This window comes from Sander lucioperca, chromosome 9 (assembly GCF_008315115.2).
Source record: "Sander lucioperca isolate FBNREF2018 chromosome 9, SLUC_FBN_1.2, whole genome shotgun sequence".
Taxonomy (NCBI): domain Eukaryota; kingdom Metazoa; phylum Chordata; class Actinopteri; order Perciformes; family Percidae; genus Sander; species Sander lucioperca.
In genome coordinates this window covers 2,527,995-2,588,025 of record NC_050181.1, presented here as the reverse complement: position 1 = coordinate 2,588,025, position 60,031 = coordinate 2,527,995, and the positions used below count along the sequence as shown (strand labels likewise).

Sequence of the window (60,031 nt, the reverse complement as noted above, 5' to 3'; positions counted from 1 at the left end):
CTTAAAATACAATTATGAACTTGAAAATGAGCATAATATGGCTGCTTTAAAATATGCAATACCTGATAAGAATACTTCTTCTTGATTGCGCTGGGTAAATTATTTACCAGTGCAGTAGCGACACTTTGTGGCCACAGGGATTAATCACAGTGTGACTTGAAATGCAGCGAGCATGTAGGGCCGGCCCATCGCCAGCCGGCGTCGCTGTTGAGCTGCGCACTGCGTTGACTGCACACACTGCACAGACAGCAGAAGTCAACCAAAGAATTTCTGCTACAGCTGATTCGGTCGCCATTTTTGTCGCGAACATAAACAACACCAGTGAGTCGCGTTGGCATTTGGATGTACCGCTGTTTGGAAGAAAGCGACCATAGTCTCCCCGCTGCAGCAGCGCTGACATTTTCAACCGAAGATGACAGCTGATTTGGTCACCTGACCCAGTCGGGTAAGAAAGCCTCGCCGTCGAGCAGCAGGGTCGTGAGCTGATGTAACATTTGCTGTTTAATGGGTTGTTGTGTGCGCACGATGCCATGACAACGACGCAGCTGTCATTAGCGCACTATGGATCTGATTTTACTTTGATATCTGTGTACATTTATGCGAGCAAGAAACGGCAAATGCACACTTGGTTTTTAAACCATGTAACGACAACATGTAACGTTAGTACCACCTGACATGCGTTGACATGTACAAACATCGTGCTAAACAGGCAAATAACACAGCCAAAAGAGCTGCTTGTATCTTTGTATTTCTGTATTAAGACAACCTGTTTTTCCACAGAGATGGGGCTCAAGCGTGGATTTCCTCATCGGGAGGGAGCGGAGGTTTAAAGGGGGGCGGGGAGGGCAGCAGAGGGGCCTTGCTGCTCGTCAGCCCTGAGGAGATGGACCAAGAGTACGAGAGACGGCTGCTGAGGCAAATCAACCACCAGAACCTGCCGACAGAGGCCCGCCTGTCAAAGGTGAGATACAGAAACTGTGAGTAAATCGTGTGTGTGTGTGTGTGTGTGTGTGTGTGTGTGTGCAAATTTCCTGAATAATATTGTGCCCGGTAGTAAAAACCCTGCTGCAAATTCACTGTCCCTCTTTTTCCATCCCAGTGTGTAAGTGTTACCTGCAGTCCTGTAAGTGTAAAGTCAGGGGACCGCTTCATTCCCACCCGTGCTGGAAGCAACTGGAGCATCAACTTCCACTACGCCAATGTGAGCAGTTCTTCATCTCCTTTCAGTTACCTAATTACTTGACTTTTTACACTGCCCTACAAAAACACAGTTTGATAGTCAAAGGTATAAAAAAACTTGCAAAACCTTCCTTTTCTCTCTGCAGGAGAACTGCCGCTCCCCAAATCAGAACCATAAAGCAAAGGATGCCAGTTCAGACTCGAGCAAAGGTCAGACATTTGTACACCTATGAATTCCCCCAGTTGTCTTTTTTTCCTTTTCTTTTCCTGAGCTATATAGCTCTCGACCATCTGTGTTTCCATCACCTTTTTCACTGCCACCCCTACAGATGCTGTGGCGTATGCTGCCCTGTTGAGGAATGAGTTACTGGGGGCAGGGATAGAGACTGTGCCAGACCCTCACACAGATGACCGGCGGCATGCAGTCCTCTCCCAAGACTCTCACAGCCTTTTTAGGGTATGAGTCGTGAAAAAAATGGCTATCCAATTCCAGACTAATTTGTTTCCAAAAAGCTCCTTATAGACACTAACACTGACGTTGTAATGATGAAGTTGTAAAGCTAGTAGTAATGATAATAACTCATTTGCTAGAGTGACTTAACTGCAAAAATAACCCTTGACTATAATTCTGCTTTCTCCGCAGTACACTGTCCACACTAAGAGAGTGCCTTTCGATAGCGATAATGAAGTCTCACCCTACTCCCTTTCTCCACTTAGCAACAAGAGGTATAACATAGCTCACATGCTGCACACTGAACAGAACACTGCTTAAACTATGCTCAGAATCAGAAAAGGATTTATTCCCAAGTAACACATACAAGGAATTTGCCTTGGTGGATGGTGCATACCTAAACATTCGATTCAAAAGCGCTTTTGCACACCTCTTTTCTGGGGCAGGTGCGTCGGAAAAGGCAAAGATTACCAGCAATACTTGTTGAAGAAGTCCCGCACACACACATATATATATATATATATATATATATATATATATATATATATCTGTACAATATAACTGTTTAACAATAAGAAAACATGTTGTATGGTTTAGTGCAGCATGTGCAAAAATGTTGAGGGATGTGCAAAAGTTCAGGATGTGTAGTATGGAATGGACAGTCTAGGATGTTTGTTAATGTAACGTGTAGTGTATAGGATGGGTTTAAGAGACTGTGTCAGTGGGGGTCCCGGGCCCTGTTAATATGCTGTTAGATAACTTAACTTTCCCTATTTTCTCTCGATGTTTCTGTAGTCACAAGCTGCTCCGCTCTCCTCGTAAACCAGCCCGTAAGATCTCCAAGATCCCCTTCAAAGTGCTGGATGCGCCGGAGCTGCAGGATGACTTCTACCTCAACCTGGTGGACTGGTCAGCAGGCAACTTGCTCAGTGTTGGTCTGGGTGCCTGCGTCTACCTGTGGAGTGCCTGCACCAGCCAGGTCAGAGGAGGACTACAGGCACTTCATTTACACTTTGAGTTTTATTGCAGAATTTCTTCTCAGTTGATGCCTTGAAGGGAAGGAAGAAAGTCTGTGACTGATCTGCCTAAGAGAAAAGTGGAAATGGTTAATTTATGTACTTTGTGTTCTAACAGGTGACAAGATTATGTGACCTTTCAGTGGATGGAGACTCTGTTACATCAGTTTGTTGGAATGAGAGGGTGAGCTGCCAGAACTGAACTGAACTGCTTATTTACGACAGTAGTATAAGAGAGTATGAACTGTTTGTAGGACAGAAATAATGGGAAAATAACAGCGTGATTTGACTTTGACTCTGGTCCTATCAGGGGAGTCTTGTTGCCGTCGGAACCCATAAGGGTTACGTTCAGATCTGGGACGCAGCAGGAGGGAGGAAGCTGACCAGCCTGGAGGGTCACTCGGCACGTGTAGGTCAGTCGTAGCAGGAGTAAGGTGGAATTACAGACTGCTGGTTAAAATCAGTTTGAGTCTGCTTTTAGCAAACTAAAAGGAAATAAAGGAAAATCTCCCAACATAGGTTTTGAAAAGAATTTTAACATTTTTTTTTGTTACTTAAAAAAAAAACTAAAACTAAAAATTCCAACATATACTGTATATTGTACAATTAAACATGTTATTATCATATAAGAAACGGCAGATGGATTCTTGATAGCCACAGTGAAATATGAGACCCCCCCCCTCCTTTGTGCTCAAGGCGCCCTGGCATGGAACGGAGAGCAGCTGTCGTCAGGGAGTCGGGACCGAGTGATCCTACAGCGGGACATCAGAACCCCCCCTTCAGCTGAAAGGAGGCTGCAAGGTCACAGACAAGAAGTGTGTGGTCTCAAATGGTCTCCTGACCACCAGCACCTCGCGTCCGGAGGCAACGACAATAAGGTGAGAGAGTTTAAAACTCAAATGTTGTTTGTTCTTTTGTCAGTGATTTTTGCATGAAATAATCCGAAGACTAGCCTAAATAATCTGTGGCTGTAAAAGTGAACATGTTCTAGTTTGAAGAACCCATTCCTTGTTGTCTCCTTCCCAGTTATTGGTGTGGAACAGCTCCAGCCTTCTCCCTGTGCAGCAGTACAGTGACCACCTGGCGGCAGTGAAGGCCATCGCCTGGTCCCCCCACCAACACGGGCTGCTGGCGTCGGGGGGCGGCACCGCCGACCGCTGCCTGCGCTTCTGGAACACACTGACGGGTCAGGCGCTGCAGAGCACAGACACCGGCTCCCAGGTCTGCAACCTGGCATGGTCCAAACACGCCAACGAACTGGTGAGGACACACACACACACACACACACACACACACACACACACACACACACACACACACACACACACACACACACACTCAAAGGTATATGCCACCCCGGAGCAGAAATTGTCCAGTGTAAGGATAATGACAATATAATTATCAATTAAATGTAATTTAATATTTGGTAAAAACAAATAAATAGCATCCTTCTTAAATCCATTAATGTAATAAATTAACAAAAAATGTAATCACATTGGATAAAAATGTAGAACAGCCAGCCCCCATGTAGAATGTTGGTATTACTACAGTGTAAGGCTAGATAGTGTGAAACGTGTTACATTATCAGACAACAAATGATATTCTTCCAGTGTAGAGATGTTAGAATGGTATGTAGCCATTAATTAACATTCCTATTGCATTTTTCTCTAAAGTAGAGGGATATTTTGTTACATTTTGACCAGTTAATTTACACTTAGTTTCCAATATTTCGTAACATGTGTTTAATAACATATGATTCCATATTCCATATTTTTGCATTAGCAATCTACTGTATGTGAAGCTTACTGTTCACTTGTTGGTACAGTATCAGTAAGTGTTTCAAGTGATTCAGCTGTATAGTGAGACTGTACTGTACTTAGTGTCAGTTTTGTATTGGATTTAATTATACTGACAGTTGTTTCTATATAATACAGTACAGCGCTGCACTACAGAACTCCAAACTAAGTAGACATGTTTTGCATTTTTAGTTAATTGTTCTCTCTTTGTTTACAGGTGAGCACGCACGGCTACTCTCAGAACCAGATCCTGGTGTGGAAGTATCCGTCACTAACACAGGTGGCTAAGTTGACAGGACACTCCTACAGAGTGCTGTACCTGGTAAGACTGCAGGTTTAAAGCAATGGCCATGCAGGTTCAGTGTCAATGTAACTGGACTGCCAACTCATTCCTGCCTTTAGTTTCTGAAATGCACAGGAAGCATACACATGTCCGATGTTTTCATACATTTATCCAGTGGTGGAAGAAGTATTCAGATGTAATAACACCATGTACAAATACTCTGTTACACGTTAAAGTCTGGCATTTAAAATCAGTACACAACTAGTATCAGAAAAATGTACTTCAAAGTATCAAAAGTAATTATGCCGAGTGGACCCCCTTTGTTATATTTAATTTACATTATAGATTTATTTATTTTTAAAAAAATAAAAAAATTACAAGTATGAACCTGAAAATTAGCATAATGTGGGAACTCTCCCGATATACACATACCAAAATGTTCACCCTCTCACCAGTTCTTCTCTGTTTGTCCTCCCATTCAAGGCTGTGTCACCAGATGGAGAGGCCATCGTTACAGGAGCTGGGGATGAGACGCTACGTTTCTGGAACGTCTTCAGTAAGACACGCTGCACCAAGGTACCTGCCACATATCCATTATATACACAGGTCTGATGTCTTTGTTACTGAATGAATTCTTGAAAGCACTTACTCTCAGCTCTCTGTAAACGCTGAGGGCTCTTTGTGTAGATGATTCAACAGTTTGAAAGTTGATTTGACAAAAATCATAAAAACATGTCAATGCCTGGATAAGGTCTTAGTTTAAGTTGAATTTCACCAACCAAGAACTTGGATATCTTGGAAATCTTTGGAACGAAGGATATGGCGTGTTTTAATTTTTGTCGACACGTTTAATTTCCTTTTGTTCCCAGGAGTCAAAGTCCGTGCTGAATCTCTTCACAAGAATACGATAGTGAGCAGCCCGGGTCAGGACTGGTTTCAGGAGGAGCCTACTGAGCTGTGGTTGAAATGCACAGAGTCACCAACGACACTCACAGACTAGCCCTTAGAGTCCTCTCATCTCAGTGCACCAATCACCACTACAGCCCTCCTCAAATCCACGTTTTCTACAGAGGATGCGGCCCCAACTTCCAACAACTGCCATCTCTCACAGTGACGTCACTGATAAAAACAAAAAAACAAGCAGTCTATTGCCAGGACACGTTGTCTGCTTAAAAAAGTCGGTCTTGTTCTCTTTTTCTGTTGTGGAAGTGAGGGAATTGTTTTTATTATATATTAGCAGAAGTATACATGTACAAGAGTTATAAGCTATATAATGTAACGACGTCGCATTTTTTTAAAAGGCTCTCCTTTGTAACAAGAAGAAGAAGCCTGATTGTGTGTGTGTGTGTGTGTGTGTGTGTGTGTGTGTGTGTGTGTGTGTGTGTGTGTGTGTGTGTGTGTGTGTTTTTTGGGGGGGATTTCTATATTTTGATAATGTGTGAATATGATCTACAGTACAAGCAGTACACAAGAGAAGAGAAACAATAAATAGGTGAACACACAGTTTCGCATACAGCTGCAAAGAATGAACTGTTTATTGGCGTTTTGTCAGTTTGTCAGAAGGAGTGGAAGTTTGGATCCATGGCTGGAGATCAGTAAAAGGCATTGTGACACTTTTTTCTTTTTATCCTGCTTGGGAAGTTACAAAGCTATTTTATCAAGAACGTTGCACAGAGGTCCAGTCATCCTAATAACAGTCCACTTAATCTGTGTTTTTGCTTTGGTTCAGTCAAAGTATTACAGTATGGTTTTTGTTGTCCGATGCCACTTGAACAGTCCTATTTGGCACCATTTATCATTGAAACAAATTCAGATTCTGGGTTTTCTTTTGTAACTTTCTCTTTCTCTTGAACTTTCTTTTAAACTCAGAGTGCTAGCAGCTCAATAATCTGAGTATCCAGACCCCTGCAGGCCCCGACAGAGCAGAGAAAACTCCTTCACAATTTCTTTAACACGACGTTTGTTGGTTTGCTCCCTGGAAGAAAGAAAAAAAGATGTATGAATTTTGTCGAAACATGTCACTTTATTGCACTGTATGTTTGTGTCTCTTTGGCACAAATCTGTCATCCAAGTTTATGATTTGTGTTATTTTTTTTTTTCTTGCAGTTCTGTTTTCACTCTACTATTGCACAGAAAATGTGGTTTGCAAAATATTTAATGCAACTGCAGACTGAGAGACTTCTGCTCTCAATATCCCCTATCATGTTCCTACTGTAATGAAGAGAAATGTGTTTCTGTTGTGTTGACTCATTCATTGTGTGTGAATGTACAAACGTACAGGCCAATTTAAAGTGGCCAATTTACCTAATTAATCAAACCTGCATGTCTTTGGACTGTGGGAAGAAGCCGGAGCACACGGGCAAAAACCAATGCTAAGGAGAACATGCAAACTCCACACAGAAAGGCCCAAGACGGCCGCTGGCTTCCAACCCAGAATCCCTTTTGCTGCGAGGCGACCCAATGAATTTATGATTTGATAAAGTTTGTTTGTCATTTTTCTCTCTTGAATGATTTTTCTTACAGTATTTTCTTTTTAGACACCTGCATGGAATTTAGTTTTTTAATGAATGAAGAGATTTGAGTACTTAACACCTTTTGAAACAAAAACCGTTCAGGTGTAACAGGTAGATAATGATCACCTCAGAAGCTGCTGACTGAAGGTGTGTTTCTGCTCTGTGGAGACCTGGGCAGAGGGGAACCCTGGGGTCTGAAGTGTTTCTTTCAGCCACTGGGACAGCAGAGCTGGACAGTGTCTGTTTAGACTCAACAACACCTCCGAGAAGTGATCCGTCAGACTGCGAGGTGACTCGCCCCCAACCGCCTGACACAGAAATAAAAGCATACGCTTCCATTAGAAGACAGTTTGGTAGTTACGGTTTTAAATAAGACTAAACATCAGGGATAAAGTGACTTCACACGGTACTACTGATAAATATTTCATATCTAGTTGTGTCTCATGACTGGTTCACCTGGAGTATGGTCTCTGTCAGAAGCTTTCCATCTCTGTGCAACACTTCACCAAGCGAGGGCATGTCTTTGCAACGAGGCAACAGCTCTGTCTGCAAGGGACAGGGCAAAAATCACAAGAATCTATGAGCCCATGAGTTGAAATGAGATTTAAAAAAAAAAAACAACTAGCTTACAATTAAAACTTGCACATTTCTGCCTCAACTTACAAAGAATAGAGTGGCTGCTTTAACTGTGGGTGTCTCTGGGAACTTCAGTGATAGAATCCCTGGAGAAAACAGAGGATAAAAAGATTTTTTTCCACACGAAAAAACCGCTTCGGCAGGGAAGGCTGTGTCTTGATTTTAAACAGTAATGTGTAAAAAAAAAAAGAAAGAAAAAATGAGCTAAGTCAAATTTCAGATTGCATTGAATCAAACTTATACAACAGGGGTCAGGGGTCAAATTATCCTCTACAATGAATTTGAATCAGTTTTGATACCATTTTTTAATTTTTAATTTACTGTTCTTAACGTGCAAAAAAACATTAGATATTGAGTCATATTCGTGAGAATGACCTGTATACAGTACAAGTATGCAGTGATACTCACCGCTGTAAAACAGCCCCTTAACATCCAGCTGGTCAGACAGGAACATATCAGGCTTCCTTTTAAGAATCTAAATGAACACAAAGTGATTAAGTTTTCTGTGTGCTGCAAATGTACATAACAATGGACAACAATGGACAAGAATATTCAACCCACCTGAGCATGAAGGTGCATAAATGATTCTGCAATATCAGGATGATCCCGTGGACCTGTAAAATAAATATAAGATAAGACCAGAAAAACATATGTCTAAAAAGTAAATAGGAATTAAGTGCAGGTGTTTATTACCTTGCTGAAATATAGTGAGTGTGGCAGAAGTCAACACCTCAATAAGGTTTTTGATGTTAGAGATGTGGTGTTCCTCTCCGGCAAATATGTGAACCATCTTAAAAAAAAAAGAACATGTTAAAGAGTCTGAATTGCAGTTTGGAGGGATAATGCTTTTATACACATTTTGATCTGTGGGGGCGTACCTGCCGTGCCAGGTCCAGAGCTGAGGCTTGTGGGAAGGCGCTATAGATCTGCCCCAGCATCTCACTCAGCTGAGCCACCATAGGCCCGAAATCATGTAGGAGGGTTCGAACTGACTTCTCAAATACCCCGCACACTGCCTGGAGAGGGAAAGGGAGAGAGCTGTGAGTCAGTAAGCGCACACATAGATAAATCATACAGGCACAGACACACTAGACACACAAGACATACACAAGACATACACAAGACACACAAAATCAGGTTTTTTCTTCTGTTACAAAGGAGAGCCTTTTAAAAAATGTGACGTTGTTACATCAACATCATACACACACATATTTATGCAAGCAGTAAAAAAAAAACTACTCTTACCTCTACTACCTCTGAGTCATCAAGCCACTTGCTGAGGACGGTTTGGATCAACGTGAACACTTGCTGTAGCACAACAACAACCTAAAAACAAAATTTGAATATAAATGAGATATAGTATTTAAAAAAAGTATGTTTGGTTCAATTTAGCATATTTAAATATTTTGCATGTTCCGAAATTTAGATGCAGAAGGCCCATTCTGAGGATTGATGAATAAACCACTGTTTGACTGGTGTTTAAGGAAACAGTTACGGTAATTTGATAATATTCAGACACAGTAGCTGATATGATATATACCGGTATATACTGTATATTTCTATGGCTAAACTCACTGGATTCTGCGTGATCTGTGAGGGAGTGAGTCTTGGGCTGGATGCTCCCTCTGAGCTGTCTGCTTGTCTGTTGATGTCCAGAGTGGTAAAGAGACTGGACAGCATCCCCAGGATGTGGATAATAGACTGTTTGTTAGTAGGGTCAGGCTGTAAAGGGAGACAAGGATGGGTTTGATATGTAGCCTTGTGAAAGCAGTCACAACTGAAGTAAAGATATTGTCAAAGGTGACAGCGGTTGTGAGAGCAGAGTGCAATTTATAAGTTGTTAGTGTAAAAGTTGTGTCAAATGCTGCAATAAAAAGTGTCCAGTAGTATCTGAGTCTCTGTCAACAGACATCTCAGACCTCCTTACTGACTGTCACCCTGGATAAGTGTCACTCAGCTCATTAAAATGTATTTTATCTGCACTCTGATAACTATGCACTGCATTATGTTGAAGTGTACTTTTTGACTATATTTATAATTGAAGGAATATTTCAATGTACTTATTTTGATCATTACTGCTTACTAGTAGAGTGTTATTAACTATCAATATTTATTTTAAGTATATATCAAATCTACTTACAGTATACTACATTGTATGACTCGGCAGGCCCAACTTTATTATGAACCTAAATTGATATGCAGGCTGGGACTACAACTACTGTAACATTACTTTCAAAAGATACTGCAACAAACATAAATTTCTTAAAGCAATCAATCAAATATACCCATTAATAGTGTATGAAAATGAAATTGTACCTTTAAGCTTTTGTAACCATAATGTAAACTGGCTTTTTTTTTTTCAAATACCCTAACTTTCAGTAAAATACAGTATTAATATGTTTTTAAATACAGCACCAAAATAATAAAGTGCTTCTAATGTACTCATTACTTAAAGTATAATATAGTGTACTTGCTTTATTCAATTTGTACTTAGGCACAACCACCTCTAGTACAATATATTTATTTATTAGTTTGTGTTTTAATTTGTGGATTTTCTTTGGATGTACCTCCTGCTGGGCCAGTGTATCCAGCTGCTGGACGTGAGGGCTGATAAGAGAGTGAAGTCTGCCCAGAACCTCCTCTATCGGCAGGGCGGACAGGAGGAAACCCAGAGCCTGCATCAACCACATGCACTGGCTGCTCTGCACACAGACACACAAAAACACACACAGCACACATTATACATGATGTCCTCAGAGATACGCTTTGGTGCACTTGTGTTCACAGAATAGAGAAGAACTGGTGAACGTTGAAGGCTGTTTACTCACCTTATGGATTTCTTTTACCAGTACATCCTGCAGAGGAACACAAGTGTTAAAGGGAACATTTTCAGAAACATACTTATTTTGGGTCTCTACTAAAACATGTTTACATGCTTAATGTTCAAAAAATAAATTATTATTCTCATGCTATCTGTTTAAATGTACATGTATTCACCCTCTGTCTGAAGCGCTCCGTTTTAGCGCCTGTCTCTTTAAGCCCTCCCTACCGAAAAAGCCTGGTCTGTTCTGATTGGTCAGTGTGTCTGCACTGTTATTGCAACAGGGGAATGACTGTAAAAGCACTGTATCGTCATGTTCTTCTACCTATATATTATATACAGTAGCATAGTACATCACAACCGTACAGAATTTTTTTTTTCTTTTTTTTTAACAATATGTGACCTTTAATACAAAGACAGTAATCGCCCCGATGTTTAAAAAAAAAGGCTGTGTGTCAGACCTGTGACACGGTCAGGACGTCCTGAGCGTAGGGGCCGAGGTCATGTCTACACTCCCTGCAGATCCTCTTTAGAGTGGATACACTGGACACAGACAGTTCTGACTTCACAAGGCCCTGAAGCACCATTGGTAATATGCCACCCAACATCACGGGGTGATCAGCCAGCCACTCAGCCAGGGATCCTGGCCAACAGGAGTAATTCAGTAAGGGGGTACATGTCATGGATAGTGAGTATAAATGGTTTTGAGTGCAGACCAGAAGACAACATTTACATCTATGGCCATAAATAATTCTGGTTGTATTTTGTAAAATTCTGCTTTATTGTAAAACATTAAACAAAACAAAGTCATGAGACTATATTAATAGGGACACAATAGGAAACAGGTGTCTGTTATGTACCTATTGTGTACATGACGGTGTCAGCCAGCATAACGTTGCTAATGTTGATTCTGGGGATGAGACCAATAAGACCAGGGATAACGTCAGAGTAGTTCACATCTATTGTCTCAGCTATGGACTGGAAGCCAAATAACAGGGCCTCTGTGTCCTGAAGAGGAGAAAAAAAATGTGTTAGGTCAAGAGAGGAGAAGAGAAAACACAATCAGGAGGTAGTAGGAATACAGAGTTACACACAGTAAGAAAGAGAATCTAGAAAAAAAAATCTGCTTTGTAAAATACTGTGCAGGTAAAACTTTACAGAGATAGTAGATGTACATGGAATGAAAATCAGTGATTAATGATGACATTACCTGCCATACTGCTGACTGTTGGGGGTCCATCAGCTGTCTGCCCAGCCTGTCATAGAGGTTACTGAGCAGCTCTGCCCCCAGCATTTCATACACATACATCAGAGTGTCGGAAATGTCCACTCTGAAATGCAAAAGAGACGTGGAAACATATTTGGAGATATATATAGCTACCATCTTAAGCCCCGCTGGCAGAAATGTCTCGACAGCTATTGGCTGGATTGCCATGAAACGTGGTACAGACATGTACGTTTTGTCCACTCAAATCCAAAGACTTTCTTTCTTGTGAGAAACAAGATCAAATCCAGTTTTAGAGCTCCTTAAACACCACCTGTGTCTTACCTGTAAATTCTGAACTGCTCCTTGTCATCAGAAGACCAGGATGCATACTCCTCCTGGGAGGGATAGTGGGATTTATGTAGTAGCACGTCCACCAGTTGGAAGTAAACCGGCCTGTAGACCTGCAGGTAAACTGCCTGCTTCTCCTCCTCAAATGACAAGATGTCATCCTGAACATAGAAGACAAAGACAAAAATAGAAAGAACGCTTGGTGATTTAATGCATTAATGCAGTTACATGAGTAGAATATTTAACAGAAAAGAAGAAGACAAAACATTTAATGTAAAAAATATATATATTTATCTCATTCATTTATGATTTTTACCTGCAGAGTGTACCAGAAGGTGAGTGTCAGGGAGCTGGTGGTCTCACTGACTGGGTAGTGCCCAGGGATGCCAGTACAAAAAAGAATCATGTTAACCAAAGCCAGATATTCTTGCCAGTGTTCCACCTGTTCCAACAAAACCCTGTCATACACAAACACATTGTTCCAAATTAAGAAATGAAAGCCATTCACTAAGGCCCGGTTATAGGATGGCGGTGTGTGTGTGTGTGTGTGTGTGTGTGTGTGTGTGTGTGTGTGTGTGTGTCCCTTTATGTGTACCTGGAGTGTGTTTCCCCCATAGCAACAGCAATGCGACAGATACCGTGTGAGGTTTCCATGTCCCCATCCTGAGCCGCTGTCTTCAGCTGGTCATGGAGACCCAGCACCAGAGGCATCAAGTTTACCAGAGCCTCAATGTACCTGCACACACATGTTCTGGTTCACACACCTGGAAATAGACTGTGACCTGAATGAATTTATGATGCAGTGTGCTTATCACCTCTGGCTGTCAGGCTGTGAGATTGCATTGACTATCGTCTCCACAGCCGTGTCGAACAGCTCTGCGTTGGACAGTGCAGTGAAACAGTCCTGGACCAGTTCATGACTCTCCCCTAACGGCACATCCAGCCCCACCCAGCTGGACAGGCAGCGGAGCACCTTCTCTTTCACCTGGATCGAGGAGTCCTGGCTTTGGAGCAGCTGACGCAGCATGGGACACACCACCGCCCACTCCCCAGCCAGGGCCTCCCTCAGCAGGCAACGACGAGCGTGAGCCAGCCGGCTGCTCTGAAACTCCTCTGGAAGTACAGTGAGAAGCTCCAGCAGTGCGAGGCAGTGTGCATGAGGGTCCTGGGTGGCCTCTGCACCAGAGCCGCCTTCAGAGTCAGGCTTCTGCGGTTGGAAGGCCCTCACCATGTCTGCCACCGGCTGGGACCAAGCCTGTGGAATCAAGTTAAGAGCCATAGAAGCCAGGGCTACACACAGCCTGGTTAGCACCAGTTTGGGCCCAGAGGAGAAGTGTAGGATGTGGGAGAGGAGCTGCATCTTTAGGCTCTCATGCCGGTCTGTGGGGAGGTCGCTCCAGTGACGGGAGATCTTGGTGTGGAGGGTGCTGGCGCCAAAAAACTGAACTTCTGGGAGCTGCAAAGCAACAGACTCACATTATACTGTAACAGATGCTGTCGACATATACACAATATTTATGTTTTGCAGCTCTAATCAGCACTGACATCCAACCAGTCTTTCTTAACTGCATTATGCCTAATGTTCTTGCATAATGCAATAGTTGCAAATGTTGACGGTGCAGTTGTAAAGATGTCTGAGCAGAAGCACAACAGACCTTGTCCGGGCCAAGCAGGGCCCAGCAGAACTGCCATGCCTGTGCAGAGGCCTGGGCTTGGGTCAGCCATTTCTGGGCCACATTCTTATGCTCCATGTCTGGGTCAAAGTACAGCTGGTAGAGAGCCTGGAGGAAGAGAGAAGAACCAATACAAAGGGAACACTTGAACAAAATGTAATTTGGTAATAACTGATAAGGATAGTGCTGATGATGCGGCATATTTGGTAAAAATCATAATAACAATCAGTACCCCTTATATTTCCTGACAGAGGAGGTATAGTAATGACAATAAATGCATCTTGTGTAACAGGTTGTTAATTGAATTGTTGAGTTGCACTGACAACAAGCATGAATAATAATGCATGCTGGATGTCTAATTGTTTGAATGGAATAAAATAAATGTGTTGTCATAGCAACAAATCCAAGGCACATGGTGTAAGTTATTATTAGGACAGCATATGTTTATAGCTGGTATCATGTTACAAAATGTCCAGTTTGTCTAATCTCCCAGTGTTGAACGACAATTAAACACCCCCCATTTTCTATTTGATCAACTTTGTTTTAGCCTATTACTTGAGTTATTCTATCAAATAAAATATCCATCTATGAGACGATGATGCTGCAGCTCCTCTTTTTGACAAACATATGTATTCAAATTAGTTTTCGTGTTCTGAATGGTGTTCCAGAAGCTCCATCTGTGGCCATAGTTCAATAAACAATCATCCGGTGAAGTGGCTGATTATTGACGAGTAACTTACCGACTCCACATTCTCCATCGTTAACTCCAACTCCGCCGGGCTGACTCCCGGATTGGCTGGAGGCTCCATCTGGCGCAACGTAAAGTTGTCTCCCCGTTGTCGTTGAAAACCCCTCAGAAATGAAAGCCTGATCGGCAAAAAAATAAGTTATTAAAACGAGACGCTGTCCTCTAAAGTGTGTCAAAGCACGCTGACAGAGGACGCAGCGGGTCATTCAGCTGTCCATACAGTACACATGTGGGCAGTGCGCTCAGGCATGACGACACACTGACCTCTGTGGGGGCTGAAAAGTTGTTCTCACATTACCACCAGCAAACACTGACACCTATTCACCTAGCACCGTTAATGTCTAGAAACTACTATTGCCGCCAAGCCTATACAGTAAACATGAATACAGTAACAGTTGCTACAGCTATAACAGGCGCTACAACAGGCGCTCCTGGCGCAGACAACTGCGTCTCTGACGCACTGACATCTGATTGGAGCAGCGGAGCAACAGCGACTGCAAACTGTCGGAGGAATAGATGCAGAGATGAGTGACACTGGCAGGAAAAGGAAAGAGCTGTAGAGTAGCCTAAAACATCAATTTGCAGTGAAATCGGTGACGCGTTTTGCTCTTTAGAATAAAGCACGTGCAGCCTTTTCTGCTCCCACCGCCGCCCGCATATGCAGCCTGCCGTGCAGCCCCACCCCTGCCTCTCTTCTGCCCGACTCCCTCAGGATATTTTTAGCGCTGATGATGTGCCCTGTCAAATCACGTAACGGAAACAACCTCAGAGCTAAAGAAGCAGAGCCGCTGTAGAGAGCCCGCTCTGATCCGTTTTTATTGTGATCTGCAGGGGAAGGCCGCGAAGGAGATGACATCTGAAATAAATTTGGCGTTTTGCGTGTTGGTGGTGCTTACCGGCTCTTTGCAGACAAGAGGTAGGTGGCATCCTTGGTGTGTGTGTGTCTTTGTGTTCTATGTGGACGGATTTCACATCCTGCTGACGCGAGTTGGAGCCGTTATCGATTCCTCACATGATGCTCTCGACAGCCTACTGATTTTATAGTAAGTTCATGCAGAGCTGCAGGCTGTAACCTTGCATTTTATCATTATGTCCAGTTATTTTATTAACTTCTTATAGTCCGCTTAGCACCTCAGCAGATCATTTTGATTTCCTTTGTTCAAGAAGGTGGGCGTTTCTTGGTAACTCTTTTTTTACTATGATTTGTGTCCACCAGGCTCCTATTTATTTATTTATTTATTTGAAGTTTTAATATAGGCCTACTTAATTTAGACTTCTCATTGTATCTCATGTTTTAATTAACAGAATGTAATGCAGGACAGCACCAAAATATATAACAGTCAAACACATGATTAAGAATTAAAATTGCTAACGCTGCTAAGGAAGACTGAAATGTGTTAGCCGATTAATTGATTAGTCAAAGACAGAAAATTAATCATCAACTATTTTGATAATAGATTAATCGGATGAGTCATTTGCAAGCAAAAATATATGCAATAATAGGCAATTAATCATTTTGAGTACTTTTTTCAGGAAACATGCCAAACTTCTCTTCAGTTATTTTAGTCTTCTATTATTGTATCTTTTGGTTTTGGACTGTTGGTCTGACTAAAAGACAGAAAAAATGTTATAGATGAATACATTTTCATCACTTTAGTATGATTTATTTTTTATTTCATAGGTCAGAGCAGTGCTTTGCCTCCTGTCCTCACCCTGGCTGCCCTCCCGAATCATGCTGGAAGCTCAGCATCTTCTGACTTGACAGAGGATCCAGGCAATGAGGTCTCACAGCAGACACATAATCCCGCAGGCGGGGATGAAACCTCAACTCAAACCACCACCATTACCAAGACAGAAGGGACAGTCCTTTCAGACACTGCGACAAATGCAGTCTATAAAACACACTTGTTGACCGCAAGCTCTGCAGTGGCTACATCTGAACACATGAATGTACCTGTCGTCATGACTTCACCTTCAGGTAACCAGAAAACCTGCATGCACTGTGTTTGTGCTTCTTTCTATAGGCTTTTAACTTAGAGACATAGAAATTATGGTCATCATTGTGTCCATAATTCTATAATTGTGCATCTATAATTTTCCAGTCCAGTCTGTCTACTTTGTCCAGATTCTTAAAATAAATCATCCCACACATTAAAAGCGGCCTGTTTGCAAACACAGAATCAGCTCCACTGCCAGCAGCGTTCCAGGAACATATTCCTCCTGACCCCCACATGACTGCATTGAGATTGAGAATGTGTGTTGCAACCTCATCTTAGAGCTTCCCTTTTATAGATCAGATAAATATAACCCTCTCCGCTGATGCCGTGTTGCCTCTTTGAACAGCCCATAAACAACAAACATTATGACATATCGCCATCCAGATCACACCCTTGCCCCCTTTTTAGCTGCTGTCGTCACTTCCCTGTAGAGTAATGTCTAAGTTGTCACTTGGCAAAAGCTGCTGTTGGGAGTTTCTCACTTCAAAAGCTAAACATTACATCAAGTCTATATCCACGACGTTCCCCTTCCGGGATTGCTTTTTTGTGTTGTAATTTTAAACTCCGGTCGATTTATGAGGACTATGGTTAACTGTTCCTCAGATCTCTGCAGGGTAAATCCAGACAGCTAGCTAGACTATCTGTCCAATCTGAGTTTTCTGTTGCACGACTAAAACAACCTTTGATCGTACACGTTCCACCAAAACAAGTTCCCTCCCGAGGCTATTTTGCAGCGGCACCGTGGCTCTGTCCGGCGCTTAGCACCACCCAAGACGATTTTGATTGGTTTAAAGAAATCACAATAAACCAGGGCACGTTTTTCTCCCATCCCGGAATGCTGTGTAGACTAGCCAGACCCTCCTCCGCAGCGCTGTGGAGGAAGGTCTGGCAATGCAAGTTTATTACGTCACTTATTACTTTCATGGCTCTGTGACTTGATGCAGAATATGCACAAGGATAATACTATTATGGTCTCTGACTCTCAGCTTATAAACAATTCTTTACCATTATATTTTGCCCACAGGAGCACTAATGACTGGCTGCCCCGTCACTCTATCCTACATGTAAACAGTAGTCTGACTGTAATTATACAGCGTACAAAGTTCGTTGAACACACTCCTTTCCCAGCACCCTCCCGTTGTCAGCATGAGCTGTCAAATGAGATGTAAACAGCCACATGTCAGGTGGAGTAAGAATATACTCATATTGAAAGAGGGAAAATCCAGTACGCTTGGTGTGTTTATCTTATATTCAGCAGTTTCACAGAGAAAACATCAAAATAATAAAGCAGTGACTGAAAAATATAAAATATAAACTCCTGTAAATTATAATGCAACAGAACAGTTCTGTAACAAATACTGGATTTGTAAAAACCTTTAACTGTATTCACTATGACTGAAACTAACCTTTTTTTGTTATTATCGATTAATCCACTCATTTTCTCAGTTATATGGTTAATCAATTGGTCTGTTCAATGTAAAGTTCCCCAAACCCATACTTGCGTTTTCAAATGTCTTGTTTTGTCAGTTTACTGACATAAAAGAGTAAAAAATAATAATAATATTCACATTCGACAAGCTAGAACCAGAAAAGTATTGCCATTTTTGCTTGAAAAACATCTTAAACAATTGATCGTTTATCAAAATTGTTGCCAATACATTTTCTGTCAAACTTTATCTCGTTTTGGATTTTCTGATGTTAAATCAATCAACACCACAATCATTTAATGTATGTCTTAGTTCCCCTGTAATATAGGAGCCATTCATAAATTACCACGCTTAGCGGTGGCAGGAAATATGACCCACAGGAGCATTTTCCGTCCTTATAGCTAAACGTTACGGAAGCAGGTTTTAAATACGTTGGTGTGAATGTTGTGAAACTCCCACCATAATTACTACAGCCACTAGAGGACGGTAAATATAAATATGGGTCGTACTGTTGCTTGTATAAACTAGTCTCGCTTTGCCGGACTTACCTCCACAGTGCTGCGGAGGAGGGTCTGGGAGCCGTCTCAATTTACCCTGCAGAGATCTGAGGAGCAGTTAACCATAGCCCTGATAAATCAACCGGAGTTTAAAATTCCGACACAAAGAAAGCAGAGGAGATCCGACCGAAAAGAGTGACATCCGGCAGAATTTCCGGCGCTACCGGAGCAATCCCGGAAGTGGAACGTCGTGGATATAGACTAGCATAAACTGATTTAGGAAGGACAGACAGACTTAAAGCTGAGATTTTGGCCCATTGTTGCCCTCACCACATTTATGTGGATACCTGTTGTTTATCTGAATCAGCCATTTCAAAACTAGAAAGATGCAGTAGTGGGCAAAGTGTGACATTCACCACCACCATTAGAATGCTGTCATTTGATGCATGAAAATACAGTGTGTAAACCAGGTAACATTGTGCTTAACAGGGTTTCTTGGCATTATCATGTAGGATAGGGGGGACATGACAACAAAAACATTACATATAGCAGCTTTAATGTCAGTGGGAGGGATCCATTATCATGAGCAGGTTGGTGTAGAGTTACCTCTGGCTGCCGTGTGTATAGTTTGTTTCCTTTGAAGAATTATCTGTACTGTTGTTTGAATTGATACAGCATTGCCTTCACATCCCCACTTTCAGCTGCCACAGATAGCCTTTCTTCTGCGCCGACTGTACAGAGCACCACACCTCCGCAGCACATTGCAACCACAGATGGCAGAGCCATTCTGACCACAGATCCCTTCACAACCTTTTCATCTCAGTCAACCCACACAGTGCAGGATACAAACTCCACAGCCCACGCCTCCATCATCCAGCCACAGTCTGAATCACTAACCACAGCCACCGCACAACCGACAACCACAGGACGCCCTTTGACCTCAGCGCCACGCCAGGGTCCTGCTGGGCCAACGCACCGGGAGGTCCCGTCTGAGCTTAATATTGGAGATGAAGGTATGGTGATGAGTGTATTGTATTGTACTTTATTGTTTCATTCTAAAAATGTGTTCAGTGTTTTATTATGATTATCCATTTTTGTGTTATTTAGAACTCAAGGGGCCCCGCTACCGTTCAAGCTCCCCTTTAGACCCCCTGCTGGCTGGTCTGCTGTCAGTGTTCATCGTCACCACTGCTATCGTCTTCGTCATCCTCTTCCTCAAGTTCCGCCAGCGAACAAATCACCCAGAGTTCCATCGGCTGCAGGATCTACCCATGGTAAGATACATATGTCAATTACAATGCAGTAAGGTTGTGACTAAAGGGGCACTCCAGTGATTTTTTTAATTCAGTTTACTACTCAGCCTGGGAAAACAGTTGTATAATCTCTGCTGTGGCTCTAATGGCAAGCTCCCACTATAAGACTTTAGACCTGATTTTCAACTTGCCAATAGTTTTTAGAGCTCCCTGACAAAAGCCCCAGATCAGAGGCAAATCGCCGTTGGCTCGGCGCTCGGGTGTCGGCACTCAAGGGCGATGTATACCGTTCAAAAACGCAAGACGAGAGGCTTGCCAGTCCCTCGCAGACACATTTCAGATATCTAACATGCTCATTATCTGGAGCTGTCAGGGACTCTGCCAGGGAGCTACTACCAATAAGAGCGCAAGATACAGGCTGAGGGGAAATAAGGGGGAGGGGTCACCTGTAACTTGCCTGAAGGTTGTTGTTGCACCAAGAAAAAAACGGTCTAAAACAGTTAAGACCTGTGGAAACAGGTTATTTTGTGAACTTTCTTTTACTTCTTTGTTTTATCGCTGCAAATCAGCCACCAACAACTTGGAGTGCATGTTTTTGGCATAGGCTACATCCAAAAAAACGTTTCTTGCGCATGGTATTACATCATGTCTCGTGTCACTTTTCGCATGTTTTTGAGACAAAATGTTGTTTGGAACCTAGACACTGGGATTCCTTCTAGTGAAAGATCTCATAGTGTGTGAGCCCCTGTCGCAGGTCAGTCAAGTAGTGTGAAAACAAGACAGAAATTTGTGTAGTGTGACCTTGGAAGTCAAGGAACGGAGCTGTCTTAAAGAAGCAGTGTGTAAGATTTAGTGGCATCTAGCGGTAAGGTTGCAGATTGCAACCAACTAAATACCCTTTCCCTCAGCCCTCCCTTTCCAAACGTGTAGGAGAACCTACGGTGGCCTTTAGGTAACGTAAAAACCTGAAAGGCCCTCTGGAGAGCGAGTGTTTGGTTTGTCCGTTCTGGGCTACTGTAGAAACATGGCGGGCTCCGTGGAAAACAGGCTCATTCTAAGTTAACAAAAACACAACGATTCTTAGTTTCAGGTGATTATACACTAATGAAAACATAATAATGAATATTATATTACATTTCCCACATAAATTCATACTTCATATTCACACTTCTCCTTTAAGTCGAGGAAAATAACTTTAAAGCCTAAACTGAGATAACCCTGATGACATCATCAGGGGGATGATGTTGTCAGGGTTATCTCAATTTAGGCTTTAGAGTTCAGATTTTTAACAGAAAGTATATGTTACAAACTGGGGGTGTAAAGTTTGAAACAAACGTTTACCAGGGCCACGTTCAGCCCGGACAAAATATAGCAACATGTTTTTTTTAAACTGAAACAGGGGTGCGTTGAACACCCTGTTGTGTGTTCAAGCGCTCTGCCTTTTTATTACGAGTTTACATACAAGTCTCTGCTGATTGGGTATCACCTGTGACACAGCTAAAAACGAGACACACCCACCAAACGAGAGAAAGCATATCTCAAAGCCGTTGCACACTGTTCCAAAACAGTTCAACACAGAAACCGTAGCAAAACGTTGCACACCATTTTGAGATTAAACGTGCCCCAGGCAAGGAGGGTCGAAGGAACTACACTATCCAGGTGTTGTATGGGAAATGTAGGATCTAGTGGTTTTGGAGGTTGACCCATACAGTACTATAAATTAAAAGTCAGGATATCGCAGCCTCTGTGGTACCATTTTCTTTCTGTCTCTCTAACTCATGGGTCTCAAACTCACGGCCCGGGGGACAATTGAGGCCCGCAGGATGATATTTTGTGGCCCCCCTACTTGACATCAAAGTTTAGTTTCAGTGCAGCCCGCGCGTTGTTCTGAAACGCACCTTTTTGCTGAGTCGTTGCGTGTGCCGCGCTTGCCACACTTTTATTTTTTTTATCACTTACGGGCTACCATAGCTAGTCTAGTGACAGCTTCCTGCGGCATTTGATGTCAACGGTTGTCAAGCTAGCCAACCGTGAAGTATCGAGCACAGGGGCACCCCTACATGTCTCATATGCACAGAGAAAGTTGCGGTGTACAAGGAATATGACATCAGACGTCATTACTCAACTAGACATGCTGAGGAGTATACAAAATACCAGGGAGATGAGAGAAAGAACCGGGTCTTAAAAAATGTCTATTGAGGCAACAAGATTTATTTATGAAAGCAAACAAAGAATACTTTTGTTGAATACTTGATGCGGCCCAGCCTGACCCACACTCTACCTTGAGCGGCCCCCAGGTAAATTGAGTTTGAGACCCCTGCTCTAACTCCTTATACAGAACCCCTTGTAATCCTGTATCAGCATTTTCATATTTGCAAACTCTTTCTTAACTAGTCTAAATCTGGTTTTAATCATCTTCTCCAGGATGATTTGATGGAGGACACGCCACTCTCCAGATACACCTACTAATGGAAGCCTCCTGTCACCCCCTTCCACTACTTAGAGAACAGAAGCAAAGCAGACACCAAAGGAAGACCAGTGTGGATCTGAAGAAAAGCCTTTGCCTGGATGCAGCTGCATCTCTGCAGATGAGTTTGGGGTCAGTGATAACAAATATGTATCTGCGGTTCCATGAGACGGATCCATAAAGTCTCTTAATTAGGAGGTTTCAGAACTACTTTTTTCCACATTCCCGGAGACTTTCAGTCCAGTGGAAACTCTTTGAGTAAATAGTGCCTCTGCACCACGGATGTATTATATTGAGCTGCACAAAAACACAACGATTCTTAGTTTCAGGTGATTATACACTAATGAAAACATAATAATGAATATTACATTTCCCCCCTAAATTCGACACACTTCTCCTTTAAGTCGAGGAAAATAACCCCCTGATGATGTCATCAGGGGTTATCTCAGTTTAGGCTTTAGAGTTCAGATTTTTAACAGAAAGCATATGTTACAAACTGGGGGTGTAAAGTTTGAAACAAACGTTTACCAGGGCCACGTTCAGCCCGGACAAAATATAACATCTTTTTTTTAAACTGAAACAGGGGTGAGTTGAACACCCTGTTGTGTGTGCAAGCGCTCTGCCTTTTTATTACGAGTTCTGCACCATGGACGTATTATATTGAGCTGCACCTCTGACTGACTCCCTATGTATGCACAGCACTTTAATGTGGCATGAATGGCCGCATTGCCCCCTAGGGGACATCTGAGGTAATGTGGATCAAGGTTGCATGAAGTCCTCCGATGTAATTAATTAACAACCTCAGGTTATCCAGTGAGAAATAAGAGAGTGAGAGAGAAATGGGAGAGTCGCCAACATGCCCAAAAAATGATTAAGGAATATAAATTATGATCCTGGTGACCAAATATAAGTGAAGTGCACTTTCAAACTAAATTGCCAGGTTGCACGTGTTGTCTTAAAACTGAGGTCTTGCAGAAAATCCACACAAAAATCAGAAGTGACTTTACAATTCAAAAGCCATATCTTACACACTAAATAGCATTCAATTATTCAAATTTACCAAGTTACCCCAAATTATATGCGGAAAATATTTATTGTTGCAGCCTTTTTAATGTGCAGTTACACGTGTTATTGAACTTTTATCATTATGGTCTGATGCTGGTATATAAAACTAGAATAAGGTTATGCTGTTTTCAATGACAAATGTTTACTCCACCAAAGCACACAGAGAAGAGACCTCGCTACACTAAACACTTTAATATGAGCAAATTGTAAAGATAAAACACACTATTATTGTTAAATGTGTTGTAAAATACATATTTATAAAGATTGTATTTGTTTCTGCACAAGGTGGTTGTTCAAATGCTTTAAGTGGAGACTGAGAAGAGGCACAACAGAGTTTCCAAAGTTGAGATTGTTGTTACTTGTATTAGCTGGAGTATCCTGCAAATGTACTGGAACTTAGCTGTTGTATCACAGTTTGTACCTAGTGTGTTATGAGTTACTTTGCTGTTAAGTGCCACCAGTGATGTAAGTAAGGTTTATTTATATAGCACCTTTCAGATACAAAATCACAACGTGCTTAACGTTAAAAACAACTACACTATAAATGTATGTAAATGTATGGTAGTATGCCATTGAAATGTAGACTGTAAGAATGTACTGATATTAGGATTTCCTGTTTGATAATAAAACAGAAACCACAATATACTGTTGCATACTGTACAATATATTACAGCTATAGGATGTGGGTGAGTTCTAAAGCATTATGCTGTGTCATTGTTACCAGTGTGGCATTTTATTTGGCAGTTGGATTTGAGCCCAACGCCTCTGCAGAGATATAAATCCACCCACCAAAACAATTCATGTGGACTTTGATCAATTACTCTGCTTAGAAAAAGAAAGCCCCTCCCTTAAACACACACAAATGTTAACAAAACCTCACATTTATTTAAAACCCATTCAATTCCCAACAAAAAAAGCACAATATAATTCATAACCAATGTATATTTAATATTGTCAGTATGACTAGTCAAAACCCTGTTTTTTAGTATGAGAAACATCTAAAAAATATCTCTATAAAAAGATAATTATAATCATTTTACTGGACAACAGCAACATTTTTGACTAGCCATGTTAAGTTCTTCATTAATGTGCAAAATTTGATTTTTCTCAGCTAAGCAAATACAAAGTCCATCCAACAAGTTCAATTTCCCTCTGAAATGTCCCTATTTTATAACACAGTCTTAATTTTTCTATTGCAAAAATATGAAAGATATTTCATGACAAGTGGCCAGCTAGTTTCAAATTTCCAAATCAGGGTGCAGTTGAAAATGCTATCAAGACAAATGCATGTTGTGAGAGCGCCGACCAATGAATACATCCCATCCATTATCATAAATGAGGAATTTCTCTTTCTGGAGAACAGTTATATTGGTCAGAGGTTACACATGTTGCAATGTATATGGGTTATGAAGAGTGGCTTTTATTATAAGGTGAATGACTGAGTGAGTCCATCCTGAAGACTTCGTCCTTACTAGCAACAGTTTCCACCACAGAAGGGGGTCCGTGGTCGCTTCCAACCAAGCAGGGTGCAGCCGCAGCAGGCGGTGGACAGCATCAACCCGAGAAAAGCCACGTTCCCAAACGCTCCCCACCTTCGTTTTTTAGGATCTAATTGAGATTTGTAGTATTAATAATAATAATATCACCTTCCTACCCTGCTTTGTTACAAAAGCAGAAAATAAAAAAATAAAACATGGACTGCCCAACATTTTCTTACCTCCTGTGGAGTACCCATGAGCATACACCTCTCTGCTTACAATCCATACAGCTCCAAGTCCACTGGCAAGACGCTGTGGTAACCAGACACACACACACACACAAGCAAATGTAAAACACTCATTTATTATGACAGGATTCTATAAGAAGAGTATACATTCTTCCACAATCCCTACATATCCTATCAGTTAAAAAATGATGTGTTTTAATTGCTAAAGATTGTATATGCAGTATGTGTTGGCGCTACAGCAGTATAATAAACTTACAGGAGCATGTGCACCACCAACTGCCAGGCAAAAAAGAAAAGCGGGGTAGAACTCCAGGCTGGTGAGAGGTGATAACAGCATGTTAACTTTCACCTCTTTTCCCATTGTTACCATGAATCATGAAAGTGTGGTGCAATATCAGTAGTGGGTGCAAAAGTAGCATTGCTCATATTTCTGCTCATACGCACGTGTTTTGGTGTGCACGCTGGATGCAGTTGAAAATGTTTCCAGTTTCTGGGTCGTCACTGTACATCTTGGGATACTGCAAGACAAGTGTATTTGTATAAGCAATTAAAAGTGCTTTACACGAGCCACAAGAAGACACTGCCCAAGCATGAAGCTAAACTTGTTGTGCTGCTGTTTAAATGGGTGGGTGCAGCTCTCAAACAATATGAATGGAAAGCGTGGACTATATCCTGCTACGGTATTTTGCTCACCTGTACATTGTACTTCTTTCGGGCTTTGCCAACTTTAATGGCCAGATGTCCAATCATCACCATACTGGCAACGCCAGTCAACACCACATATCCATATTCTTTGGAAAGCACAACCATCCTGGCAAACTTGAAAGAGGAAACAAACTGGATTAGATTCCTAATTCCAAATAAAAAGTGCATATATATTGTGTTATTGTTTCAGCTTTTGAAAAATGTTGATAGTAATGCCTCTTACATTTTTATTTTAGCCTAACTTTTTTTCATTTTTGTTCTAGTTAAGAAAATAGAGGAGTTATATTTCGGGCACAAAATGCTTCCTTGCCCTCTTTATCAAACAAATGCTTTATAAATCTGTCAAAACAGGAGAAAAGAGGCTGTAAAACCAAGCGGAGAGCAAGGACGCCTTACAAAGGAAAGGTCAAATGAGGATCCCACACCAGCGACGCCATTAATGTTAGAAAAACAAGTTTAAGGAAACACAAAAAAAAAAATCACTCACAAAATATATGCGTTTACCTTAAAGATGTAGTGTACGAGGTTGACAGCTGTAACGCTCAGATGAAAACACAGTGACTGACTAACCGACCCCAATGAAGTTTCCAGCTCAAATGTATCCGTGTGCGTAGAGGCTTACGTAACGCACACACACAGTGAGGGCGTGGTGGCCGCCTGTACTAGTGTACTACAGAATGTCTGTCTTTTGGGAAATTAATACTCGATACTTTTTATAGCTAATATGCTAATATGTGCTAAATGTTATTGGAACATCCGGTTTCACTTGTCTAAAATGTAGTTACTCAGCCTGAGTGATACAATGCTCCACAGAAACATTTCCTCCAAAAATCAGTTCCACTTCGCTGACATGCGCCCTAGACCATGGATGTACTAAGAGAACTCTAGCTAGACCATAGACGCAGATAAAGCTACGATGCTATACGTACGCGCGTTACCTTGGTAACCAGCAACAATAGGTGATTTCTTTAACTGTCTATGGTGATTTCCCTACGAGAATTGTCCCAGGGGCGTTGTTCGCTTACCGTCTGAAAAGACCTTAGCTATGATATAGCTAGCTAGCGTTAATCACAACATATCACGGACTGAAGTGAGCTAACATTGTTGCTTTTATATAAAAGATCAAGTCAAGATGGAAATATGCACGTTATTCGTTTGTCATATTCCAATTTAAATACATTTGTGTCAATTCATGTTCACAATAAAATAGGCCCTTCTGGGCTCACTGTTTACCGGGCGGTTGCTATGGAGCGCAGCGCAGGTAACGTTAACGTTAGCCTTCACTAGCAGCTGAGCTAGCACAGGCTACAGTATTTCTTTTGCTTGAAGCTAAAGAAAGGCACACAATAACACAAACGAACCCACCGATCGAGACAGCAGTAAAAGAGCAATTCCCGTTTTCTGCGAGGTAAAATTGCTGTTGTTGTGTGTACAGATGAACGGCTTACCTCCGTGGCACCAGTTATCAATCTGTTAGTCTAACGTTTTTTTCTCAGATGAGGAGGGACAAAATTCGAATCATAGCGGTTGTTATATCATGGCTATGAACCAATCAGATTGCTTGATTTTAGCTTTAATATTTACTTTTTTAAATCAACTAGAGCTTTAGTTGCTAGTTACTTTAAATAAAAAATATTTTACACACACAACATTATCAAAAGAACAAGATTAAACACCCAATATATAAAATTGTTTAAATTAGCTCCACCTTCTGCAGCTATGCTAGCCATAGACAGTATGCTAGCCTGACATCGTCATACTCAGATTCTAGGAACTTCCCGACCTCGAATGTTGTGGGCGGGGCTAAGTTCGGCTGCCATCCAGACTACAATGCAACTCTCTCACATAAATGCAATAATAATAATGATAACAATAACAATAATAATAATAATAATAATAATAATAATAATAATAATAATAATAATAATAATAATAATACAATTATATAATAGCCTATATACAGTAATTGTATACAACTTACAGCGGCATTTGTCTGCATTATGAGTACTTTTGCTGGTATTTGCTGGTATTTGCTGGTACTTTTGCTGGTACATTTTAAGTATCAAAACAAGTAGTAGTAGTAGTACAATACTACTTGTGTGCAATTTTCAGTACAGGACTTTCACTTGCAAAGAAGAAAATCTAAAATTGCTGCTACAAATTTGAATGTATTATATGGACTGATCTCTATTCTTTGCTATTATTGCAAATGGTTTTGCCTCATCAGGTTTTACACATTCATTCAGATGAATTTAGGGGGTGATGATAACTGTCAACTCACAGACTTCGAAACACCTGTGACAAGGGGGTTACAAGTGGACACTGCTTAATTTTTAGACCATCTTCATCTCTACATCAGAGGGGCACCGATAAAAGCGTGCAGGAACTGAACACCGACTGCAACTTTTCAGCTGGGCATCCTGCTAACCAGTGTACAGGCGTCAGGGGGTGAGCTGGGGGGCCTCTGTGCCTGCATCGGTTTCCAATGGGATGTTGTGAGCTGTGGTGTCCTTTTGTCGAGACTTGGATGGTCCCAAGTCAAAAAGGTTGGGAACCCGTGCTCTAAAGTACAGTTTCTCTACCAAGGAGAAGCAGTGGTTTCCCTTCCACAAAACCACCAGACATTGTTTTTACAATGGAAAAAAATATACACATAATGTATCTTTTAAGACAAGTTGCAAGAAAGGTTGGCTTTGGAGAGGATGTGATAACATTATGGGTGGTCACCTCTTCCTTATTTGATTCTTCCATAACCTGAGGTAAAGAAAGCCCAACAAAGGATTTTCTTTCTCAGGAAACTCAAACAAGCCAGTCTCCCCTCTCAGCTGCTGGTCAACTTTTATCGTAGCACAATAGAAAGCATCCTCTGTCAGTGTGCCACAGTGTGGTATACCAGCTGCACAGCAGAGAACAAAAAGGACATGGCCCGGGTGGTGAAAACGGCACAGAGGTTTGTAGGAGCAGTGCTCCCAGACCTAGATGCTGTGTATGCTGGCCGCCTACAGAAGAAAGCCACTAGCATCAGCATGGACACAACACACCCAGGAACACATCCCGCACCCATTACCATCTGGAAAGAGATAGCCTACAGAACCATCAAAACCCGGACTAACAGACTGAGGAACAACTGGGGGGCATTTCATAGTGGGGGGTCTGGGTGTCCTCCCCCAGGGAAGTTTTGAGCATCATCGACTTCATTTCCTGCATTCTGACACACTTTTATGCACCAATTTGCGGTGGAAATACCTTTATTTTGCCTATGTGAAGAAGAAAAACACAGATGACAATTCAAAATATATCAAAATTACAATGCAAAGTATGTTATGTGTCATTGAGCATTTTTAAGTGGGTATATGGAAATCCTGGAGCTTTCTTAGTGGGTATACTGCGTATACATGCGTATCACGTAGACTACACCACTGCCTGTATGAAAAAGCACTTTAAGGAGTCGTTAAGACTAGAAAAGTGCTATATAAATCCAGACCATTTGCATATTATATTATATTTTGCCATGTCACTTAAACAGAAATTTGGTGCTCTAGTGATGGTGTCTTTTTTTGTCTTTGTCTGACCTATAACATGCCAACACTTGTTGGAAGTACAGTAGATCAACCCACATGTTAGTGGTTATAACAAAAGCAGGTTTCATGAACACAGATTAACCATAGAGATAAATATGGAGGTCAAGTCGGTGCAACTAGTAAAACATGACTGACTACGCTAAGGGGATTACTAAAGACAAACAGTATGTTCAGTTTTTCCTTTACATTTTGCTAATGTAGCATGACAGTGGAAAAAAATGCTTAGGCAAAGAGAGGAAGTTATGAGAGTGCAGATGAAGATATGCCAGAGTTTATGGTTTACTGAAGAGAAAACATGTAGCCTGTATATTGAAGAGATAAAACTGGTTGTACTGACTGCCTGTTAGAATCATCTTCTACCAAGTCTGACATTATCATATGGTTCCAACTCCTCAATGAAGCTATATGATTTTTAGTAAAATATTTAAGTCTAATACTTCATGTTGTTATGACAGCACCATTTCATCAAGTGGAAATATTCTAGATGTCTTGTGCACCATTTTATACACATTTGCCAAAAATTCATATTTGGTATCTTTGGCAACTTTGGGATCTCCTCCAGAATTTTAAATAAAAGCTTTTTGGGTTTGGACAATGTTTCTCTGAACAGCATGAGTTATGAATGAACCACTGCTTGTTTAGAGGATAAAGAATACATTGGTGCTTTATTTGCCATCAAAAATAATAAAGTCGATACATTTGGATAGTCCTAAGTATGGGTCTTGGGTAATTACCAGTCAAGCTGCAAACCACGCTTTAAAAAAAGAAAGTGTGTAAGACGATTGCTGCATGGCAGCTGCTCACTGTGTAAAACATTACCAAGTATTCGCCACTAGATGTCCTTATAAAGTCACTGAATATCCTTGACAGAAACAGTTGTGCAGATTAGTTCAGTCCACAGGATGGAAAGTGTGAAAAGGCCTTAGGTTATCATGCCTATAGGCCTCCTGCTCTATTTTTGACACCGGGGAATTCATACAGGGAAAATGTTCAACTTAATTTTGTGGATGTGTGCGAGAGAGAATAAGAGTGATTGTAAAGCAGGTTGTTGACTGTCGACTTGGGGTAGATTCTTTCACGGACTGTCTGCGGCACATCTGTCCTCCTCCTCCTCCTCCTCCATCATGCTGAGTCTGATTCAGCACTTCAACACCTACACATAGAACCAAGAATAGACTCAGCCAGGGCTCATACTGAGATTGGAGAGAGGAGAAAAACAACTGCTGCCTGAGACCACCCTGTCCCACCTCATCTTGTCCCATCATCTGCTGGTTGGTTGGCTGCCTATGGCTGATATGTCAGAAGTTACAGTGTTTGTCTGTTCTGTGTGTTTAAAAATATAAAGACAACAAAAAAAATTGATCTAAAAAAAAAGAAATTACTGTAAAAGTGGCCTTTTACATATAGGTCCGAGTGGTTTAGAGGCTGATAGGGATCCCCTCTCTCAACACATTGTTATCACTGCCTCACTTTCTTATTCACAAAGCCTAAAAACCCCATGTGATCTGACCACAATATGGTTCCCGCAGGTAGAAGTTGCCTGCTTTTCGTTCAACCTCCACACACACACACACACACACACACACACACACACACACACACACACACACACACACACACACACACACACACACACACCTGAGGCCAGCCAAAAAAAAAAATCCAACACATATATGATATGCCCACAAAGAGATGTTTACATACACATACACATGTTTTTTTTAAATCTGATATGGATATACAACCTGAGGTGTGTGTAGATGGTGATCACTGTGCCTGCAGCTGAAGCATTGTGGGTCATCTTTATGACAGTGGGTTCCAAAAATGCATGGATTACAATTTTCTGGACTCCATTTTTTTTACTTCCATTAGCTCTGCTGCCCAGAGCGTCCCCTCTCGCTCTAGCTCACTCCAAAGCGTAAGATCACTAGACAACGCACCCCCCACCCCCAACCGCGCGCAGTTCAGTTCGCCCCCCTCATTTCGTTGGATTCGGTTTCGGAGAGCGATGACAAACATGTAGTGGAACAACTGACAGTAATCATTTCAAGCGCAGCATAGAGGACGTTGTGAGCGTTTACAATGTGTGAATAGCTGTTTTCTGATGGAAGAAACCCGATACATCAATCAACTTTGAAACAACATGAAGGCATCTGGTTGTCAAGTTCCAGACAGTGAATGCGCACTGGATCCAGATCCAACGACAGGATGAACTGAGACATTACGCGCAAGAGGTTGCCACGGGCACGTGTTCGCTTTGACCTCTGTGGGAATCATTTCCGAGACAAACAACTTGGTGCGGAGGATGTATCAATGAAGAATGTGACCGCGTCTGACTCTCTCCAGACGGGGTGGATGAAGCCCTCGGCGGTGTCATGCGTCTTGCCCCGCAGCCAAGTGCGCAACCCTTGCGGCTCATAGTCCTAATCCTCCTCACCGCGGGGGTGATCACATCCCCGGTGCTGTCTTCGGGCTGCCCGGACAGGTGTGTGTGTGATGACCAGCTGGTGGTTCAGTGCGCTGGGCAGCACCTGACCACCTTCCCGGTCAACTTGCCGCTGGCCACGCGGCAGCTCATCATCTCCAACAACCGCATAGTGGAGCTTCCGCCGCTCGCGCTCAACTACCTCTCCGATCTTGTGTACCTGGACTGCAGCAACAATTCCCTTACGGAGATATCCGAGTCCACGTTTGGGAATCTACGGAAGCTGGCCTACCTGGACCTCTCCTTCAACACCTTGATCCGGATCGAGGACAGGACGTTCGGCCCCTTGGCGAGCCTGGTGATGCTGAGGATGACCGACAACCCGGGGCTCTCGGAGATTCACCAGGACGCCTTTGCGGAAAACGCGAACCTCCAGGTGCTGGATGTGAGTCGGAACAACCTAACGGTGGTCAACATCACCTCCCTGATCGCACTGCCCGCCCTGCGCTCGGTGGGGCTCAGCGGGAACCCGTGGAGCTGCGAGTGCGACAACGAGGACCTGTGTCTGTGGGTCCACCTGGAGGGCTTCAAGTTCCAAGGTTTTATCAAAATTCTATTTTATAATGTCATATAAGGTGAATTACCTTTTACTGTTGCTTTTTCCTAAGTGGATAGGTTCCAGAGAGCCAATCATTTGGACTGCTGCTCCAGTTATTAATTATTATATAGGGCTAATGCCCGTGTAAACTATTGGCCTTTTGCTGGTGGCTGCCCTCAGTAATCGGCCTGCATCCCATGAAAAGATAAAAAAACTTCTTTTATCTAGCATCTTCCATACAAGAAATGCAGCGTAAATATTATTGGTAACGTCTTAGAAATAGTTATGAAAGCAGATATAGCAGATAACATTGGTACCACTTTCTGCTAATACACCATTTATAAAGGGGTTATGATTTGTAATTAATGGTGTTAATGGTTGATAAATCATTTACTAATGTTTTAAACCTTAAATTTCAGAATATGAAACAAATATGAGCAAAACCGGAATAATAAAGGTCTTAAAACAAGATTTTGACAAGGCCTTAAAATTACAAAATAAAGCACGACCCACCTTAACATGTCACTTGATATTGTGCTTTAGTGCTCCCTCCGTTTCAATTCAATTAGCAGTAAAACACAGGGCAGGCAGTGGTTGGTACAGCCGTGCTGTTTTTTAACAACCCAACAACCTTAAAACTGTTGCTACTACAGTTTTATAAGTGATATATTATAAAACATTATAGAATGTATTAGCCATTTATAAAGCCTATATAAACCCTTACAGGGTGCTTATTAAAAGGTGGTACCAATTAAACATATAAATGAGGAAAAAGGATGAGTTAAAAAAATAACTTGCTGTAAAAAAAAAAAAAAAAAGAATAGTAAAAGTGATTTTATTACAAAATGGCAGTAAAAGTCTCCAACAGACGCCTTCAAGGAAGTTATGACTTGCACGCTAACAATCTTTTCAAGCACACGCAGAGCCCTCACTGCTGGATTTCCCTCACATCATGTTACTTAAATATACGTCTGCACCTTTTAGCACATGCAACAGATGAAACCATGCCATCATCACCCACAATACTATTACACTGTGGCAGATACAACGTGTGTCATACAAAATATGTTGTTGCATATGTACCGTACATACACATATGTAACCACCGTGCAGTTTGGAGAAGTCTGCCATGTTCACCCCTTTCTCAGCTTTCAGTGGGATGAGACGCAGGTGACAGCGGTTGAGCGTGACAGCATTCAGACTATCAAATAGCAAAGAGGGTGTAAGAAGATCGGAGGCAGGGAGTCATTCGATTTCTCTTCTGACAACTGTGTTCATTAATTCAGATCTCTGTTTTTGAGGTTGGGGAGGCAAACAAGAGAGTCTTTTATCTTGAAATGACTAATCAATCCCTATTTTATCCAGCCATCCATACTGTGCCCTAGATGTGATTAATGGATCATAGTTGCACCATCAAATATCGATCCCCACCTTTGTTTTATTACTGTCAAGCTGATAGATGTGTCTGATATTCAACAATCTTTCTTACTTGAGTTATTATGCTAATGCTTTGGTGTGGATGTGTCACTATGCAAAAGGCCAGCTGCTATTTATAATGTGTCTTACTGAGCAAGAAGCCAGTCATAATTCTGACACCATAGCTATAATACATTTGCCACGCTTACTGAAAAGGCATCCCCCTGCTTCTCTCTCCCACACAAAACACACACATACTATAGTTCACCATGGTCCCTGTGCTGCTTAGGCCGAGTCCAAAACAAGTCCTGCAAGAGCTGTCCTATTTTCCTGCTGCTCATTCCATTTCGTCTTGCTTAATTTGGAGAGGAGCCTCTTCCAGTGACAGCTGCCAGCAAGGGAGAAGGCAAACACATAGATACTCACACATTCTCTACCTCTGTTATGTATACACACGGTCTGTTCATCTCTTTCGAGCAGACAGCACAGGCAATACCTTATCCTCTCCTAAGCTTAGTCTCCTAAAGCATGTGGAAAGTCATACACACCGATAAACAATTACTGCTTCACGCATTTAGACATACCAACACAGCTGAAGCACACTTTTAATGCTTTAGTGGGGAAAGAGAAGGATAACATTTTGGAGACAACCGTGTTTCAGCTGCGAGCTCTCTCTCCGAAGCCTTGTTAAGTCTCGTCTGGGTCTCACCTGGTTCATGCAACACTGCTCGCTTGTCTCCTCACTTTAGGGAAACACATCAATAGCAAGCGAGTGAGCGAGAGAGAAAGCTACAGGAAGGAACCAACAGATTCTCCTCTGTCTCGCCTTCCTGGCTAGATTATCACGCTTTCAGCTGTTATATAAGGAGAGTGTCTAGAAATAGAGCAGAGTGTGGATGGGGGAAGGAGGGAGGGAAAGCCCTCTTCTTTGATGCTAGTCACTTTGGGTGGAAAGTGGGAAAGGGGGGTGAAGCCAGAAGGGGTTCCTTCCTAGCTGACAGCCACACACACACACACACACACACACACACACACACACACACACACACACACACACACACACACACACACACACACATTAGCAGACTCTGCAAGGACAGGGATAGAAGATGGGAAAGTTAAGCCTTCATATATGTTTTAGACGGAGTGTGCTTGTGTGCATGCATGGTTTGTGTGTTTGTTATAATCTAACAGCATATTGTGTGAACAGTGCACAGCAGCAGCCTTTGAGAGGATCAGAGTATGCTTTGAATTCTCTGTGGTAGATAGAGCTTAGAGAGGCTGACTGTCCTTGCTTCTTCAGCTTTCAGATCTGTGAGCTACAGAAGAGCTTGTCTGAGGATAAGAATGGAGATTTATGCTTCAAATTAATAAAATATTAGGTGAAAAGTAAGTTTCTGTCATCCCATGAAGTTAACGTATCAAGTTATTTGATTGAAAGCCATGGCATGAACCTTCTCCCCCTGTCTAATCACACCTCCCACCAGCCTGAGTCAGTAAAAACACCTTAACACCATGTGTTGCTACTGAGAGTTCATAAAAACTATTTAGCAAGCTGGCAGAGAACTTGGAAATAGTTATTTGATAGTCAGCTAAAAGAAGATCCACATTTGAAATGATTAGCCAAATGTAATGAACAAACAGTTGATATAATTATCTATAATGAATGGATAAACAAGTTAAAATAGTTGGTTAAAAGTGTTTGATAAATGGTTTGATTGACACAGTTATCTAAAACTAATAGATAGGCCTAAACAGTTAAACTGATTAGCTAAGACAGGATAAACAAGTGAAACAGCTGAAATTTAAAAGAGTTAAGTTAGCTTAAAGTGATAGATAAATAGTGCCACTTCGTGGTTGTCATAGGAATGCAAACTTGACCAAACCTAAACAACAATGACAATTGACAATTTGATTTTTTACAACAATTTATACACTTTTTCGTGTTACTTAAAGTGGCCATATTATGCTAATTTTCAGGTTAATAATTGTAATTTGAGATTGTATCAGAATAGGTTTATATGGTTTCATTTTCAAAAAACACCATATATTTGTTGTACTGCACATTGCTGCAGCTCCTCTTTTCACCCTGTGTTCAGGTCTCTGTTTTAGCTACAGAGTGAGACCTCGCAACTTCTGTAACATCTTTGTTGTCAGTCGCACATGCGCAGTAGCTGAGCTAGCTAGCCGTTTCTGCAACTTCGGCCTGTACAAGGCAGGATTAGCCGGGAGACTTCTTCTAAACGAGGGCGCACTTCCAACTTTGTGTGGAATACCTGCAGAACAGGGACCTGTAAGTAGTTCTATACAATTTATTTTGTAGATTAGGTTAGCCCCCTAGGCCCCTCGTCTCAGCTAGTTACATAGAAAACCCTGCAGATTTTGAACAGCGCACCCGGAGACTGAAGGCAGTACACATTCAGAAACTGTATCTCACTCAAAACAGCATGGATGGGTTTTTTTTCAAAGTTTGTAAGCGTGTGGAAGCACCAGAGACACAAAATAACACCCCAAATCCCAGAAAACAAGTGATTTTTTCATAATATAGGCACTTTAACATCCACATTGAAATAGGATTGAAATGGACACATTTGGAACATGACGGAAAGTCATTGGAGGGCTTCTTGAGTTCATCATCGAAAGTTTGGGAGCCCCGATCTAAAGGATGAGAATGTGTGTGCCTCTGCAGTCATTGTATGAAACAAGAAATCAGTGAAACATAATATAATGCTATACCGAATAACATCAGACTCTCAGAAGGTAAGCAAAACAACAACACCATTTCTATAACACCATTACAGTATTAATGAATTATTTGTGTAAGGTTTTACAGTAATTATACAACTATTCCATCATGGTTCACCTTTTCCAAAAATAGAGTCAAAGCAGATTTTACAAATGTTCCTGTAGGCTATTCATTAGGTCTACATTTGTGCACAAACCACATTTAGTTCATAGAAAAATATGCCACCAAAATAAGGATTCATATTTCAATGCTGTTACATGCAGTAACAGAAAACTGTTCCCTTGCTTAGATAATAAAAACTGGCCCATAACAATAGGAAACAGCTGTTTTGGCTCTGTCCAAAGTTAACAAAATCCAACTTCCAGCACCAAGTTAATTAATTAACATGTTATATTTTGTTTGTTTCCTTGGCCAGGAGCCCCAATTTACCAAAGACACCTGGCAACTGCTCCCAGCCAAGAAATAGTTGCCTGACTATTTCTTGTGTGCAGAGAGTCAAAGCAGATTTTACAAATGTTTCTGTAGGCTATTCATTAGGTCTACATTTGTGCACAAACCACATTTAGTTCATAGAAAAATATGCCACCAAAATAAGGATTCATATTTCAATGCTGTTACATGCGGTAACAGAAAACTGTTCCCTGTGCAGAAACTTCCAAGTCTTTTGATCTCTCCCAGTGGGATTTCCCCCTTGCAGCAAAAGCAAAAAACAGAAGCCAATTAGAAACAGTGGTCGTATGGAGATGTTGTGTTGTGCTGTGTTTCTGCTCATGGAAGACTTAGCCAGGCTTCAGGATTATTTTCAGAAAAAAAGTCCTCTCGGCTGCTGCAGAGCAACATCCATCATGTGGCGTATTTGACTGATGGGCTTTTGTAAAATTGTATCCATCTACTCTATTTTTCTGAATGAGAAGGAACTCTTTTTTTATAAGGATTTGTGGATTTCAGCTAGGTCTTAGTCCTAGTCATACCCGGTGCCTGATGATGGGAAACCTTATCTAATCCTGTGGGGGAGAAAGGAGTTTGAATAATTCATCCATGATTTTTTTCTTTCTTTTGATGCTGCACCAATTCTAGACTCTAGTAAACGTGAAGCTTCTAAAACCTTGTGGTTTTCTGATAAATAAGGCAACGTTGTAATGCTAGTGTGGCTGTGTGTGCCTGATAATTTCATGGGCATCTTCAGCTCAGTTTGCTGCCATTTACAAATGTTATGCAAAACCATATAACGTAATATATTAATTATTTAACAGGCTGCTCTGTTAAATTACCATATGTTTCTTTGCTAAGCCACTTGTGCATTTTGTTATGGCTCTAAAATCAAAGGATCCTTTAAAGGATGATAAAGATTTGTGATAATTATATTTCAAAGTTGTCTGTATGTATGCTGTATGTAAGTAAAGTTACTTGATCAGCAGTTAAACGAACTTTAAAGGCACCGAAAATATACTTTCTCAATCAGCTGCTTACTCTGAGTGATGGGGTCCTACGTAAAGTTTAGTCCTACATTATAGTTTTAGTTATTTCACATGAAAGATTTCTGTGTTTGTGTTTTGGTTCTTGGTTTTCTCACTAGTTTGAGGGGGGCGGGGCTCTGTTGGAACATGGTGATGTCAGTACCAATCAGGTTATGTTAATCAGTGTCAATCAAAGACCTGATGAAGCAGATTAGCTTTTGAGTATTAACTTAATAAATATTAACAATTAAGGGTGTTTTTTTCCTCTACTCTAATTTTGTTTGTTGCTTATTTAGTAATGACTATGTAATGTTATCGAAAAAAAATTACGATTTTAAACTAACTTTCCAGGGGCTTTACAATTGATTCTGTATGCATGTGGTTATCCCGCTATACTAAACAATAGTGCAATATTTTATAGACAATGATTTTCTTGGATAATTATGTGTAAGAGTGTCACTGGCCTGAAAATGCTAACTCTGCTTATGCAGTCCAGAACAAGCTGACTCAATAGTCTGAATGATGTTGAGTGACATTGTTTGTTTTAACACCACCAGCCTGGAATTTTTATGTAAAGAAAAGAGAAAAAAATCTTTGCCTCCAGTGCACTTCAGTGCAATATTTTTACATTATATTTCCAAACCAAACATGTTGATATAATCTTTTGAGCTATGACTAATCCTGAATCATTCCTTCCTGATGTGTGTCTGTGTGACAGATGAAGGTCAGACGGTGTGTGGCTCACCTGTTGACATGCAGGGCCGTCGTCTGGGAGAGGTGGGTATCCAGCTACGGACGTTATGTCACCAGACTCTGGGCTCCTGGGACTACCTTTTCTTTGTCGTCATCGGCTTTGTCATCTTTGCTGCTGGTACCGTGTCGGCCTGGCTGATGGGCGTCATTATGGTGCTCTATGAGCGTTACATCAAGAAGAAAGATGAACAGCTCGATGTAGACGACGAGGAAGAATCCAGTGAGACGGGTCGTACCTCGCGGGCCAGGAGTGACCATGGCAACGGGAATTTGAAAACATCACACACTGTTTAAAATACTGTTTAATCCCACTCTGCCCATCACGGATTCCCACAGTGCCTCCTGTCAACTTCCAGGACTGCCTGTGAAGTCTAATTACACTCCAGTCAAATTGAGTCTGTTTAACAGTCCTAGCTCTGAAAGAGAAAAGAGAGGATTCAACAGAGATGCACAGTGTTACTCTTCTCATTTGTAGTGGGCTTTCAGGTGATGTAACACACACTCTGGCTGCCATTGTGGAGGTCCCCAGCCCTTGGGTATTCACTCACCATGTATGCAAATATGTGACTGTGCTATATGGTTTATCAATTTGTATTATTTGACTGGGATGAGGTCATACGGGATGACAAAGGAGCCTAAATCAGCCAAGCTGGTTATCTTGGAAGCAGCTAACAGATTGTTTTACGTGATTATTAGCTCATTTTGGCTTCTGTACTAGTATCAATGGTCACATTTACCAACTTGAAAAATATTTTTACAGTTTGGGAACTGTGATTATTCACTTTGTTGCCAAGAGTTAGATGAGAAGATTAAAACCACTCTCATATTTGTCTGTTTGTATGAAGTATGAAGCTATACAGCCATATTTGCTTAGATAATAAAAACTGGCCCATAACAATAGGAAACAGCTGTAAGTTAACAAAATCCAACTTCCAGCACCAAGTTAATTAATTAACATGTTATATTTTGTTTGTTTCCTTGGCCAGGAGACACCTGGCAACTGCTCCCAGCCAAGAAATAGTCAGGCACATAACCCCCCATAAAACGGTGAATTGTAATTTTGGCACTTCAGTGCATGTATGTATTAAACAAACACAATATATGTTTATTAGTGAGCTTCAGAGGTGCTGGTAGGGACATTTTGTTACATTTGGACAGTGCTAGGCTACTGTTACCCCCTGTTTTCAGTCTTTGTACTAAGCTAAGCTAACTGTACGCAGGCTGTAGGTTCATATTTAAATGACAGATATGAAAGTGGTATCTATTTTCTCATCAAATGTTTTGCAAGACAGCGGATAAGAGTAATTCCCAACATGTCCAACTACTCTTTTAACACCATTTGGGTCCAGCTATGACCAACAAAGGAGCAGAAATACTCATCAAAACCCAGCTCAGACCATCATAATTTGGGCTATTGAGAAACAAGCATGTCATATTATACAATCAGTTTGTACATATAATGTTACAAATTGGATAGATACATCTGCTACTAAATAATATGACCGCCTATTTCTAGACCCTACTTGAATAGCTTTGGTAGCACAAAAAAAAAAATACCAGTGGACCTCCATAATGGTAACAAGCATATTAGGAGAATTGTGACTCAGCTTCACAGCCTCTACGTGGAATTTAAAGTGGAGGAGGATAAAATGCATTTACTCAATGCATTTATGTCAGCGTAGATGAATACATGTGTGCACACCCATGTACACACTAGTGTGTACCATGTGGCTGCAGGTTTGATTGAGCTTTTGCAGATGTGGACTCCAATTCTCCACTGGGCACGTCTGTGCTGCGTTCCGGCTGCGTTCCGGTTTTGTTCTGTCCTCCGTCACGCGCCATACCCATAGACTGTTAATATGATAATTATTTTTTTCAGTCTATGGCCATACCAAACCAGGAGGGTCTCAGAAGCGCTTGCTGCCCGACTCACAGATTTTATTGTCTCTAAAAGTATTTTACAGAACAATCACATGTTTATTAAGCTAGTATCTACGCAACGCAGACGCGCCTGGTGGAAAATAGGGGTGAGGGTTTCCTTCTTTGCTCCAGTGGAGTGTGGTTTTGTACTGATAGTTCTAATCTATAAACCCAGAAACAATCTGCAGTCAAGGCATTTTTGTTGAAGATCTGTTAGTGAAGTTGAGAGCCAGCATGTGCCAACTGCTGAGATCTGTTTGGCAGTAGGCCCTGCTGGATGGCAAGTAAATAGGAGAATGTGATAACTGATTTCTACTTCATCCTCTCTTTGTTGGGTAACTAGTTTGAGTGCAGTGTCCTTTATGTTTCTGCATGCACTGTTGATGCACCAAAAAGCCTTATGAGGTGTGTACAAGCTAATTCAATTAATTAAAGGACACAGGATTTAAATACAGAATATCCTAAGTGTAATCATTTAAGACTTATTCTAAAAAAAAAAAACATGCTCCTAATTTTTTTCTTACACTTTTTATTTATACTTTCATTGAGTGAAATTACAAGTACTTTACTCCAAACCTGGTGTTTAAAAAACTGTACAGTTTTAGAGCAATAAGACAGCTAATGCTGTCAGGAAAAACAGGGACCAGAATCATTTAAGCCCACAATGCTAAATATAGTACCAACACCTGGTTTGTTTGAGGCTCTGCCTCCAGTTTGCAACGTCCCAGATCACAAATTTAGTCCAGAATGACCGCTTATCATGTGGCTGTACCACTTCATTTCCCCTGACATTGACTGTTATGAACATAAGGAGCAGGACGTAAAACCCTTGTTGGACTAGGGGAAAACAATAGCTGCTCCATTGTGCTGTCCTCTGTGTGTGTGTGTACTGTATTTGTACAATCAGTTGTGTCTCTGAATTGTTATTATCTTTGATTTAGTAACATTTTTTTTTGAGGGATCTAAGGGGAAGGGCTTCCTCTTGGACCAGCTGTTTTCCCCCTCATTTTTATGTTGTGCAGATTTTACTTTATAAGTTTTTATTATGAAAGTGTTAATAATATTGATATCTTGCAGCTGTGCCAGCAACGTAAAATAAACCTTTTATTCCAAAAGGCATTTTGATGTCACAGTGAGAAAAGCACAGGTGTAGCCAATAAAATGAATGATGTCTGAATTCCATTTACTTGCTATAATTTCTGGGTCCAGGTATTTGGCATGCTGGCTCAATATCTTATTAAATTTAACGGAGCCATAGCTAATATGATTATTAACATCTGTGCTTTTTCTACAATGACAAGTCAAAATGTCTTTGTTAAAAACACCTATTATTTTGGCATTATGTGTCTTTAACTTATGATAAAATAAGATACGCTTTTATTGTCTCCTTTAGAAAAACTTTGTCTTGGGCAGTCAAGAGAACAAAAATGGCGGCACATAAACACACAATCAATAAAATAAAAATGGGGTGAAGATAGAGCGGTTCAACTGCACTCCGACTCCACACCATCTGTTGTGTAGATCTGTTGTGTTTCTGTCATGATCTGCAATACCACTGAGAAACCTTTCTTCACACATTTACTGGTGTGTGCATATTGTTGAGATTTGTCCAACTTAAGAACTAACAGCAGTATAATAACAGTATACTACACAGTTTTAACATGCTGGTTATGGATGGTTGTGTCAGTGTCGAATGCAAAGTTATTTTCTGCTTTGACCATTATAGACCCATTTTCAAACCATTCGTCTTATTGTATGAAAAGCAAAGATGTATAATGTAAATGATGGCTGCATTCCATTTAGGTGCTCAACTTTTAGGGCCCTGGTCTCATGCATCATTAAAGGTATTACACCTGTGCTGTCCCTGCAATGAAGGGTCAAACGTTTTGTTTGTAAGGTTTTTCCTGTTGCAGTTGGTGAAAATGTGGGGTATTTTTTCCACTGATATAAGACAGTCAGGAATGAATCGTGTGTGTATGTCTGTGTGTTTGCTTGCACTCCCTCATCATATAAGGGAGTGATCTTGACTCATGGCAGTATGCATAACTATGCATGTACCAACCTAAGCATTTACTGGCATGACATACGTAACTGGATGCCAAAAGTGTCAATCCAAGATAGTAATCCATGTACTGTACTGTACCTGTAAGTTGCCTACTTAAGCAGTATGATGAGATGCTGAATATTTGGTTCCTGGTTGCTCTCATGGCTTTGGGTGTAATATTTGCATGGGTTCCTTCAGTATATACAAAATGCACCGCATGTGTATTGACGTCTGTGTAGTAAACTCTTATCTATATCTACATACAACACATGCAAATATGGGTTAGTTTCAACTGTGAGGGTGTATTACATTCTGCTAAGCACGCTGATTAGGCCATGTGATGCCAGAGGCGAGGGTGAGGGTGGGGCCTGGAAATAGGATAGCTGGTTGCCCTAATACATGTCAGCACAGTGACACAGATGGAATGACAAGTAACAAACATGTACATACTGTAGTTGCTGTTCTTGTGTAACACCTGGCTCTGAAAACTCTCATCATTGACAGTTTTTTCTCCATATGGGCATTTGGAGGTACTGTAAAGCAGCTGAATATGCCGAGTTTCAATAATATAATGTACTAAACGGATGATCTGAATTTCAATATTTTACACCTCCACACTGCAAACCCAGACCATATTTAGGCACATGTATGCATGTGCTCAGACAGACAGAGACAAAAGCATCAGTTCTTCCTCCATAATCGACTCCAACACAAATCACCTCTGAGTACAATGTACTGTGTAAAAGCTTCGAAAGAGTGCTCTGCTCTCACTAACAGTACATTACTGACACCAACCAGAACAGCACCTTCCCAGATCATCAAAACTACAAAATCTAAAACTTCAAAGAGCTATTTGTTTTGGGAAATATGCTTTTTGCCTTTCTTGCTGAGAATAGGATGAGAGGTTTGACCATGTTCATGTCTGTACACTGAAGCTACAGCCAGTAAGCTGTTAGCTTAGCTTAGCTTGAAGCCTGGAAGTAAGATGAAAAAACTAACAGTTGACCAACTGCAATTCTTTTGCATATAAAAAACATTGCATTGTGGGGTTGTAAGCGCAAACTAGTATACATGTTTGTTCTATTGTTTTTGCATTGTTATGAAGCCACAGCCAACAGCTGATTAGCTTAGCTTAGCATAAAGACTGGAAACAGGGGGAAGCAACTAGCCTAGCTCTACCCAAAAAACAACCAACCACACCAAGCTCACTATTTAACACACTGTTATCTTGTTTGTTTAATCCATTAAAAAATATGAAGTGTAAAAATGACAAATTGTGAGGACAAATATATATTTCTTGGCAACCTCACAGTGACACCAGAACTGTCTTGTCTGTGTCCGAAATCACTCACTATTTACTATAGCCTATACTATAGTAATAAAAATAAAATGGGGGAGGGTAAATATAGGCCCTATAGTATATTTACCCTCCCCCATTTTATTTGAGTGTCTGAAATCTGAATGTATAATTTATGCACAATACAATTACAAAACTGGAGCCATGGCATGTACACTAGTTTGTGCTAAGAATCCCACAATGCAGTGCTCTGCATTATATTAATGCAAAAAGAATTACAGGTGAGCGACTGTTAGCTGTTTCTTCCTGCTTTCATCCTTATGCTAAGCTAAGCTAAGCTAACAGGCTACTGGCTGTAGTGTCAGCGTACAGACATATAGAGGGGTAACAATCTTCTCATCATCTAACTCTTGGCAAGAAAGCAAATAAGCGTATTTCCCAAAATATTGAGCTATTGCTTTAAGAAGACATACAGTGGCACTAATGGGTATATTGTTGTGCTTGAGAACTGTTTGTATGCCATCATTTACCAGCCAGTCTGAGGTAGTGGTCAGGATGTGCTTCAGGACAGAAATGCACTCTGGTTACGGTCACATCAATAGCACAGCTGTGATGGCGAGCCAGTTCAGTGAATAGACAAGAAAATACACAGCACTATTGGATGCAAAAGCTCCTGCAGACGTGTTTCCTGCCTATGGTTGTTGTTGTTTGCATCATTGTGTGCATCTACTGAGCTGAAAGTAAAGCGGCCACTGTTTAAAATGCTGCAGATGGGAGATGTGACATCACATAAGAGTGGCTCTCACTGACCGTAATAGCCCTCTAGCACATCTACTTACAAACACGCTCACTCACACACAAACACACACAAAATAGGAAGAAAATCACAGATCAGTGGTATTACTTACACCAAAGTTAATATTGTGGGATTTCCAGAGACTGGTGCTTGGAAAATGGATGCCTGTGTGTTTCTGTATTTCAGTTATTTCAAGAAAATGTCATCATTAATCACTGCCACATATGGATGACAGCACCAAATTACTGTCAGCCAAATCCAACCTCCCATACTGCTGTGCTAAGCTGGAACTGCTGCAACTTATATTAAGTTAAATATATTTCCTATGCTTACGATTGTAAACATACCGTGCATAATAAGTGTTCCTGCTTTGTACTTTCTTTTGCTTTAATTATTTGAACCTTCACATTTTGACCACACTAAAGCGCAGAAAGAGGGACAGGAATAAGCAAAATGCCTGGTTTTCATTATAGGCAAAGAGTGACTTTTCCAGAGTTTTGTCCAGTTTCATTTCCATCACTTTCTCTATCATTATCACATCAGAAATTATTTGTCAGCTGGATTTATTTCAAATGATTGTGTTCGATCCTATGTTACATCTGTATTTTTTTTCTATAGGACTTGATATTAACAAGCTTTGCTTAGCCCTCCTCTGTGAAAGTGGCTATTGATTGATGGTGAAGAGTAAGCCCCTGCCTCCACTTGGCAGAGAGAAGGATGGTCCTACTGCTGTTACATATCTGCACACAGGCTCAAGGGCCTGCCAACTCTGTATCCTTCCCCAGCAATAAAAGGTCATTTGAGAGGAGAGGGTGTGTCCTTTTGTGCGTCACAGTTCTGCCTGGAGAAGTATTTTTTTGTTATTGCTTTTGTCTTGTTGTTCAATCTCTCGTCCTGCTTTTTGAATGTCCTTATCCCTTCTTTTGCTCTCTGGGTATTTAAAGGGATAGCGGGTGTCTTAATTAGCATCCAAGTCAAAGTATGGCTGCCCTATTGTCTACACTGGGGCTTTTTTAGCTCACAGACATAGCTGCACAAATACCCTGCAAACTCTGCCCCACACGTGCATTGGCACATGCACACACTCACAGCTGGAGATGTGTTGCATTGTACATTAGTGTATTCTGGGTGCGCAGACTGGTCCACGATTATGTTAATCCATTAGAGCTGGCTGCAAAAGTGAGATAACGAGATGCTTACTCACACTAAGCTCCAACTCAAATGCAGTACAATGATATTTCAAACTGAGACAGGGAATCTGCAAATTGGTCTCTGGTATTTTTGCACAGTCTCGTGGAGCATGTAAGGGTCGTGAATTTCCTTTGACTCACTCTGTTACTTTTTTCTCCAGCACGTCTCTCTTTATCCCTCCCATGCTTTCTTTATCTCTAGAGATATTTTTGGCCATAAATCCTATTTTGGCACCTATCAATTTACCTATAGACATCTCTATTTCTATCTGTCTAGCCAGTGCAGATCCTTCTGTTCTCTTAATGGAATAGTTTGAAATGATGTTCTTATTTGCTTTCTTGTCTAGAGTTAGATAAGGAGATTGATACCACTCTCATGTCTGTATGGTAAATATGCTACAGCCAGCAGATTAGCTTCTAGCAGGGGTTTCTTAACGTTTTTCAGGCTAAGGATAAGGACCCCTTAGCTGAAAAAGAGACGGAGCAGGGACCCCTACTACTATTGTATAAAATTGAGTTGCATATTAAACTGGGCCTACAATAACGTCTAGGGTGGCTTAAAGCCTTTACACATAGCTTGTTATGGTGCATACAATACTAAGGTATTAATAATTGTTGACATATTCATATATTTATACATTATGTTTTAATGTGCAACACACATGTGACACAGTGAATCCTTAAGCATAACTGTATCTGTGGATGGCTACCTTACTTGTAGGCCAGTAAGCCTGTTGTGTAAACGAAATTCACAAATACGCCAATGTATCATTGCTGGTAATATGTTGGAGTCATGTTAATGTGTAAGACCGTTTAAGTTTCAAAAAATTATCAAACTATAATTTGGTCCTGTACCGCCTGTTGAATATCTCTGGCTTATAGCATGAAGACTGGAAACATGGGGAAACCACTAGTTTGGCTTTGTCGGAGGAGGATAACAAAATCTGTCAACCCAAAATATTAAAAACATTAAAAACCATGAAAACAAAAGTTGTAAAACCAACTATTCACCCTTTTACCAGGGGTTAGTGTGACAATTTCTTGGACTTAGTCCGGCACCTAACCTCTCAAATTGTGGTTTTAACACTTTGGATTAACATGTTAATTAGTGAGTTTTAGAGGTGCCGGTTTTGTTACCGCTCAACAGCCAGTCTAGCTGTTTCCTCCTGTTTCCAGTCTTTATGCAAAGCTAAGCTAACCAGCTGCTGGCAGTAACTTCATATTTAGCATAACTTACAGACCTGAGAGTGACATCACTTCTGTTCTAAGTCTTGGCAAAAAAAAGTGTATATGCGCTTTTCCCAAAATGTTGAACAACACTCTTACAATTCTTTTGCCTTCTGTCTTACTACCTTGTGAATAACTTGAATATTGATAGGCTTTTTGAGCCAAAAACATAAAACCTAAGTAAGGCAATGCACACCACTATTAAGTTTTGGCTCTTCTGTTCACCTTACCTCCTCACGTTGACGTTGCTACGTTTTCCATGTAGGGCAAAGTCACCATGCACGCTACACAGCCCCAGGAAAGCAGCATTTTTCCCACACTTCTCTTGCCTTGAACTTCTCACAGTAACATCACACCATGTTCGCTATAGGGCACTCGACCTTTGACCCCACAGGACTGCCACTGTGACATTGATGTTTAGGGGTTGAAGCGGTAGTTAAATGCTGACCCTGGATCAGTTACTGCAGCTCTTTTTTGATATATAGCCTACCACTGGCAAAGGGATGACTAACCTGGTTGAAGCACAAACACGCAAAAGCCATATTCTGCATAGTAGATCCCTTTGAATTCCTCTTGGGGATTTAAAAATATGAATAAAGGGGATTTAAAAATGTGAATAAAGGGGATTTGACAGTTAAAAGTTGAACATGGTGGTACAACTCAAGTATTCATGAGAGGTTGTTAATCCACTTTTCAAAAGGATTTATTAATAGGCCAACTTAGAATAGACTCTGTAGATGCCTGTGAGCAATTCTGTCTTCCAGCTGTTACATAAAATATAATGAATTCAGCATCTAGGATACCAGGAGAGAGAGAGAAAGAGAGAAAGAGAGAAAGATATATATATATATGTAGAGAGAGAGAGAGAGAGAGAGAGAGAGAGAGAGCAGGAGAGGGAGATATTTCTGAACATAAATAAATATAAAACAAAATAAGGGGGTCCTCATTACAGACAGATAAATACAACAGATTCAGGTTATTGATATCTTGCTACTTATTATGATCTTGAATCCAAACATCTGATGACTGAATATTTTGCATAAACTTAAGTAAAAAAAACAGCCCTGAAGCTACAGTACCAAAGCACCCTCTAGTGACAGGTGTTGGTTCTATGCATGATTTACAACACAAGCTGTCTCTAACTTCAGTTTATTTGGAACACTTCACTAAGGTCAAACATTTAAGGTCAAACTTAACAGAAATTTGACCTCAGAAAAGTGCTTTCACTACTGTCTGTAAACAGTTTTTCTCTATATTAAATATACAACAAATAATGTATTCCGTTTAACTTAAGTTTTAAAATGACTGATGTGAACTGCCTGCCCTTTAATACTGTATCTGCAACAGGGTTGGGTACCGAAACGCGGTGACAATAGGGCACCGGTTCCGACATAAACGGTATTAACAAGACCGAATAAGAAGGAAAATTTCGGTGCCTCATTTTGGAGCCTGACTTTTTTCTTTTCAGAAGCTTCGCTGCACAGGATGCTACGTTACCGTTAGCTAGTAGCTGGATTAAACACAATGGTTAAAATGCTGACAGCTAACGTTAAACGGTTTAAAGTGTTACTGTATTTCCCTGTAGAGGATTCCAACACCGGGACGTAACAGGAAAAACAACACAGACGGTGCGTTCACTTGAAACTCGCCACTCGCATTTTAAGTTATTGTAAAATACCCTTTTCCCATCTGGTGCTTGTTTTTGTCGTTTACCAGCAATTTACTGGTGAAATAAGTCAATGTTATAAGTTATTGTCATTACATTATTAATCAATCATTTAATTTTGACCATATGGCCGTAGCAATAAACAAGCCGTTCTTTAATGTCGCCAACTGTCGTTTTGTACTCCTTTTTTAATATTTTATATTATATACATTATAAATATATTATATATATTTCGGTTCAGCACCGGTTCAGGCACCGTTTAGGCACCGGCACCGTTTTAAAAGTATCGTTTTAGCACCGGTATCGGAAAAAACCCAAACGATACCCAACCCTAATCTGCAACCTCATGTCTAGCACATTTTAGGCACAGCTCAACAATGAATTAAATAAAATCAATTTCTTGCACTTTTGTCAAGAGTTTCAAGGCCCCATCTGGTTGTAGAAGGACCCTGAGTGACTATGGTGTTGCTCTACCATGCGCAAGATGCTGTCTGACAGTCCTTTAATGTCGGCGTGTGTTTCGGGATGTGCAGCCAAAGCCTTCAGAAGTTCAGTCACACCCTCCTTCTCCATCATGCTGCTGTAATGTGAAGCTAGAGGACAGAGAGAAGATGAGAACATGAGAGAGGAATGGAAGCTTACAGTGATCGAGCCCACCACCACCACTTGACTAATAATACTCCAAGGAAGTCTACATGAATCTATTTAACATTATTTTGGGTCCAATATTTGTGGCAAATGTAAAATGATAAAAGATAGCAATCGCCTTTATTTTACTTAAAAATGTATAGGGCTGCAACTGACTATTCTTTTCATTATCGATTAATCTGCAGATTGTTTTCTTGATTAACTGTTTAGTCAAAGCTGATATCGAAACAAAGATATGACACTTAAACGAACACTTTAAATTACTTTTAACTGATCATATTTTAAGTATTATTATCGGAAATGTTGTAGTTTGTATTTAAATGTAGTATTTCTGTAGCATTATTTTTAAATTAATTTATTTCATTTTTTTTTTTTTATATATATATATCCGAGATTCCATTTGCGTACCACTCGAGGCAGCTCCTTGTACCATAGTTTGAGAACCAGTCTATAAAATGTCAGAAAATAGTGAAAAATATCTATCTCAGTCCAAGGTGATGCCTTCAAATGTCTTGTTTTGTCGACCAACAGTCCAAAACCAAAATATATTCAATTTACTATAAGACAGAGAAAAGCAGGCAGGAAATGTTTATATTTGAGAATCTAAAAAAAACAGCATTTTCTGCCATTTTTGCATGAAAAATGACTTATAACGATTCATTGATTAATAAAATAGTTATACACATACAGTCCTGTATGACACCCCAGTATCCTCACAGTAGTCTGTTTGTGTGTCTTACTGTTTTGACTGCAGACCAGATGTATGGCCCACACTGCCCACAGCTGCACTCCTGAGGGCTGCAAAGTCTGAAGCAGAGGGCAAAATGGACTGAACGACCTGAAATGTAGACACAAGGAGACACTGGGATTATAAGTAATTCTGAGCATTTTTCTTTGGTTTATTTTGTGCTTAAATTAACCGGACAGTCGATTTTCTTTGGCACCATTGCTACCAAGGGAATGTAAACGAGGTGTTACTAGATTTTAAATTGCATTCTTGTGATTGTCTGGGCTTTCTATTGTAGACCTCGGAGAATTCTGAGTGACACCTTAGCAGATATCCAAATAAATGAACCTATACAGGGAATTACAATTTGGTTTAATGTACACAGTGTTTCAAACGATCCATACGTTACATTTGATGTTGAATTGAACAGACAGAATGAGTGAATTCATTAAAAATGACTCTACTTCTAAACAGCTTTTTCTGTCCGTGTTGTCCAGTTTGCGTTTGTCTCACCTGTAAGAGACCATTTCTCTCTCGAGTTGGGTCCATGTCATTATGGATGCATGCTGCAAAGAAAGAAAGCCCAAAAGAGCCAAAGGTGAATTTTACTCCGTGCTAAATGCAGAACAGCATCCAAAACCTTTGCCTCTCACACACACCAGGTGCTTTAGTATGGTGCTGCGGAGCTCATCACCCAGGGTCCAGGCCTCTGGTCTGGAGGCCAGCTGTGCCAGAGTCCCCCCTGCAAAGTACCGGACCCCCACCTCCACCTGGGAGTCCTGCAGCAGGCTGAGGATGTGCTCCAGCAGGTCCTCCCGCATCAGGTCCGCCTGTAACACCTCCACCTCTGCTATGTTGTTCTGTTACATAGATATACAAATGATAGCGGTGATGCCAGCAATAATAATATTATGTCAGATTGCATACAGGTGGATTTCATTTGATTCCTATTGGTCAAAATAATTCAAAATTTGAATAATATTTTACTGTGGCACACATGGCACATAATCAAAAACCCATTTTGAACTAATAACTCCACATATATACATACACACACAGAACCCACCAGGAGGCCAAGAACTTTCTGCTGAATGGACGGTTCTGTGTAGTAGGACTGCAACACAAACCAATAGACAGCATGAGATGATGTTTGTGTGTGTGGGTGCATTTCTGTATTAATGTCAGTGTATTCCTGGAGCTCTACTACCTCGAGAACCTCCTCGTACAGCTCCAGGCCCTGGCACTCGATGAAATTGCGAGCAGCGGTGGGCATCTCATCCGTCAGGTTCCACAGAGCACTCAGGGCAAACTTCAGAGTGGAGTCCACCACTCCCAACATGGCTTTCTGCTGCACAATAGCCAGCAGCTGCAGTGAGACGGAGCAAATGAGTGGAAAAAACATGAGACAGAGGGGAGTGATAAAGAGGGACAAGGAGGAGGGACATGTAAGAGCCAAAAATGAAAAATGAATATCAACTTTTGTAAATAGATTTGTAGTGAAACATCCTTTGGCAGTATTGAATTCGACTGTTGGATACAATGATTTACATATTAATAAGTGGCACCAGATGTACAATAAGCACTGAATAACTGAAGCGTAGAGAAGCTTGATTACGTACACAAAGAGAGAAATAGAGAGGTGTAATTGAATAATGAAGTAACGGTAAACCGTGAAGGACGAGTTCATGGAGCAATGTGGTGACAGAGAGTAAATGAGTATATATACAGGGTAGGTAATGGAAAATATAGCGGGTGAGAAAGACAGAGAGAGTGGGGAAGAGAGAGAACTAGAAATACACTCGTGCATATCTAGTGCTAAGCCGGGGACGTTGTGTAAGTTTGAAACTAAATACCGTGAAAGTGTTAATGTACCTTCATAATAAAGACGTCCTTGCCGAGCTGAGCGGTCTCCTCTGTGGACAACTGCAAATAAAATAAAAAGATGAGTGTTTCTAGAACTAGTTGTACACTTATTGCACAAGGAAATCGGCCCCTATTGAACTGCACTAGATGAAAACATAAAGCTGGCTGTTGAAACTAGCATCACAGAGGTACAGGAGGCGACTGAAGCACAGGGATCTTAACAGGTAGGACTAACAGGTGCCATACTATTTCCCTGCAGCAGACTAACGCACAGTCAGTGAGCAGTGTCTTGACCTTGGCCACCAGAATGGAGATGACAGCCACAGCCATCCTCTGAAGGGTAGGATCCTCATGGCTGCACAGCCAGTTAATCACCAGCATGGCTGCTAAATACCTGAACCATGATCACATTATGGATATAAGGAACACAGTATTACAAAAATATACAAGTGATGTTCAGAGAAGCCTTGGGAAAATCTGAGTTCCGGTCTGCACTTTTGCATCTGGAGGAACTATTTCTTTTGGCACTTTCACATTTCAAGACAAAATATATTTTAGCTGGATCCCAATTTGTTGGAAAAACACTACAGTGCCACTCTATGAGTGCACTGATTATCTTGGCTACTGCGTAACCGTGGACTCATGCGTCATATTATAACTGGGAGAAATGAACTAACTTGTCAAAAGGGACATCCTGAAGGATGTAGTCACTGCAGAGCGCCAGCAGACAGTTCTTTTGCACCTGGAGAGATGGAAACAGTTTTAGAATTGAAGAACCACATGGGTCTAAGAAAACATATGGGTATATGTGTGTATTAGTTATTATGGAGTAACTGCAAATACTGCCTAAAGGTGGCAGAATGGGAGCCGCAACCAAATATTAGGTCAGACTCTAAAATCTCTGAATGACAGGCCAGCTGGTAGCAACAGAGCCATTCTGTGCGACATGTTGCTGTTGTGTAACTACACAATATCATTATGGATCTGTAATCTGAAACATTGAGTATGTCCCCTGACCTGTTGGTGGTTGGGGAAGGTCTTCATGGCGTACAGCAGCTGGGTGACAGTGGAGCTGAGCAGGCTGAGAGGCATGGCCTCTGCCAGGTTCTGAGTGGTCAGGTTGAACACACACGCTGTGGCCACCAGGTGGACATGCAGGGAGTTGGTGTGGCTCTGCATCGCACTCAGAACCAGCTGCAGGAAACCAGAGGTTTATTCAAAATCACATGTGCTTCAGAATAAGATGGAAAAACCTGGATCACTCAAACTGCATCAGTAGAAGAGATTAATGGGACAGGGCATCTCACAGATGTTATTAGTGTGTAACACTCCTACATCTGTGAGGTTGCATTGCGCTATTTATCTGTAAGGCTCTAAATAGAAACTGCCTCTATATGTCTTCTTTCCGATCCCGACTAAATACAATAATTATAGTGTCAGGTCAGAGGGTATTTTAAATGTAGCTGTACAGTTTGTTCACACTGAGCTAACAAAACACAAACTGGTTTGACATACTAGGCTCCGTCCTTAAAGGTCCCATGGCATGAAAATTTCACTTTATGAGGTTTTTTAACATTAATATGCATTCCCCCAGCCTGCCTATGGTCCCCCAGTGGCTAGAAATGGTGATAGGTGTAAACCGAGCCCTGGGTATCCTGCTCTGCCTTTGAGAAAATGAAAGCTCAGATGGGCCGATCTGGACTCTTGCTCCTTATGAGCTCATAAGGAGAAAGGTTACCTCCCCTTTCTCTGCTTTGCCCGCCCAGAGAATTTGGCCCACCCATGAGAGAGAGACATCATGGCTTTCAAACAAGCAAAGTGGCAGTTGGTCAAGGCCACACCCCCACCCTCCACCTTGCCCCCCCTCCCTCTCTCCTCCTCAATAGCTACAGACACAGAAATGGCACATCCTAAGGAAAGCTCATTGTGGGACTGGCTCTAGTGGCTGTAATTCTGCACCAAGGCTGAATTTCGGGAAAGAAACTTCAGATACAGTATTAGGGGACCACTAAGGCCTATATAAAAGCATCCAAAGAGCACCATGTCATGGGACCTTTAAGGGGAATGAGTTACAAAAACGTATTCGTTCTTTTGAATTTTAAAACATTATACTTGAGCATTTTAAATGCTACTTGAAATTGTTTCCTTTACTGTGTAAAAATGGCGTGTTGTTGAGAATGTCTGTGTTTTTCTGTGCTTATACTGTATATGTTTATTCTCTTGAACAGGAAATCTGTTCTCTTGATCCCAGTGAGACTTCCTGTTTAAATAAAGGATTAACTAACTAACTACAGCATCTCATCCTGCACAGAATAAGAGGAGATATTGTGCAACACTAGAGTAAAACATCATAAAAGAACTCATAGTCAATTTACTATACAGTGCAATGCAATGCAGTATAATACTAATTTCTTACAACCTGGGTCTTATTATTGTCGTTTTTGGCCATCATTCCATGTATTAAAAATATTGTATTCAGGAAAGTGATTGTTAAGGTCTGTGGATGTGGTATTTGCTAAAAGAAGTTTCTAGGAACATGAGCAGTCATACGATCAGACAAGTTTTAAACAATCCTTACTTGGAAGAACATAAATCACAGTTTCCAGACTGACTTCCTGGTTTTCCTCTGCAAACAGGGCTTAGTGACATTTTCGGTGTGCTCACCTTCAGTTTTACCTTGGAATAAAGTGGTTTAGATAATCTGTTCTAAACTGTTACCTTGTTTCCAACTTTTACTCGTTGCATGTTGTTTTAGCAATTACTTTTGCGAGTACAATGTAATCCACAACCAACAGAAATGATGGCCAAAATGACAAAATTAAGATCTGTGTTGTAATACATAAAAGTATGTTTTAAAGATATTGTTTAAACACAATGCTAGTACCTTTAGTATATCTGGCCGTGGTTTGTCAATGTCAGTGGTTAGATTGTAGAGATGGACGAGGGCCTCTCGTACGAAACACTCACGGTCTCTGTACCTTCTCAGGGCCTCACACACCTGGTCCTCATTAGCATCTCCAGTTACCTGAACATACACAGCAGATCAGCATTGTCAGAGGGACAGGAAATGCAGCGGGCATTTTCAGTACATACTGTATACAAACGGAGCCTCAAGTCAAAGACAAATGAGAAACTTATGTGAGAGTCAAGCTCATGTGTCTGCCTATAACATTCTTTAACGTCCTGACATCTCATAGCTTGGTGTTAACTCTGTGCCCGATGCTAGGACTAGCTCCTTACTTTGAGGTTTTTCCGTGAAGACAGCACATCACAGGAGCTAGCCTCGGTGGCTAGCAGGCCCAAGAAGAACAGTCCACCTCTGGCCTCCACAAAGGCTCTGACTGCTGCTTCGGTGATTCTCTTCCGCCCAGAGATATCTAGAGAAACAAGGGAAGGGAGGACCTGAGGACTCCCCTCCAGAAGCTGCCGCAATGTCTCATCGCCGTCTTTCCCGTCACTGTCATCCACAGCAAAATGGTCCTCTGAAAAGTCTAGATGCCTGAGAGCGTGAAGTTGGCTGAGGACAAAGAGCAAGCTAGCAGGCGACATATCCAGCTGACGTAGCCGGTGGGTGATCAAAGATCTTAGGGTGTTTTTGCAATCAAGGAGTGCGGTAAGCTTTGAGATGGCACTGCAGGAGATGTCCAGGCTCTCCAGCTGAGGGAGAGTGCAGATGTCCTCAAGGACAGCATCAGTCAAGTCTGTGTTGGCAAGGTTGAGCGTCCTCAAACCCTGCAGGGAGCTGAAGCCAACACGAGTCCCTCCATCCTCCGCCAGAGACTCTGAGTCCACATGTAGCCCAGTGAGGGACAACCTCTGCAGGCTGGATCTGCACTCCGGGTTGGAGGCCAGGCCTATGACGATGTTAGCCCCAGTGAGGCCGCCAGAGACCCAGGAGGCGTCTAGTTCCTGGAGCCGGTGAGGGCAAAGGGCCAGCCGGAAAGCTTCTGCAGACACTGAACAGCAGCGGATAGAGGCTCGGCGCAGGCGGAGCTCTTTGCAATTTCGGAAAATCCCAACAGTTGTGTCATTCAGTATCCCTTGTAGGAAGGAAAACAGGGGGACATTGTAGGAGAAAGTAGCATCAGTTTTAACCACATTGATGTTCATGGAATAGACTTTTCAGCCTGGGATAGTACACTGTGAACTAATAAATTGTATGATGATAGAGTAGGTTAAGGATAATGCTATTCAGACATTCTAATTATCTTTTGTTTATACAGAAAGCTGTGCACCTGAGGAATTATAACTAACTAACTAAAGGTCAGGTCACATTTGTTGTGGTGGGAGATCATTGATGCCTTTTTTTTTTTAAAGATTATCTGTCTGGGCATTTTTAGGACTTTATTTATAGAGGACAGCTGAAGACATGAAAGGGGAGAGAGACGGGGAATGACATGAAAGGGGAGAGAAAGGGGGAATGACATGCAGCGAAGGGCCGCAGGTCGTAGTCTAACCCGCGGCCGCTGTGTCTGCCCATTGGTCCCTTTTTAACAACTTTGCAAACTACTATCACTTGGTGGCTGCAGTTGCCCTCAGTTGTTGATAAGGATGTTGTGGATCCTTTTCTCTGTCCTCCTGTCCTACCTTTAGTTGCCATCTTACGCAGTAACTGGTCTGCCATCTCCTGTGGGAATAGCGGGGCCCAGCTGAGGCAAATGGAGCCGTCTGCTCGCTTGCTGCACAGAGCGTCCAGGCTGCGGCACACCTGAGCCAAGCAGAGGTCGCACAGGGCCTGGGGGCCCTCGGCATCCTGCAACACATCAGCAGGTAATCAGAAGAGTCAAACTAATAATGGATAATTACATGTCCAAATGTAGGTCGTATAAGCACATGTGCACTTATCTTAAAGGATCAGTTCAGGCAAATTACTGAAAAGACATTACAATAATAGGCCTATAGTATTTGACAAAACTATTTAGGTGAAACGACCATTTAAAAGTAGGGTGTTATTAATAAGTCTGTATTGAACAGGGTGTAAAATATCTATCCATGAATATGTTTTTGTTTTTTGTTTGTTCACATTAAATACATCTGTGAAGGACATACTATAGCCTATAGCTACCCGTCAGGTTTGGACACACTTTTCCTTTCACTTGAATGAGAAAGTGTGTCCAAACTTTTGACTGGTACTGTATAGGCTATTACAGTTGTCTCTCAGTCTTCTTCTTCAGGGGGCTCAACCACAGGGCTCAACAGATCCACAGTGACACAGGATCTCTTACGCTGCAGGAGTCTAATTTTATCCGCAACACTGCACACAAGTAAAGCCCGTTTAAATCACCTAATCCAACCGGTCTCTGAGAGACAACGTGGACAAAAGCAATGGGTCCTACAGCGCGGTGTATTAGCTAAGCGTTTGTCATTGACACAAAGTTCACGACAGTAAAACATTGGCATCAGTTTACAGGAGGGGACGGGGTCAAACTCACCATGCTTGAAAAATAAACAGTCGACAGGAAAATAAAATAGGCTTAATAACGGCAACAACGTTTAGCAATATCTTCAATTAAAATACGTCATTATTTTAGTCCATTTCTTTCTTTTAAATCAAGGCAAAGTTACGAAATCTTTTTTCTATACAGTTGTTGCTGCTGACCGTCGAGTACCAACTGAACTGTCACAAGCTGACCGCCACCTATTGGTCAATGCGCATGACGTCACGGTCACTGAATGATTGTGCTAATACTCTTTTAATCCCTATTTACTCGACTTTTAACTTTCTACTATCTACCTACGATATGTACGTCATTGCATATTCATAAGGCAGTGGTGGAATGTAACTAAGTACATGTACTGTACCTAAATACAAATTTGAGCTAGGCTACTGAAAATTTTCCATTTTACGTGACTTACTACTTCAACTCCACTCTCAGAGGCAAATAATGTACTTTTTACTTCACTAAATTTGTCTGACAGCTTTAGTTGTTACTCACAATTTCTAGGACCCCCTACTGTCCAGTGAAAACAATGTAGTCTCCAAATTTGGTGATTATTGGTCATATTTTTTTCTAATAAACTGAAGGATTAAGTGTTCCTTTATGGGTTGCGGAAATTCTCCTACTTCTTAAATTAAATAAACTATTGAAACCCTTCTTGGATTAGCTGGAAAATGCATTGTCACAAAGTTGAGATCTTATAGAATATGATGCATTGCTGCAGATTAGATATCCATCTACAGCAGTAGAATGCAACATACACATTAATGCATGAGTAGCCTAATGTTCATCCAAAATCATAGATTAACACTACCAGGGACCATTATTCTACAAATGAGTACTTTTACTTTTGATACTTTAAGTACAATTGGATTGTAGGTGGAGGTGGTAATAAACTTGTTTAGCCACAAGGAGGGGCTCAGAGAGAGAGAGAGAGAGAGAGAGAGAGAGAGAGAGAGAGAGAGAGAGAGAGAGAACAGACTTTCTAAGGGCAGGGGCAAAAATGAAAAGGGGGCACCTCATCCGTGTACACATACACGAAGTGGAGAAAGAAAATGCTGAAATATCCTTTTAATGTTACATTTGGACACAAATAGAGCACAGTCCTATTTAAATTAAGTATAAAATTAAAATTAAGAAAAGGCACAATCAGCACTTTAGCAAATGTGTCCTTTATCACCTACTACAGTGTTTCTCAAATGGGGGTAAGAGTAGTTTAGAGTACTGCAGTGATACATGAGATTTTTTTGAATGCAATTTAAAAAATATCAGTCATACATAATTCCTAAAATAATTATACAATAATAATAAATTAGTTTAGTGATGGACTCTAAAAGTTTGAAATGTAGCATTTTAGTTACACTTTTGTTGTTGTAAATCAAACACTGATGGCACAGTGCTGTATTGTGCCTCTTTATTTGGGCATTGTTTTTCTATCAAAAATGTTTTGCACTAATCAGGGAGTACTTAGCTGAAACCATTGCCCTATAGTGTACATGAATTATGAGCAGTTCCACAAAAGAGAGATTTTTCTTTCTTATCCCTTTCATTCCCTCCCCCTCAAATTTATCGGGACCCCTTAGGTGGGTGCGACCCCCAGGTTGGATAACACTGATCTATACTACACTAGGGTGGGGCTAGTTACTGTAAATGTGATGCAGATACAGATAACGGTTTTCAGGCATGGGACGAATTGGCCCAAACTGTATTTATTAGCTTCTTTCAGTAACAGCTTCCTCCCAAACACGTTCTTCTACATATAATTTATTTAAATTGGACGACCTCTATTATATACAACCGACCACCATGGAGACAAACGCTCTCACGCATATGCAGACATATGTTCTCAAACATGTACGGGTCACAAGTAAGCATCCACACACATAAACTCTACATTATGAATGTCCTGCCTCTATTGCTCATGAACAAATCTGTCCTCCCACATGCTGAAGTATGTCTCCCCACGCAGAGAATCCCCATGCATCAAAGCCTGTGCTTCCTCCTCAATCCAAAACATTTAGCTGAGGGGCGTTCTTTATTGTCTGCAAAGCTCTGCATATTGTCCTCATAATCAAATAAACACAGCTGCCAGTAGCTCTTGGATTGCCACATGAGACACCCCATATATGGAGCAAAGGCAGCAGAAACGCTCACACTCACATCCAAAACACACCTCTCTATTTAATATGCTCAAGCTACTGGATCGCCAGAATCACATTGTCATTATAGAGCTGATGGGAAACAGCTTTGTGATGAAGTAGACTATGATAAATTAATTTATACTTTTTATTAATCCCCAGTGGGGAAATTGTAGTTATGTGAATGAAGCTGACTGTGTGTGTGTGTGTGTGTGTGTGTGTGTGTGTGTGTGTGTGTGTGTGTGTGTGTGTGTGTGTGTGTGTGTGTGTGTGTGTGTGTGTGTGTGCGTGTG

At 41.2% G+C, this 60,031-nt stretch overlaps 6 protein-coding genes across 15 annotated transcripts; 3 read left to right on the top strand and 3 right to left on the bottom strand.

The window, feature by feature from the left end:
- The first annotated feature begins 203 nt into the window (after positions 1–203).
- On the top strand, positions 204–5,984 carry fzr1b (fizzy/cell division cycle 20 related 1b). Of its 3 annotated transcripts, XR_004898329.1 has the most exons (15): positions 204–445; positions 781–961; positions 1,100–1,201; positions 1,326–1,389; positions 1,509–1,636; positions 1,823–1,905; positions 2,426–2,609; positions 2,765–2,830; positions 2,957–3,059; positions 3,343–3,524; positions 3,673–3,906; positions 4,660–4,764; positions 5,209–5,301; positions 5,595–5,745; positions 5,793–5,984. XR_004898329.1 is itself a non-coding variant. In XM_031293628.2 (14 exons), exons 2-14 carry the CDS (start codon positions 884–886, stop codon positions 5,634–5,636), a joined length of 1,464 nt encoding a protein of 487 aa, XP_031149488.1. In that variant the 5' UTR covers positions 204–445; positions 781–883; the 3' UTR covers positions 5,637–5,984. The 3 variants fall into 3 exon arrangements, 2 of the variants coding, with proteins under 2 accessions (XP_031149488.1, XP_031149489.1); XM_031293628.2 differs by having other exon boundaries at positions 5,595–5,984; XM_031293629.2 differs by lacking the exon at positions 204–445 and having other exon boundaries at positions 762–961; positions 5,595–5,984.
- A 250-nt stretch (positions 5,985–6,234) lies between these two features.
- LOC116045733 (importin-13-like) lies at positions 6,235–15,341 on the bottom strand. 3 transcript variants are annotated; one of them, XM_031293590.2, is made up of 22 exons: positions 15,249–15,323; positions 14,664–14,790; positions 13,906–14,031; positions 13,066–13,706; positions 12,846–12,986; positions 12,567–12,708; positions 12,245–12,411; positions 11,906–12,026; positions 11,556–11,703; positions 11,157–11,338; positions 10,703–10,729; positions 10,442–10,576; positions 9,450–9,596; positions 9,120–9,200; positions 8,753–8,890; positions 8,568–8,664; positions 8,436–8,488; positions 8,283–8,349; positions 7,902–7,960; positions 7,695–7,784; positions 7,365–7,546; positions 6,235–6,700 (listed from the first exon to the last, which is right to left on the bottom strand). In XM_031293590.2, coding segments are annotated over exons 1-22 (2,967 nt in total). In that variant the 5' UTR covers positions 15,251–15,323; the 3' UTR covers positions 6,235–6,606. The 3 variants fall into 3 exon arrangements, with proteins under 3 accessions (XP_031149450.1, XP_031149442.1, XP_031149457.1); XM_031293582.2 differs by having other exon boundaries at positions 6,607–6,700; positions 15,245–15,341; XM_031293597.2 differs by lacking the exon at positions 15,249–15,323 and adding an exon at positions 14,936–15,125 and having other exon boundaries at positions 6,607–6,700.
- Position 15,342: 1 nt separating this feature from the next.
- LOC116045779 (mucin-5AC-like) lies at positions 15,343–22,878 on the top strand. 3 transcript variants are annotated; one of them, XM_036005312.1, is made up of 6 exons: positions 15,370–15,587; positions 16,353–16,433; positions 16,561–16,649; positions 19,294–19,605; positions 19,700–19,866; positions 22,270–22,878. In XM_036005312.1, exons 3-6 carry the CDS (start codon positions 16,616–16,618, stop codon positions 22,312–22,314), a joined length of 558 nt encoding a protein of 185 aa, XP_035861205.1. In that variant the 5' UTR covers positions 15,370–15,587; positions 16,353–16,433; positions 16,561–16,615; the 3' UTR covers positions 22,315–22,878. The 3 variants fall into 3 exon arrangements, with proteins under 3 accessions (XP_035861204.1, XP_031149490.1, XP_035861205.1); XM_036005311.1 differs by having other exon boundaries at positions 15,343–15,587; positions 16,353–16,649; XM_031293630.2 differs by having other exon boundaries at positions 15,343–15,587; positions 16,353–16,649; positions 19,282–19,605.
- A 538-nt stretch (positions 22,879–23,416) lies between these two features.
- On the bottom strand, positions 23,417–27,350 carry mgst3a (microsomal glutathione S-transferase 3a). Of its 3 annotated transcripts, XR_004898330.1 has the most exons (7): positions 26,313–26,492; positions 25,797–25,922; positions 25,548–25,621; positions 25,360–25,417; positions 25,095–25,167; positions 24,640–24,985; positions 23,417–24,105 (listed from the first exon to the last, which is right to left on the bottom strand). XR_004898330.1 is itself a non-coding variant. In XM_031293635.2 (6 exons), exons 2-6 carry the CDS (start codon positions 25,911–25,913, stop codon positions 24,849–24,851), a joined length of 459 nt encoding a protein of 152 aa, XP_031149495.1. In that variant the 5' UTR covers positions 25,914–25,922; positions 27,257–27,350; the 3' UTR covers positions 23,500–24,848. The 3 variants fall into 3 exon arrangements, 2 of the variants coding, with proteins under 2 accessions (XP_031149495.1, XP_031149494.1); XM_031293635.2 differs by lacking the exon at positions 26,313–26,492 and adding an exon at positions 27,257–27,350 and having other exon boundaries at positions 23,500–24,985; XM_031293634.2 differs by having other exon boundaries at positions 23,500–24,985.
- A 3,996-nt stretch (positions 27,351–31,346) lies between these two features.
- On the top strand, positions 31,347–39,690 carry LOC116045722 (leucine-rich repeat-containing protein 52-like). Its single transcript, XM_031293571.2, has 2 exons — positions 31,347–32,413; positions 38,750–39,690. Exons 1-2 carry the CDS (start codon positions 31,765–31,767, stop codon positions 39,076–39,078), a joined length of 978 nt encoding a protein of 325 aa, XP_031149431.1. The 5' UTR covers positions 31,347–31,764; the 3' UTR covers positions 39,079–39,690.
- An 8,253-nt stretch (positions 39,691–47,943) lies between these two features.
- LOC116045707 (protein zyg-11 homolog) lies at positions 47,944–57,810 on the bottom strand. 2 transcript variants are annotated; one of them, XM_031293551.2, is made up of 16 exons: positions 57,681–57,810; positions 57,595–57,598; positions 56,750–56,915; positions 55,403–56,202; positions 55,047–55,187; positions 53,180–53,356; positions 52,840–52,904; positions 52,457–52,556; positions 52,172–52,222; positions 51,507–51,665; positions 51,366–51,413; positions 50,959–51,159; positions 50,813–50,865; positions 50,313–50,410; positions 49,399–49,517; positions 47,944–48,052 (listed from the first exon to the last, which is right to left on the bottom strand). In XM_031293551.2, exons 1-16 carry the CDS (start codon positions 57,683–57,685, stop codon positions 48,026–48,028), a joined length of 2,214 nt encoding a protein of 737 aa, XP_031149411.1. In that variant the 5' UTR covers positions 57,686–57,810; the 3' UTR covers positions 47,944–48,025. The 2 variants fall into 2 exon arrangements, 1 of the variants encoding a protein (XP_031149411.1); XR_004103987.2 differs by lacking the exon at positions 47,944–48,052 and adding an exon at positions 48,535–48,596 and having other exon boundaries at positions 49,261–49,517; positions 57,681–57,809.
- Between the last annotated feature and the right edge of the window lie 2,221 nt (positions 57,811–60,031).

Excerpts from the sequence above, each read along its gene's own strand:
- fzr1b (XM_031293628.2), top strand. The coding sequence starts at position 884 with ATGGACCAAGAGTACGAGAGACGGCTGCTGAGGCAAATCAACCACCAG. Across the intron at positions 1,390-1,508 it reads CAGTTCAGACTCGAGCAAAG|ATGCTGTGGCGTATGCTGCC; the intron begins GTCAGACATTTG and ends CCACCCCTACAG. Across the intron at positions 4,765-5,208 it reads CCTACAGAGTGCTGTACCTG|GCTGTGTCACCAGATGGAGA; the intron begins GTAAGACTGCAG and ends CTCCCATTCAAG.
- LOC116045733 (XM_031293582.2), bottom strand. Across the intron at positions 11,704-11,905 it reads AACAGTCAGCAGTATGGCAG|GACACAGAGGCCCTGTTATT; the intron begins GTAATGTCATCA and ends TCTCCTCTTCAG. Across the intron at positions 9,597-10,441 it reads ATACACTGGCCCAGCAGGAG|CCTGACCCTACTAACAAACA; the intron begins GTACATCCAAAG and ends CTCCCTTTACAG.
- LOC116045779 (XM_031293630.2), top strand. The coding sequence starts at position 15,521 with ATGACATCTGAAATAAATTTGGCGTTTTGCGTGTTGGTGGTGCTTACC. Across the intron at positions 15,588-16,352 it reads CGGCTCTTTGCAGACAAGAG|GTCAGAGCAGTGCTTTGCCT; the intron begins GTAGGTGGCATC and ends TTTATTTCATAG. Across the intron at positions 16,650-19,281 it reads CGTCATGACTTCACCTTCAG|CCCCACTTTCAGCTGCCACA; the intron begins GTAACCAGAAAA and ends TTGCCTTCACAT.
- mgst3a (XM_031293635.2), bottom strand. The coding sequence starts at position 25,913 with ATGGTTGTGCTTTCCAAAGAATATGGATATGTGGTGTTGACTGGCGTT. Across the intron at positions 25,622-25,796 it reads GAAAGAAGTACAATGTACAG|TATCCCAAGATGTACAGTGA; the intron begins GTGAGCAAAATA and ends CTTGTCTTGCAG. Across the intron at positions 25,418-25,547 it reads CAGCGTGCACACCAAAACAC|CCTGGAGTTCTACCCCGCTT; the intron begins GTGCGTATGAGC and ends ACCTCTCACCAG.
- LOC116045722 (XM_031293571.2), top strand. The coding sequence starts at position 31,765 with ATGCGTCTTGCCCCGCAGCCAAGTGCGCAACCCTTGCGGCTCATAGTC. Across the intron at positions 32,414-38,749 it reads GGAGGGCTTCAAGTTCCAAG|ATGAAGGTCAGACGGTGTGT; the intron begins GTTTTATCAAAA and ends TCTGTGTGACAG.
- LOC116045707 (XM_031293551.2), bottom strand. Across the intron at positions 52,905-53,179 it reads CCTTCCCCAACCACCAACAG|GTGCAAAAGAACTGTCTGCT; the intron begins GTCAGGGGACAT and ends CCATCTCTCCAG. Across the intron at positions 48,053-49,398 it reads CAGACAGCATCTTGCGCATG|ATGCTGAATTCATTATATTT; the intron begins GTAGAGCAACAC and ends CTGGTATCCTAG.